Raw genomic sequence first — 72,089 nt, 5'->3', positions numbered from 1 at the left:
GGCAGGGCCGGGGGTAGCGGAGCCGGCGCCGGCGGGGTGTGTAAAGGGGGGGCGCACGGTAGGAGCTCACCAACGGGTGGTAGGGCCGGAAGGGGGGTGTGTTGTAGGGGGCAACGGGTCCTGCAGGGGAGCGGCGCGGGAAGGGGCGTCTGTGGTGGAGGATCCAGCGGGCGCCAGATCCCGGAGGGAAACTGGATCTTGCCTGCCGTCGGAGTACTCCACGTAGGCGTAACTGGGGTTGGCGTGGAGCAGTCGGACCTTTTCAACTAGGGGATCCGTTTTATGGCTCCTCGCGTGTCTTCGGAGAAGAACAGGTCCCGGAGCCGTCAGCCAAGGTGGAAGCGAGACCCCGGAGGTAGACTTCCTGGGGAAGAGAAACAATCGCTCATGAGGGGTCTCCTTTGTGGCCGTGCAGAGGAGTGACCTTAAGGAGTGTAGGGCATCGGGTAGGACCTCCTGCCAGCGGGTGGTTGGGAGATTTCTCGACCGCAGGGCCAGAAGGACAGCCTTCCACACGGTCGCGTTCTCCCTCTCCACCTGCCCGTTTCCCCGTGGGTTATAGCTGGTCGTTCTGCTCGAGGCGATGCCTTTGCTGAGCAGATACTGACGCAGTTCATCGCTCATGAACGATGTACCCTGGTCGCTGTGGATATAAGCAGGGAAACCGAACAGGGTGAAGATGCTGTGCAGTGCCTTAATCACCGTGGCTGAGGTCATGTCGGTGCAGGGAATGGCGAATGGGAAATGGGAGAACTCATCGATCACGGTGAAGAAATAGGCATAACGGTTGGTGGACGGGAGGGGCCCCTTGAAGTCCACGCTCAGTCGCTCAAAGGGGCCCGAGGCCTTCACGAGCCGAACCTTGTCTGGCCGATAGAAGTGCGGTTTGCACTCCGCACAGACCTGGCAGGCCCTGACCATGGCCTTGACCTCCTTGGTTGAGTAAGGTAGGTTGCGGGACTTGATGAAATGGACGAGCCGGGTAACCCCCGGGTGCAGAGGTCATTGTGGATGGCTTGCAGGCGGTCCTCCTGCGCGTTGGCGCATGTGCCACGGGACAGGGCATCTGGGGGCTCGTTGAGCTCCCCTGGATGATACTTGATATCGTACGAGTAGGTGGAGAGTTCGATCCTCCACCTCAAAATTTTATCGTTTTTTATTTTGCCCCGTTGCGTGTTATCGAACATATAGGCGACCGACCGTTGATCGGTGACGAGGGTAAACCTCCTACCGGCGAGGTAGTGTCTCCAGCACCGCACAGCCTCCACAATGGCTTGTGCCTCCTTTTCGACTGCAGAGTGTCGAATCTCGGAGGCGGTGAGGGTTCGGGAGAAGAACGCTACTGGTCTGCCTCCTTGATTGAGGGTAGCAGCCAGGGCGATGTCTGATGCATCGCTCTCTACCTGGAAAGGGATGGTTTCGTCCACCGCGTGCATGGCGGCCTTGATGATGTCGGCCTTGATGCGGTTGAAGGCCGATTGAGCCTCAGCCGAGAGGGGAAAAGTGGTGGTCTTTAGGAGTGGGCGGGCTTTGTCCGCATACTTGGGGACCCACTTGGCGTAATAGGAGAAAAGCCCCAAGCACCGTTTGAGGGCCTTGAGGCTGCGGGGGAGAGGGAGTTCCTTAAGGGGGTCGGGACCTAGGACCCCGTCTTCCACGACATAGCCGAGGATGGCCAGCCGGGTGGTGTGGAAAACGCATTTGCCCTCGTTATAGGTCAGGTTAAGGGCTCAGGCGGTCTGGAGGAACTTTTTGAGGTTAGTGTCATGGTCCTGCTGATCATGGCCGCAGATGGTGACATTGTCCAAGTACGGGTATGTAGCCCGCAAACCGTACTGGTCCACCATTTGGCCCATCGCCCTTTGAAAGACGGAGACCCCATTTGTGACACCAAAGGGGACCCTGAGGAAGTGGAAGAGCCGGCCAGCTGCTTCGAAGGCAGTATAGAGGCGGTCTTTTGGTCGGATGGGGAGCTGGTGGTAGGCAGATTTGAGGTCGACCGTGGAAAAGACTCGGTATTGGGCGATCCGATTTACCATTTTCGCGATGCGAGGAAGGGGGTACGCATCAAGCTGCGTGAATCGGTTTATGGTCTGGCTATAATCCACGACCATCCGTTTCTTCTCCCCGGACTGACTACCACCACTTGCGCTCTCCAAGGGCTGTTGCTAGCCTCGATGACCCCCTCTCCCAGTAAACGCTGGACCTCTGACTTGATAAAAGCCATATCTTGGGCACTGTAGCGCCGGCTCCTGGTGGCGACAGGCTTACAGTCGGGAGTGAGGTTAGCGAATAGCGAGGGGGGTGCGACTTTCAGTGTCGCAAGGCAGCACACCGTGAGGGGGGGGCAAGGGTCCGCCGAACTTCAGTGTCAGGCTTCGGTGGCTGCACTGGAAATCCAGTCCGAGCAGCAGGGGGGCACAGAGGTGAGGGAGGATATAAAATTTGAAACGGGTGTATTTGGCACCCTGGATCGAGAGATCCGCAATACAGTACCCCGTGAGTTGTACCGAGTGGGACCCAGATGCGAGGGCTATGGTTTGGGATGTGGGATGGGTGCGTAGGGAGCAGCGCCTTACCGTTTCAGGGTGGATAAAGCTCTCCGTGCTCCCGGAGTCGAAAAGGCATGCAGTGTCGTGCCCGTTGACCTGGACCTGCATCATGGAGTTCTGCAGGTGTTTTGGCCGAGTTTGATCGAGGGTGATCGCACCCAGTCGCGGGTAGTCGGAGTTGTAAAATGGCCGCTGCCGTTGGTCGCACGTGTCGGGTCGAGAAGATGGCCGCCGACCAGATGGCCGCTCCCATGATTCGCACGAGGCTGATGACGCGTCAGAAGAGGACGTGTCGGGTCGGTGCGCAGCAGCATTGCGAGGCCTGTGGGCCTGAGAGCCTGATTTTCGGGCTGGCTGTTCTTTGTTTTTCTGGCCCCTGGGTATGGCCAGGCAGACCCTCGCAAAGTGCCCTTTCTTCCCGCAGTCGCTGCAGATCGCCGGGGCGGGCTGGGCAGCGTGGGCGTGGGTGCTGGCCCTGCCCGCAGAAGTAGCAAGGTGTGCCCCCATGGTGAGCGGGTCACCGCGTGGCGCAGGCCTGTACTACGGGCGAGTCTGAGGAAGTCCGGGGGGGGCTGGCAGAGTCCGCGGGGTACGTACCCAAGTTATGTCAGGCCACCTCCAGCGAGGAGGCGAGCGTTAGCGTCTCCTGGAGGTCTTTTGCCCCGTTTTCGAGCAGTCGCTGCCGGATGTAGGTCGAGCGGATGCCGGACACGAAAGAATCTCTGATGTGCAGGTTCATATGGACTTCCCCTGTCACATCCTGATGGTCACAGTCCCTGGCCAGCGCGGTGAGTTTCTCAACAAACTCGTCGAGCGATTTCCCCCGAGCGCTGCCGGCAGGTAGAGAGCAGATGCCGGGCGTGCACCTCATTGACGGGTTTGACAAACCGCTTGCGGAGCAACTCAATCGCTTACTCATAAATCGTCGCCTTTTCGAGCGTGGCGGAGATTCTGTGACTCACCCGGGCGTGGAGTAGACGCAGCTTGCGTGGCCCCAGGATGGGAGTCTCTGCGGAGTCCAGGTAGGCCTCGAAGCACCGCAGCCAGTATTTAAAAATTCCCTTTGCCTCCGGCGTTCGTGCTTCCAGATTGAGCTTCTCTGGTTTTAGGCCTGCGTCCATCCTGAATCTAGTTTAGCCTAATAAATTGAGGTACCCTCAATAATGATGCTTAGAGATTAAACTGTAAAGAAGGCTTTATTAGGCTAATAACTATGCTACAGATTTGGACGAGAGCTGACTGCTATACAGACCATGAGGCAGGCCTTTATGTATGGCTCCCAGATGGGCGGAGCCAGAGGCGGAGTCCCCAGGGTTCCAAGCCTGGTCTTAAAGGGGACATCACCTTACATGATGATAAGGCAGTAACCGTTCATCACGGCGGCCTGCTGCGGCCACGGCTTGCAACATGGCGGCGGCCGCTCGTGGACCCGGCCCGCGAAATAGTCTCCCCTATTTGGCCGGCTCGCGCGTCTCGGACCACCCCCTCACAGTGCCCCCAGCCCCTGATGATGTCACCCCTGCTCGCGGATCGGCCCTCCCCCGACTGTGGCGGCACTGGACTGAGTCCGCAGCCACCATGCCGAGTTCCCGACGGATGAGACCACACGTGTCCTATGCCATCGGGAACTCGGTCGGTTGGGGCCAGAGCGTCGGGGGTGGACCTCAGGCAACATCCTGAGGCCGTCGATATGTGGCTTGCTGTACTTGGAGGGGGTTTGGAGGGGGTGGAGCATCGCGAAAATGGCGCCGCCCCCGATTTGGTCAAGAACTTTGATTCCCCGGCCGATTGCGAAACACGATTTCAGAGTCGGTGACCGGAGAATCCAGGCCCTGGTGTTCTTGATTAATAAGGGGATTTCTTGATTAATCAGGGGTTACGGGGAGAAGGCAGGAGAATGAGGATGAGAAGCATATCAGCCATGATCGAATGGTGGAGCAGACACAATGGGCCGAATAGCCTAAATCTGCTCCTATATCTTATCATCCTATGCTCTATATGGCAAAAAAAAGTGAAAAATAAATATTATTTTACAATATGGATTGCATATCGTACAGGACAATGAGTGCATAATTCAATATCAGCATTTTGTCCAAACTTTGATCTTGTCAATAATGTCTTCAGGGGAGTTGAATTCAATTCCTATGGAGTAACACATTCTATTATTCTATGTATACGTAGAAACTTGAAACAGTAAATAGTAATTTTGTTACTCCCAGCTACAACCTCGACATAAATCTCTAATATTTCACCCATTATAAATAACAGAATGAAACTGAACAAATATGAAAATACAAGATTATGGAATGAGTTTTGTGATGAACATGGTGGGGTTTTGTTCAATGATGTCATTTTTCTCAGGGTTTCAGGGTTGCAGACAATGGTTGGTGAAAAAAGTTAATATGCTTAATCCGTAGGATTATTTGAATTGAAGAATGTGGTCTGTTTACTGCAGTGAGAGAGAAAAAAAATCACCTGATCCTCCCTGTGTTCACCAGAGATTGTGAATGGAGAATGGAGCTAGCCTTTCTAAACCATCCCGCCCATCCCTGCAGCAAGCTGGGACTTGTGACACCAAATACCCGCAAACAAACTTTCAAAGAAAACCACATTCCACTTGGCATTTCTGCAAAGTCCTCTCATTGTTGCACCGAGCCATTGTTCCTGCAGCTTCCACATATTTAGCATTCGAATATATCTTTGTATGGGGTCTGTATTTGTTCGCAGGCAGGGTTGGAAATTCATTTCTCTGCCAGGACGCTGCAGAAACTCCAACTGGGATCCAATATTAGGCCGGCTGAAAAACCTGATGAAGGCCGTCATTTTGTTTTGCTCCAGGAACCCCACAATGTGAAAACAATGATGTGTGCGGAACAGGGCAAGTTCTTCACTTTGACAAATCACCAAAGCAGAAATGTACTGGGCCTGTTTGGACACGGCTCTGTGAATATCCTTTGAGCAAATAATAATAACTGTACACTTGGTGTGTGCAAATTAACTATGGTCTGCAGTCGACTAAGCTGCCCACTAACTTATTCATTCATTGTAGATTTTCCACTTTTTTTTTTAACTGTATCCTGGAGGAGTCAGCAGGATAGAAAGAAATACTGCAAAGTAATTTAAATTGGGAGCACAGAATACCGAGAAGACAATGCTTCAGAAATCATTTGAAATAGAAAGGCAGGGTATTAATATTTTGAGTGAGATCCTCCATCAGATTTAATAATAATAATCGCTTATTGTCACAAGTAGGCTTCAATGAAGTTACTGTGAAAAGCCCCTAGTCGCCACATTCTGGCGCCTGTTCAGGGCGGCCGGTACAGGAATTGAACCCGTGCTGCTGGCATTGTTCTGCATCACAAGCCAGCTGTTTAGCCCTCTGTGCTAAACCGGACCCTAATTGTTGTGGTGATGAGGAGCGATCCGTCACATGATTCAAAACAACGTCGAAAGGAATGAAAAAGACAGTAGGTGGAGGCCAGCGCTACAGAGCCGGAATTCTCCAGTCATTGGGATTCTCTTTTCCCACGGGTAGCGCGTCCCTTGCCCGTGGGTTTCCTGGCAGCGTGGGGTGGCTTTGATGGGAGTTTCCATTGACAAGCGGGGGAGTAGAAAACCCTCCAATCTCCTGTCGAAATGACTGCAACAAACTGGGAGAGTCCCGGAGGACTTTTCTATCGCATGCACCTTAGGGGTGAAAAATGTGCAACTCCTTAAAACACTTAGGAGTGTATTTTAACATGGCAGAGAGTTTGTGATTAGGTGGTGGGTTGGGCGGGGGCAAATGTGATAAATGATAAATTAACAGTGTGTCAGGAAGCCAGCTTCAACTCATCATCATCCACACTTGCCTCCAGGATGTTAGGCTGACTGTGAGTAGTCATCTCTGGAAAGAAGGCCTGTCAATTTGCATATGCTAATCAGACAATCTGAATTATGTTGATGCACTTGGGCCAGATTTTAATACTGTTCAACTGAATGGGTTTGATTGGGTTCAAATCTCACCCAACTACTTTCACTTCAACTTCTTTAGGCATTCGGCTTTTCTGGGCCTCCTTAAATGCCAATTAAACAATCTCGAGAAAGAACTGTTAATGCCCAGTCAGAAGGCACAGCCGCTATCTTACCTGCTCGTGAAGGGTTTGTCCATGGTACATTTGCTGAGAGGTTACTTTGTGCAATTTAAAGATTACGTTTTACATATTGAAGGTTTGCTCTATCACATCAGGATGGGAATTGCTTTTGCTGCCTTAGATTGGACCCCAGCTGAAGACCCAAGATGACCAGGACTGCCACCAGCAGCTTGCTGCTCACAGTCTTGCAGTTCACATCAGAGAGGGGACAAATAGAGAGGGGACCAGCAGAGAGATGGGAGCAGGAGAGAGGGGGGACCAGGAGAGAGGGGGGACCAGGAGAGAAAGGGGACCAGGAGAGAGGGGGGACCAGGAGAGAGAGGAGACCAGGAGAGAGGGGGGACCAGGAGAGAGATGGGAACAGGAGAGAGGGGGACCAGGAGAGAGGGGGGACCAGGAGAGAGAGGAGACCAGGAGAGAGGGGGGTCCAGGAGAAAGAGGGGACCAGGAGAGAGAGGGGACCAGGAGAGAGGGGGGACCAGGAGAGAGAGGACACCAGGAGAGAGAGGGGACCAGGAGAGAGAGGGGACCAGGAGAGCGAGGGGACCAGGAGAGAGGGGACCAGGAGAGAGAGGGGATCATGAGAGTGAGGGGATCATGAGAGTGAGGGGACCAGGAGAGAGAGGGGACCAGGAGAGAGAGGGGACCAGGAGAGAGAGGGGACCAGGAGAGAGAGGGGACCAGGAGAGAGAGGACACCAGGAGAGAGAGGGGACCAGGAGAGAGAGGAGACCAGGAGAGAGGGGGGTCCAGGAGAAAGAGGGGACCAGGAGAGAGAGGGGACCAGGAGAGAGAGGGGACCAGGAGAGAGAGGGGACCAGGAGAGAGAGGGGACCAGGAGAGAGAGGGGACCAGGAGAGCGAGGGGACCAGGAGAGAGAGGGGACCAGGAGAGAGGGGACCAGGAGAGAGAGGGGATCAGGAGAGAGAGGGGACCAGGAGAGAGAGGGGACCAGGAGAGAGAGGACACCAGGAGAGAGAGGGGACCAGGAGAGAGAGGGGACCAGGAGAGTGAGGAGACCAGGAGAGCGAGGGGACCAGGAGAGAGAGGACCAGGATAGAGAGGGGACCAGCAGAGAGAGGGGACCAGCAGAGAGAGGGAACCAGGAAAGAGAATGGACCAGGAGAGAGAGGAGACCAGAAGAGAGAGGGGACCAGGAGAAAGGGGGGACCAGGAGAGAGGGGGGGGGAGCAGCGAGAGGGGACCAGTAGAGAGAGGGGACCAGTTGAGAGAGGGGACCAGTAGAGAGAGGTAACCAGTAGAGAGAGGGTCAATAGAGAGAGGGGACCAGCAGAGAGAGGGGGTCATTTATAGAGAGGGACTAGTAAAGAGAGGGGAGCAATAGAGAGGGAGGACTATCAGAGAGAGGTGGCAAGGAGAGAGAGGAGACCAGGAGAGAGGGGGGACCAGGAGAGAGATGGGACCAGGAGAGAGGGGGGACCAGGAGGGAGGGGGGACCAGGAGAAAGAGGGGACCAGGAGAGAGAGGGGACTAGGAGAGAGGGGGGACCAGAAGAGAGATGGGACCAGGAGAGAGGGGGGACCAGGAGAGAGGGGGAACCAGGAGAGAGGGGGGACCAGGAGAAAGAGGGGACCAGGACAGAGAGGGGACCAGGAGAGAGAGGGGACCAGGAGAGAGAGGGGACCAGGAGAGAGAGGGGACCAGGAGAGCGAGGGGACCAGGAGAGAGAGGGGACCTGGAGAGAGAGGGGACCAGGAGAGAGAGGGGACCAGGAGAGCGAGGGGACCAGGAGAGCGAGGGGACCAGGAGAGAGGGGACCAGGAGAGAGAGGGGATCAGGAGAGTGAGGGGACCAGGAGAGAGAGGGGACCAGGAGAGAGAGGACACCAGGAGAGAGAGGGGACCAGGAGAGAGAGGGGACCAGGAGAGTGAGGAGACCAGGAGAGCGAGGGGACCAGGAGAGAGAGGACCAGGATAGAGAGGGGACCAGCAGAGAGAGGGGACCAGCAGAGAGAGGGAACCAGGAAAGAGAATGGACCAGGAGAGAGAGGAGACCAGAAGAGAGAGGGGACCAGGAGAAAGGGGGGACCAGGAGAGAGGGGGGGGAGCAGCGAGAGGGGACCAGTAGAGAGAGGGGACCAGTAGAGAGAGGGGACCAGTAGAGAGAGGTAACCAGTAGAGAGAGGGTCAATAGAGAGAGGGGACCAGCAGAGAGAGGGGGTCATTTATAGAGAGGGACTAGTAAAGAGAGGGGAGCAATAGAGAGGGAGGACTATCAGAGAGAGGTGGCAAGGAGAGAGAGGAGACCAGGAGAGAGGGGGGACCAGGAGAGAGATGGGACCAGGAGAGAGGGGGGACCAGGAGGGAGGGGGGACCAGGAGAAAGAGGGGACCAGGAGAGAGAGGGGACTAGGAGAGAGGGGGGACCAGAAGAGAGATGGGACCAGGAGAGAGGGGGGACCAGGAGAGAGGGGGAACCAGGAGAGAGGGGGGACCAGGAGAAAGAGGGGACCAGGACAGAGAGGGGACCAGGAGAGAGAGGGGACCAGGAGAGAGAGGGGACCAGGAGAGTGAGGGGACCAGGAGAGTGAGGGGGCCAGGAGAGAGAGGACCAGGAGAGTGAGGGGACCAGGAGAGAGAGGGGACCAGGAGAGAGAGGAGACCAGGAGAGAGAGGGGACCAGGAGAAAGGGGGGACCAGGAGAGAGGGGGGGGGGCTGGCAGAAGGAGGGGACTAGGAGAGGGAGGGGGCCAGAAGAGGGAGGGGACCAGGAGAGGGAGGGGGCCAGGAGAGGGAGGGGGCCAGGAGGGAGAGGGGGCCAGGAGGGAGAGGGGGCCAGGAGGGAGAGGGGGCCAGGAGTGGGAGGGGGCCAGGAGTGGGAGGGGCCAGGAGTGGGAGGGAGCCAGGAGTGGGTGGGGGCCAGGAGTGGGAGGGGGCCAGGAGAGAGAGGGGACCAGGAGAGGGAGGGGGCCAGGAGAGGGAAGGAGCCAGGAGAGGGAGGGGGCCAGGAGAGAGAGGGGGCCAGGAGAGAGAGGGGGCCAGGAGAGGGAGGGGGCCAGGAAAGGGAGGGGGCCAGGAGGGAGAGGGGGCCAGGAGGGAGAGGGGGCCAGGTGAGAGGGGGGGCCGGCAGAAAGAGGGGACCAGGAGAGAGAGGGGACCAGCAGCGAAAGGGGACCAGTAGAGAGAGGGGACCAGTAGAGAGCGGGGACCAGTAGAGAGAGGTAACCAGTAGAGAGAGGGTCAATAGAGAGAGGGGACCAGCAGAGAGAGGGGACCAGTAGAGAGAGGTAACCAGTAGAGAGAGGGTCAATAGAGAGAGGGGACCAGCAGAGAGAGGGGGTCATTAATAGAGAGGGACTAGTAAAGAGAGGGGAGCAATAGAGAGGGAGGACTATCAGAGAGAGGTGACAAGGAGAGAGAGGAGACCAGGAGAGAGGGGGGACCAGGAGAGAGATGGGACCAGGAGAGAGGGGGGACCAGGAGGGAGGGGGGGCCAGGAGAGAGAGGGGACCAGGAGAGAGGGGGGACCAGGAGAGAGATGGGACCAGGAGAGAGATGGGACCAGGAGAGAGGGGGGACCAGGAGAGAGGGGGGACCAGGAGAGAGGGGGGACCAGGAGAGAGAGGGGACCAGGAGAGTGAGGGGACCAGGAGAGAGAGGGGACCAGCAGAGAGAAGGGACCAGCAGAGAGAGGGAACCAGGAGAGAGAGTGGACCAGGCGAGAGAGGAGACCAGGAGAGAGAGGGGACCAGGAGAAAGGGGGGACCAGGAGAGAGGGGGGGGGGGGGGCTGGCAGAAAGAGTGGACTAGGAGAGGGAGGGGGCCAGAAGAGGGAGGGGGCCAGGAGAGGGAGGGGGCCAGGAGGGAGAGGGGGCCAGGAGGGAGAGGGGGCCAGGAGTGAGAGGGGGCCAGGAGAGAGAGGGGGCCAGGAGAGAGAGGGGGCCAGGAGAGAGAGGGGGCCAGGAGTGGGAGGGGGCCAGGAGTGGGAGGGGCCAGGAGTGGGAGGGAGCCAGGAGGGGGAGGGGGCCAGGAGTGGGAGGGGGCCAGGAGAGAGAGGGGACCAGGAGAGGGAGGGGGCCAGGAGAGGGAAGGAGCCAGGAGTGGGAGGGGGCCAGGAGAGAGAGGGGGCCAGGAGAGAGAGGGGGCCAGGAGAGGTAGGGGGCCAGGAGAGGTAGGGGGCCAGGAGGGCGAGGGGGCCAGGAGGGAGAGGGGGCCAGGAGGGAGAGGGGGCCAGGAGAGGGAGGGGGCCAGGAGAGGGAGGGGTCCAGGAGAGGGAGTGGGCCAGGAGGGTGTGGGGGCCAGGAGAGGGAGGGGGCCTGGAGAGTGTGGTGGTATGTATTAGGGGTAATATGGTACCTGTGAAGCCGAGAGGCTATTGGCTGACAGGTCCTGGGTCCTGGTTGGATCTGCTGACTAATGGCTCCGCCCTGAAGGTGGAGTATAAGTGCTCGAGTTCTCCCCGCAGCCTCATTCTGTTACTGAGCTGCTGGGGAACAAGTTTCGCTTAATAAAGCCTAGATAGACGTCATCACTTCTCGTCTCGCGTAAGTCATTGTGTGCTACAATTTATTAAGCGAGCTTAAAAGACTATGGAGCTCCGGATCGCCCCGGAGTGCCTGCGGATCAGCCCCCTTGCAGCAAACTCGGCGGCCGTGTTCAAACACTGGCTAGCATTCTTCGAAGACTACCTTCGAACGGCCCCCGGCCGGATCACGGAAGAGCAGATAATGCAGGTCCTGCATTCGAGGGTAAACCCGGAGATTTACTCGCTTATAGAAGACGCGGAGGATTTCCTGACGGCGCTTGCGTTGCTGAAGGTCATCTACATTCGGCCCGTAAACCAGGTCTACGCGCGCCACCAACTCGCGACGAGACGGCAAATTCCCAGAGAATCGCTCGACGAATTCCACGGCGCGCTGCTGATTTTTGGACGAAACTGCAACTGCCCGCCGGTGAACGCGATCGAGCACACGGACCTGCTAATTCGAGATGCATTCGTGGCAGGTATGAACTCTCCCCAAATTCGTCAGAGACTTTTAGAAAGAAAGTCGCTAGGACACTCAGAGGCACGGGCCTTTGCGGCCTCCCTTGATGTGGCCTCCAAAAACGCCCGCGCCTACGGCCCCGACCGCGCGGCAGCCCCTTGGACTCCGTGGACCCCCATCGCGACCGACTCCCCGGCACCCCCCACCCCCCCGCAAGCTTGCGCGGTTAGAGCGCCAGACCATCCCGGGGGGGCCCGCTGCTACTTTTGCGGGCAGGCGAAACACCCCCGGCAGCGCTGCCCGGCCCGCGCAGCTACTTGTAAAAGCTGCGGCATAAAGGGTCATTATGCGGCAGTGTGCCGGTCCCGGGGGGTCGCCGCAATCCCCGGAGAAGAACGAGGACAACACATCCCAAACACCCCCAAACCCCCCAGCGTCCCATGTGCGACCCGCGGGCGCCGCCATTTTGGATCTCGGACACCACGAGGGGAGGATGGGCGCCCCCATCTTGTGACCCCCCAGCCACGTGCGCTTCATGGGGGTGGCCATTTTGTCCAACCCCGACCGTGTGCGATTCATGGGGGTGGCCATTTTGTCCACCCCCGACTGCGTGCGATTCATGGTCGCCGCCATCTCGGTTGACAGCAAAGGACCCCAGCATAGACAGCTCCTCGGGGTCCGAAGAAAACGCCGCGACACTACTGCCACGACTGGCTTCGGTGACACTGGATCAATCGCGGCCCCGGACGCTCCAAACGACGACAACAACGGTGCTGGTCAACGGATACGAGACGCCATGCTTGATCGACTCCGGGAGCACGGAAAGTTTTATTCACCCAGATACGGTAAGATGCTGTGTTCTGTCCATCCATCCAAGCACGCAAAAGATTTCCCTAGCTGCAGGATCCCACTCAGTGGAGATCAAAGGGTTCTGCATCGCGAACCTAACGGTGCAAGGGAGGGAGTTTAAGAACTACAGGCTCTACGTCCTTCCCCAACTCTGCGCGCCCACATTACTGGGATTAGACTTCCAGTGTAACCTCCAGAGCCTAACATTCCAATTCGGCGGCCCAATACCCCCACTCACTATCTGCGGCCTCGCAACCCTCAAGGTTGAACTGCCGTCCTTGTTTGCAAACCTTACCCCGGATTGCAAACCCGTCGCCACTAGGAACAGACGGTACAGCGCCCAGGACCGGACGTTTATCCGGTCTGAAGTCCAGCGGTTGCTGAAGGAAGGCATAATCCAGGCCAGCAATAACCCCTGGAGAGCCCAGGTGGTACTCGTGAAGACCGGGGAGAAGCAAAGGATGGTCGTAGACTATAGTCAGACCATCAACAGGTACACGCAGCGAGATGCGTACCCTCTCCCCCGCATATCCGACATGGTCAATCGGATTGCCCAGTACAAGGTCTTTTCCACCGTGGACCTCAAGTCCGCATACCACCAGCTCCCCATCCACCCAGGTGACCACAAGTACACCGCCTTCGAGGCAGACGGGCGGCTATACCATTTCCTAAGGGTCCCATTTGGCGTCACGAACGGGGTCTCGGTCTTCCAACGGGAGATGGACCGAATGGTTGACCAGCACGGGTTGCAGGCCACGTTCCCGTATCTCGACAACGTAATCATCTGCGGCCACGGTCAGCAGGACCACGACGCAAACCTCCAAAAGTTCCTCCAGACCGCTAACGCCCTGAACCTCACATATAACGAGGAAAAATGCGTTTTTAGCACAAACCGTTTGGCCAACCTGGGATACGTAGTGCGCAATGGAGTGATAGGCCCCGACCCCGAACGCATGCGCCCCCTTATGGAATTTCCCCTCCCCCACTGCTCCAAAGCCCTGAAACGTTGCTTGGGCTTCTTTTCATATTACGCCCAGTGGGTCCCCAGTACGCAGACAAGGCCCGCCCACTAATACAGTCCACTACCTTCCCTCTGTCGACACAGGCTCGCCAGGCCTTCAGACGCATCAAAGCGGATATCGCAAAGGCCACGATGCGCGCCATCGACGAGTCCCTCCCCTTCCAGGTCGAGAGCGACGCATCCGATGTAGCTCTGGCGGCCACTCTTAACCAAGCGGGCAGACCCGTGGCCTTTTTCTCCCGGACCCTCCACGCCTCAGAAATCCACCACTCCTCAGTGGAAAAGGAAGCCCAAGCCATAGTGGAAGCTGTGTGGCATTGGAGGCATTACCTGGCCGGCAGGAGATTCACTCTCCTCACCGACCAACGGTCGGTAGCCTTTATGTTCGATAATGCACAGCAGGGCAAAATTAAGAATGACAAGATCTTAAGGTGGAGGATCGAGCTCTCCACCTATAACTATGAGATCTTGTATCGTCCCGGAAAGCTGAACGAGCCGTCCGATGCCCTATCCCGCGGCACATGTGTAAACGCACAAATAGACCGCCTCCAAGCCCTCCACGAGGACCTCTGCCACCCGGGGGTCACTCGATTCTACCATTTTGTAAAGTCCCGCGACCTCCCCTACACTGTTGAGGAGGTCCGTACAGTCACCAGGAACTGCCACATCTGCGCAGTGTGCAAACCGCACTTTTTCAGGCCGGATAGAGCGCACCTGATCAAGGCTTCCCGCCCCTTTGAACGCCTCAGTTTGGATTTCAAAGGGCCCCTCCCCTCCACCGACCGCAACGCATACTTCCTAAACGTGGTGGACGAGTACTCCCGTTTCCCGTTCGCTATTCCCTGCCCCGACATGACTGCGGCCACGGTCATTAAAGCCCTGGGCACCATCTTTACACTGTTCGGCTTCCCCGCATACATCCATAGCGACAGGGGGTCCTCCTTAATGAGTGACGAGCTGCGTCAGTTCCTGCTCAGCAAGGGCATTGCCTCGAGCAGGACGACCAGCTACAACCCCCGGGGGAACGGGCAGGTAGAGAGGGAGAACGGCACGGTCTGGAAGACTGTCCTACTGGCCCTACGGTCCAGAGATCTTCCAGTTTCCCGGTGGCAGGAGGTCCTCCCGGATGCTCTCCACTCCATCCGGTCGCTGCTGTGTACCACCACTATCCAAACGCCTCACGAGCGCCTCCTTGTCTTCCCTAGGAGGTCCTCCTCCAGAACGTCGCTGCCGACCTGGCTGGCAGCCCCAGGACCCAACTTGCTCCGGAAACATGTGCCGGCGCACAAATCGGACCCGTTGGTCGAGAGGGTTCACCTTCTCCACGCGAACCCGCAGTACGCCTATGTGGCGTACCCCGACGGCCGACAGGACACGGTCTCCCTGCGGGACCTGGCGCCCGCCAGCAACACACACACACCCCCAACACCGATCACCCCCTCCCTGCCACCGGCGCACCCCACGACCGCACCCTTCCCGGGGAGGATCGGTCCTCCTCCCGTGCCCGCCCAGGAGTAAAACAGGAACAAACAGCGCAACGCTCCCGGAGACGACAGCGCCCGAGCTAGCACCTGCACCACCACCGGGGCTGAGGCGATCGACGAGAAAGACCAGACCGCCCGCTCGACTCAGGGAATCCGCGTGACACCAAGAAAGCAAGAATTTTGTTCTAAAAGAATTTTTTTTTTTCCTTATTGTAAATAGTTCTTAAAAACTTGTACATAGCTAAATGTTGGGCTAAATATGTATAGCCACAGTTCGAAATGTGTTCCAGGGCCAGCCTTGTAAACCCCTACCACCAGGCGAACCACCACCCCGCCGGGTTCCTTTTTAACAAGGGGTGAATGTGGTGGTATGTATTAGGCGTAATATGGTACCTGTGAAGCTGAGAGGCTATTGGCTGACAGGTCCCGGGTCCTGGTTGGATCTGCCTAAACTTCTGGCTCCACCATGAAGGCGGAGTATAAGAGCTCGAGTTCTCCCTGCAGCCTCATTCTGTTACTGAGCTGCTGGGGAACAAGTCTCGCTTAATAAAGCCTAGGTAGACTTCATCGCTTCTCGTCTCGCGTAAGTCATTGTGCGCTACAGAGAGGGAAGGAGAGGGAGGGGGCCAGGAGAAGGAGGGGGCCAGTAGAGAGAGGGGGCCAGGAGGGAGAGGGGCCAGGAGGGAGAGGGGGCCAGGAGAGGGAGGGGGTCAGGTGAGGGAGGGGGCCAGGAGAGGGAGGGGGCCAGGAGAGGGAGGGGGCCAGGAGAGGGAGGGGGCCAGGATGAGAGGGGGCCAGGAGAGAGAGGGGGCCAAGAGAATGAGGGGGCCAGGAGGGAGAGGGGGCCAAGAGAAAGGTGCTACCAGGAGAGAGGGGGGACGAAAAAAGAAAAGGGGCAAGGAGAAAGGGGGACCAGTAGAGAGAGAGGTCAAGCAGAGAGGGGGGCCATAAGAGAGAGGGAGCCAGTAGAGAGAGGAGACAAGTAGAGAGGGGGGGAAATAGAGAGAGGGGACAAGCAGCGAGTGGGGACCAGGAGAGAGACAGAGGACAAATAGATGGAGGCGACAAATAGAGATAGGGTTGAGCAGAGAGAGGGACCAGAAGAGAGAGGGGAGAGCAGAGAGATAACCAGGAGAGAGAGGGAGAGAGGGGATAAATAGAGTAAGGGAACCAGCAGAAAGGCGGGACTAGCAGAGAGAGGGGACCAGCAGAGAGAGGGGACCAGTGGAGAGAGGGGACTAGCAGAGAAAGGGAACCAGCAGAGAGAGGGAGCCAGTAGAGAGAGGGGACTAGCAGAGAAAGGGAACCAGCAGAGAGAGGGGGCCAGTAGAGAAAGGGAACCAGCAGAGAGAGAGGGCCAGTAGAGAGAGAAGACTAGCAGAGAGTGGGGGCCAGTATAGACAGGGGACTAGCAGAGAGAGGGGGCCAAGAGAGAGCAGACCATCAGAGTGTGGACCAGGATTAAGAGGTCCTGGAGACAGGCCCTCTGGGGTGCGCCATTGGAGGGTTCCCCTTATGTGTGGAGGGATGCACGATGGTTGTTTTAGGGTCTGGGGGTTGTGCATGCATTGGGATAGGGTGGGGTGTGGCGGGGCAGGGGTCGAAGACTATGGAGGAGGGTGGGGACTGTGCTAATGATGGGGGGGAGGTGGTGCCAGTGACAGGAAGGGGGTCATCTGATGCTTGCGTAGTGGGTGGGTCGCTGCTCTTCTGCATGTCGGATTATGGGATGTTCCTCTTGTCCACCAAGGGATGCCGATCACCGTTTTGGGGGGGGGGGGGTCCTGATCTCTGTGGGGGTGGGTGCGGGGTGGAGCCCTGATCTCCATGTGCTGGGGGATCTTTTATTGTAATTTTGAGATCTGATCGCCCTGACCTCAGAATCCCAGCATTGCCGACGTGCTTAGGACCCAACCTCTCCAGTTGGCTGTGTGATCCTCCCAGCACTCTGAAATTGCACAGAGTGCTGTTTAATCAGTTGTCTGTGAAACCAGTGAGTTTCACACAGCTTTTCTCGCCTGATCCAGCACTCGCTGCAATTTTGGGAAAATTCCACCCATTGTGTCTGGAAATGATTCCTAATTTGACTCCTGAAAGGGATGGTTTGAATGTTTGGACTATTCCACCAGAACTAGGCTCGCTAACCAGCAGAAACAGTTTATTTCTATTTACTCTATCTGTTCCCCTTAATAGATAGAAAACTCCAATAAAATCACCACTTGCAGTTCATCCAATGTTCCCTTTAATTTCCCTTTGCTACGAGTTACCTGTTTGTTGTACTGTGCGGTCTCTTTAAGATTACTGCGTGGCCGACATCTTAAAGTAACCGCTTCTTGCATGTTTGACCCCGTGTGTTAAATTCTGGATTACTGCCTAGTCCTGTGCCCACGCACCATACGGAAGACATTGAATACAACTCTGGTTTGTGTAATCTCCCTCATAATTGAATTTTTAGAGTTCAGGTATCATTCCGGTAAACCTACACTGCATTCCCTCCAAGGCGAATAATATCCTTCTTAAGGTGTGCTACCCAGATCTGCTCACAGTGATCCAGGTGTGGTCGGACTAAGGATTTGCATTGCTGAAGCATGATTTTACCTCTTTCTTTTCCTCTAGACTTAAAGGCCAGAATTTGATTGGCATTTTTGAATATTTTCTGTATCTGTCTATAAAAATTGATGAAGGTTCACTGTCATTCCATTGGTGTATATCGTGTTCAGTATTGAGTACGAGCTAAGCTTCCCCAGCCAATAAGAGGACAGCAATATCAGCTCTGGTTCTTTCTTGTTCTTAACTTCTATCTGTGGACCTCTCCTGGAAAATGTGTCTTTCAGGACTTTGAATGAACATGTGTTCTGACCTGGTTCAAATACTGCACATGGCTGAATTCCACCCCCTGGTTAGAAATCTGTTTTCACAGCTGAACGGGGCTGAGGCTTGTTGGAAATTGGACCTTGTACCTCACCTAAATATTCCAGGTGGAGCTGCAGGTGGCTGTTACATTTCTCGAGGGAGCATTCCCTGATGCGGGATAGAATTTTGGGCTGCTCATCTCGTCAACAGTGGCCCTTTACACTCAAAAAATAAAATAAAATTTATAAAACTACATTACATGACCATTAACAAAGAAATGGCAGACAAACTGAATGGTTAGTTTGCATCAGTCTTCACGGTGGAAGACACCAGTGGGATGCCAGAGCTCCAGGAGAACCAGGGGGCAGAGGTGAGTGCAGTGACCATTACTAAGGAGAAGGTTCTGGGGAAACCGAAAGGTCGGAAGGTGGATAAGGCAACTGGACCGGATGGACTACACCCCAGGGTCCTAAAAGAGATAGCTGAGGAAATTGTGGAGGCATTAGTGATGATCTTTCAGGAATCACTGGAGGCAGGAAGGATCCCAGAGGACTGGAAGGTGGCTTATGTAACACCACTGTTTAAAAAGGGAGGGAGGCAGAAGACGGGAAATTATAGGCCGGTTAGCCTGACTGCGGTAAGATTTTAGAGTCTGTTACTAAAATGAGATTGCGAAGCACTTGGAAGTGCATGGTAAAATAGGACTGAGTCAGCACGGCTTTATCAAAGGGAGGTTGTGTCTGACAAATCTGTTAGAGTTCTTTGAGGAGGTAGCAAGGAAGTTAGACAAAGGAGAACCAGTGGACGTGATCTATTTAGATTTCCAGAAGGCCTTTGACAAGGTGCCGCATAGGAGACTGTTAAATAAGTTAAGAGCTCATGGTGTTCAGGGTAAGATCCTGGCATGGCTAGAGGATTGGCTGACTGGCAGAAGCCAAAGAGTGGGGATAAAGGGGTCTTTTTCAGGATGGCATCCGGTGACTAGTGGTGTGCCTCAGGGGTCGGTGCTGGGACCACAACTTTTTACAATATGCATTAATGATCTGGAAGAAGGTAATGAAGGCACTGTTGCTAAGTTTGCAGATGATACAAAGATCTGTGGAGGGACAGATTGAGGAAGCAAAAGGGCTGCAGAAGGACTTGGACAAGCTAGGAGAGTGGGCATGAAGTGGCAAATGAAATACAATGTAGAAAGGTGTGAGGTTATGCACTTTGGAAGGACAAATTTAGGCATAGATTATTTTCTAAATGGGGAAATGCTTCGGAAAGCAGAAGCACAAAGGGACTTGGGAGTCCTTGTTCACGATTCTCTTAAGGTTAATGTGCAGGTTCAGTCGGCAGTTAAGAAGGCAAATGAAATGTTAGCATTCATGTCAAGAGGGCTAGAATACAAGACCAGGGATGTACTTCTGAGGCTGTATCAGGCTCTGGTCAGACCCCATTTGGAGTATTGTGGCCAGTTTTGGGCCCCGTATCTAAGGAAGGATGTGCTGACCTTGGAAAGGGTCCAAAGGAGGTTCACAAGAATGATCCCTGGAATGAAGAACTTGTCGTATGAGGAACGTTTGAGGACTATGGGTCTGTACTCGTTGGAGTTTAAAAGGATGAGAGGGATCTTATTGAAACTTACAAAGTACTGCGAGGCCTGGATAGGGTGGATGTGGAGAGGATGCTTCCACTTGTAGGAAAAACTAGAACCAGAGGACACCATCTCAGACTAAAGGGACAATCCTTTAAAACAGAGATGATGAGGAATCTTTTCTGCCAGAGGGTGGTGAATCTGTGGAACTCTTTGCCGCAGAAGACTGTGGAGGCCAAATCACTGAATGTCTTTAAGACAGAGATAGATAGGTTCTTGATTAATAAGGGGATCAGGGGTTATGGGGAGAAAGAGGCAGGAGAATGGGGATGAGAAAATATCAGCCATGATTGAATGGCGGAGCAGACTCGATGGGCCAAGTGGCCTAATCCTGCTCCGATGTCTTATGGTCTTATTCAAAATTGACATTACAAAAAGTGCAAAACAGCTAATGCTCTTTGTTACTCATTAAAATTATAATAAATATTTACATAATTCATTCCAAATGTACAACTGACTGGATATTACATGGTTACCGGACACTCGATGTACTATGGCTGAATAACTTTGATCTGTGGCCTTCAAGCATTGAGCTTGGAGTGCGCCCCCAGTATGTGGTCCTTGACACAACAGTATAGCTTGCTCGAGGACAGTGGGAGGATGATGGCAGCAGGGACATCTCTGATCCACCTAGTTCATATTACGTTTTTTTTAAATTACTTTCAGATGGCAGCCATTGGAAAGGCCTCATCTACGTCCAGAAAACATGAGCAGACCAGGTCTGAGGCTCCGACCAGGAAAATCCAATTTCTGGAAATGAATCCTCTGCCCAATCTTAAGGCCCCTTGTTAATCTATTCATGATAACTAAAGTCTAAAAAATGGGACATTACAAATTTACCACTTGGACCAACACTTGCTCAGGTTGAGCACAGGACATAGAACCATACAAATGATAGGGCACCGACCATTTGGCCCATCTTGACAATGCCGGCCCAAAGACACCCAGTGGCCCTTTCTAATGCTATCATCCTGCACACGCCATATCGCCGCTTACAGCACTTAAGGTGCAGATTCAGTTACCTTTTTAAAAGAGTTTAGGGTCGTCCCTGCTTCCACACCACCAACTCAGGCAGTGAATTCCATATTCCCACTATCCTCTGTATAACAAAGTCTTTCCTCATGACCCCTCTAAACCTTCTGCCACTGAGTTTGAATCTGTGACCCCTGGGTTTTGAAGTCTCTGCCAAGGGAAACAGGTTCCCCCTGTCTACTCTATCTCTACCCCTCTCAATTTTGTATTCCTTAATCATGTCAGCCCTCAGCCTTCTCTGTTCCAAGGAAAACAACCCCAACCTCTCCAATCTCTCCTCGTAGCTACAATTCCCCAGTCCTGGCAGCATTCTAGTAAACCTCTGTACTCTCTCCAGAGCAATTACATCCTTCCCATAATGTGGTGACCAGAATTGCAGACAATACTCCAGTTGTGGCCTCACCAGTGTCTTATACAGTTCGATTATTATCATAGAATCAGAGAATCCCTACAGTGCAGAATGAGGCCATTTGGACCATCAAGTCTGCACCAACCCTCCAAAAGAGCACCCAATCTAGGCCCACGCCCTCATTCTATCCCCCATAACCCAGTAACCCCACCTAACCTTTTGGACACTAAGGGGCAATTTAGTATGGCCAATCCACCTAACCTTCAAACCTTTGGACTGTGGGAGGAAAGTGGAGCACCCGGAGGAAACCCACTCAGACACAGGGAGAAAGTGCAAAATCCACACAGTCACCTAAGGCCCGAATTGGACCCGGGCCCCTTGCACTGTGAGACAGCAGTGCTAACCACTGTGCCACTGCACTGCCCTATTAGATGCCCATTTTTGTATTCCATACCTCTGCCAAAGCATTCCATAAGCTTCTTTGCAACCTGATATACCTGTACTGCTACCTTTAGGGACCGCATGCTGCTATGGGTCAGGGTTTAGAGAACCCCAAAGTGTATCATGGAGTTCACCTGACCCACAACTTTTAATAGATTGTGGTATGGGGAGCACATGGCCCACTCTACAGGTGTGGTACAGCAGAAATGGAAAAGTATTTTTTTAAGCAAAACAATGTTTATTCTATGAATTCAAGTTAACCTTTTTAAAACAAACAGTGAACATCTTAGCAACCATTAATTCAAATAAAAAAAACCAAAGAATACAACACTAAGTAATCCAAAAGCTGTCCTTTTAACATCCAGAAGACTTTTAAAAAAAAACCTTTAAACAGAATCACATCAGGTTAAAGTCACTGCTGTGAGCAGTTATTAGTTTTAAGTCACCAAAGCATCGATTTACATCCTTTAGATTACAGAGGGAGACTCTAATGTACCTTCTGGCTGTGACTGCAGCTATCCAGCTCTGAAAACCAAACTAAAACACACCCTGCAGCAAACAGCCTAAAATGAAAGTAAAAAGCTGACAGACAGCCCAGCTCCACCCACTCTCTGACATCACTGCAGTAATAAACACCCATTTCTTAAAGGTACTCTCACTACAGATATTTATATACATACCCATTTATAAACACCCATTTCTTAAATGTACTCTCACATGACACCTCCCCCCCAAGAAAAAATAAACCATCAACTTCAAGATGGTTTCATTTTTTCACCTTTTCGCTATACTTTAAGAAATGCACACAGTAAATATACTTTTTTGTTTCAAAAAACAACACATGCAAACAGATATAATAATATAGTCCATTTTTGTTCTTCTTCCTCCAACTGAAATCCTTCTCGATTGACAGTCTCTTTGAACAAGAAGGTCTATACACGATCCATCCATTTCTCTACGCCTCGGCATTTCTCTTTAAAGTCAGATACTTTAGTTCAATCTGATCACAGAGTCCCTTGCAATTCTCCAACACAGGAGTGTTGGTTATCACAGCTTTCAGGCAGTCACATGCCTGTTGACACTCCGCTGTCCATTGAAATTTGCGACGTTTCTTCAGCAAGTCCGTCAGTGGAGCAATCACGCTCCAAAACGTTTGCACAAATGTTCGATCAAATCCACTCATGCCAAGAAATTGCATTATTTCCCTTTGTCTCGAGGGTATTGAAAACTCAATAACTGTTGGTTTCACATCCTGTGTGACCATTCGACCCTGTCCGATTGTATGGCCAAGGAAAGTGACTTGGGCTTTTCCAAATTCACTTTTGGCTAGGTTTATCGCCAAACCCACCTCCTGAAGTCGACCGAATAACTCCATCGGATGTTTTAAATGTTCTTAGCATGTCTGGCTGAAAATTACCAGATCGTCGATGTATACCGCACAATTGGGTAATCCTGAAACTACATTGTTAGTTAACTGTTGAAATGTGCTGGGGCGTTTTTCATGCCAAATGGCATAACTTTGAATTGGTCGATACCATCTGGAGTCACAAAAGCTGAAATCTCCTTTGCCCTTTTGGATAAAGGTATCTGCCAGTAACCTTTAAGTAAATCCAGTTTGGAAATAAAAGCTGATTGTCCCGCCTTCTCAATGCAATCCTCCAAACGTGGGATAGGATAAGAGTCCGTTCTTGTAACTGCATTAACCTTTCTATAGTCCACACACAACCGTTGGGTACCGTCTGGCTTTAGTACCATCACTATGGGTGAGCTCCATTGGCTGCAACCCACTTCAATTATGCCATTTTTAAGCATACTCCCAATCTCTTTGTTAACCTGTGCCATTTTTAAAGGGTTAAGTCTGTATGGATGTTGTTTGATTGGAACAGCATTTCCCACATCTACACCATATATAGCCATTTTAGTACTTCCCAATTTATCTCCACAAATATGCCCATGTGATATCAGTAACTCTTTCAGGTCAATCCATTTTTCCTCTGGACGGTAACTCAACAATTTATCCCAATTTTTAAGAACATCCTCATTTTTCAATTTAATTTGAGGTATGTCAAATTCACAGTCATCTGGATTTGGTTCATCACTTTGAGTTAGAATCATTAAAACCTCCTTTTTCTCTCCTTCCCTTTCAAAGTACCTTTGTTAGTCCGAGATGATCTGCCCTTAACAAATCCATGCTGACTGCCCATGATTAATCTATGCTTCTCCTGTTCCTCAGAATTGATTCCAGTAATTTGCCCACTTCTGAGGTTAGACAGACCAGCCTGTATTATTCACTCTATCCCTCACTCTCTTTTCAAATAAATTTTACAATTTTAGCAGTCCTCCAATCCTCCGGCACCACACCTGTACCGAGGGAAGATTGGAAAACAATTGTCAGACCTTATGTTGCAGTGTATGACTATCCCACCACACTGTACAAAACTTGTTAATTAACTGCAGTGTGGGGTCCAGATTTTAATCACCTATTCCAAAACCAATTTACACCTGGATCTAGAAAAAATAATAGCTCAGAGTTGGATTGTTAACCCTCCATCGGTTCTACAGGATTTATTGTGATTGAAACATTCACATCACACAAGTGCCAGGCAATGACCATCTTCAAGAAGAGAGGATCTGGCCCTGATGCCATGTTATTCAATGGCATAGCAATAATTAAGTTCCTCACCAAGATCCTGGTGGTTACTATTACCCAGGAACTGAATTGGATCAAGCAGAAAACAACTGAGGCTAAAAGAACATGTTAGAGGCTGGAAGCCTGTTTTGACAGTGCCTTCCAAACCCACACCTCCACCATCTAGGAGGTCAAGGGCAGCAGATACCTGAGAACACCATCACTTGCAAGTTCCCCTCCAAGTCACTGACTTGGAAAAATATCACTGTTCCTTCACTGTCACTGGGTCAAAATCCTGGAACTCCCCCCTCCCTAAAGTACTGTGGGTGTTCCTATACCACACGAACTGCAGCCAGTTAACGAAGGTGCTCACCGCCACCTTTTCAAGGGCAATTAGGGATGGGCAATAAATGTTGGCATTTTCAGTTTGTTAGGCATGATAAAATTGACCCGTAGGTTAGTTGGGGTTACGGGGATAGGGTGGGAGGAGTGGGCTTAGGTAGGGTGCTCTTTCACAGCGTCGGTGGAGACTCAATGGGCCACCTCCTTTTCCACTGTAGAGAGTCAATGGTTCCATGATTCTAATCTCCTGTCTCCACAGATTGTTCTCCAGACACATGGTCAAAATGCAGTGAGTGCAGATTGCCATGGAGGTCAATGCAAGAGTCAAACCACATGGAGCTATAAGCAATGTCACAAGAAATTGAATGAGCTCACACAAGTAATCAAGTTTGGTGGGGGTATCTGTAAATTCTATATCCTAACAACTGAACCAGGAACCTCAGCCTTGGGTCAATTCACCATATCCTACCATCAACCAAGAATCTCTCGCTATCAGACTTTACACCTAAAATTCACAAACTCCTCCTCACCCTCACATACTTAATACTGCTGCCTATATCATGCATATAGGTTGGTGGAATTGCGGATAGCGATGAGGACTGTCTGAGGATACAGCAGGATTTAGATTGTCTGGAGACTTGGGCGGAGAGATGGCAGATGGAGTTTAATCCGGACAAATGTGAGGTAATGCATTTTGGAAGGGCTAATGCAGGTAGGGAATATACAGTGAATGGTAGAACCCTCAAGAGTATTGAAAGTCAAAGAGATCTATGAGTACAGGTCCACAGGTCATTGAAAGGGGCAACACAGGTGGAGAAGGTAGTCAAGAAGGCATACGGCATGCTTGCCTTCATTGGCCGGGGCATTGAGTATAAGAATTGGCAAGTCATGTTGCAGCTGTATAGAACCTTAGTTAGGCCACACTTGGAGTATAGTGTTCAATTCTGGTCGCCACACTACCAGAAGGATGTGGAGGCTTTAGAGAGGGTGCAGAAGAGATTTACCAGAATGTTGCCTGGTATGGAGGGCATAAGCTATGAGGAGCGATTGAACAAACTCGGTTTGTTCTCACTGGAACGAAGGAGGTTGAGGGGCGACCTGATAGAGGTATACAAAATTATGAGGGGCATAGACAGAGTGGATAGTCAGAGGCTTTTCCCCAGGGTAGAGGGGTCAATTACTAGGGGGCATAGGTTTAAGGTGAGAGGGGCAAGGTTTAGAGTAGATGTACGAGGCAAGTTTTTTACGCAGAGGGTAGTGGGTGCCTGGAACTCGCTACCGGAGGAGGTAGTGGAAGCAGGGGCGATAGGGACATTTAAGGGGCATCTTGACAAATATATGAATAGGATGGGAATAGAAGGATACGGACCCAGGAAGTGTAGAAGATTGTAGTTTAGTCGGGCAGTATGGTCGGCACGGGCTTGGAGGGCCGAAGGGCCTGTTCCTGTGCTGTACATTTCTTTGTTCTTTGTTCTTTGTTCATACATCTCACAGTTTGCACACTATTCAACCATGTCAGCTATTCAACCATGACAGCCCCGTCACCGAAATGTACTGCGTGACACTCACTGTCACATTTTCCTCTCTATTGCAAGACAAAGTCCTGCATAACTGGAAGCAGCCGGAAAGAGACAGATATTCTCCCCATGATACAGTATTGCAAGGTGAACGCCGAGCAGTGCACTGATGGTTGGGAGCAAACTGGTTTGTGCAGAAGCCTTGAAGTCAGCAAAACCGCCACCGCCGGCATCTGCCACACCACACCCTGCGGACATTTGTAACTGTAAACAATGATAGAAAGCACCAAACAGAGCACCAGCCAAGCAAAATCAATCAGCAACTAACATGTAATTAGTTAATGATCTATTTAAATAGCGCTAGTTTGGCTCATCCTGTTTGCTATTTAACAAGTGTCTATCTGTGCAAGGTTAAGTGAAGGTGTTTGCTGGAATGCTGAGCACAAAAATGGCAGTTCTGGAATCAGATAACTGATAACTGCTGTGCTTTCATGATCTGTTGACACTGCCTACCTCTGACAACCATTCACCGTGTTTTGCACTGATGCCATTACCAATATGGCATCAGGCACGAATGACCTAAAAGTGTGTCCAAGACACATATGGGATCTACGATCCTCATGGACACCAATGTCTTTTAAAATTAATTTTTTAAAATGTCTTTTAAAAAGAGATTTGAATTCCCAGTGACGCACCAAATTGATCACAAAACAAGATTTCAAATTTTAAGACTTTCACTGTAACAAACAAACTAAATTCAACACAACTAAACGTTACTTACTTGGCAATTAATTCTCTAAACTACAGGGCAGGTATTATTAGTTTCTTCAAATGACCAATAATACTATGCCACATTTATACATTATGCCACAGTATTTTCAGAATTATAGTCTTCACAGTAAATATTCCGAAGTCAATTTGTTTCCAACAGGTACATTTCTCCCCATTTCACTGAGTAGCGATGTCTAGCATCTGTCAAAAGTCGTTTCCATCACTCTTCTGAGAACCTCCTAACTGACTTCCCACAATCAGGCTCACTTTGGTGATTCCTTCTCCTGGCCTCATCAGGGTGAATCTTTTGGTGTACTTCAGCCAGTGAATGAGCTTCAACTCACATTGTGCCTGGTGGCTGACAGAGAAAAGCCTTTTCCTTGATGTCCACAACAGCTCCTGGTTTCCTCGCTCTCTCTCACTCTCTCTCTATAGGGCTCTCTTTCTTCCTCGCTCTGTGTCCAGAAAGTTATCATGTGGAGATGCTGGTGTTGGACTGGGGTGAGCACAGTAAGAAGTCTTACCACACCAGGTTAAAGTCCAACAGGTTTGTTTCAAATCACTAGCTTTCAGAGCACTGCTCCTTCCTTAGGTGAATGAGGTCACTTGAGGAAAGAGCAGTGCTCCAAAAGCTAGTGACTTGAAACAAACCTGTTGGACTTTAACCTGGTGTTGTAAGGCTTCTTACTGTCCAGAAAGTTGGTAAGTCTACACAAAATCAAGCCAGCTGCTTTCCCTTTTGGTGTTCAAGTAGTAAATTTGGCATTTGGGTTTCAATAGGACTTGACCTGGGCCCTCTCGCCCCCACAATTCCAAACATGTTGCATCGGCGTATTGCCGGTCCGAACTTGCAGGAGGTGTTCTATTAAATCTTGAGTTTAAATAGACAGTTTAAAACATAACCATCTTATAAAACCTTCCATTCATAATAGCCTCAAAAGTAGGGCTAACAAGTCCAATTTCTTGATATGATTCTACTTTGATGAACTTTAAAAATTACGTCACCTCGAAACAGCGTTTGTATCTTTGTACTTGGCATATAAAATTGTACTTGTCTCATACTCACGGCATTGAAACTCTATGCTATTTAGATTCCAATTATCTGCTAATTATCACCCAGAATTCCGTCTGAGTTCAGTGAAAGATTGGCGGAAAGGTTACTGTTGAAGTACGGTGGATAATTCCTGGCATGTATTTTTTAACATGATGTTTAGCAGTTCAGTAGGCCATTCACGCTGTGCTCTCACCAGATCCTGAAGGTGCATAAACCCAAACAATAATTCTGTATTCAGCAACAGTTTAGAGAAAAATTACTGCTCACAAATGTATTGTCTGAAGCCCAGTGTTGACATTAAATCTAAATGAGCTGTAAATTGGGGATATTAAAGCAAAGGAAGAAACTCATTTATCACCCTGACAGATCTACATTGTAATTACTTTGAAGTTCCCTTCAAATCAGAAAGGACAGCTCCCATGTCACTCACCCAGTCACACACTGGCTTCTATTTATCTAATCATATCTTTCCCAGACCTCTTTACATGAATATTAATACATTAGCTTGTCACATCTAGTCAGATGTTAGTTTGAATCCTTTTGAACCGCAATCTGTATTTCCAATGCCATTCACTCCAGGTTAGTGTGTGTTAATGCATTCTCTCAGGATTTACTGTCCACAGCTCTGACAACCTGAGCAGACATTATTCAGTCATCACGTACACTGGATTTTGATTTGTTGCAGAATTAAAGCAGGAGATTTGTATGTGTCCACCCTGGTGGTAACCAGCCCTGATTCAGAGTAAACGGGTAAGATTCTCTGGCCTCCCCACTGCGTGTTTCTCGGTGGCGGGAGGTGGCCCGCCATTGGGCCACGTTGGGATCTTCCCGGCACGCCACTATCAATGGGATGTCCCAGTGAATCCACCTGGCCGCCGGAAAACCTGCGGCAGGGGTGCACTATCGGCGGAACCGGAAGATCCCGCCGGCATGAACAATAGGAAGATCTGACCGAATTTATTCAAAAGCTGGAATTGTTAATCTTAGTTCTGATTAGAGTAATGAATCTGGGTTGTAACCACTGCAAATTTCCCTTCAGTAACCAAAATGCAGGTGGGAAGCCACAGAGCATAAATTGCATTACATTTTAGGGAGGGAAGGGTCAGGCAACAGGAGCAGAGAAGAAATGCTCCTGAAAATTGTGGCATGTTGATTTATTGAGCAGCTTTGTGCGATAACAATTGTCTGGGCACTGGATGGGTGGTATCCTGCTGGTGAAACTCACCTGTCCTTCATAGAACCCGCTTGGCGTTCATTCCATTGCTCCCCATGTAGTGAGGCAGGCATTTATTTTGCTCTAATTCCTGAAGTCGGATTTTGGTTTGTTTTTGTCACTTAAATTAACATTATAGTTTGAAATGACTTTATTTCTATCATTTCTGAATTGATTTTTGATTCTATGTGAATAGGTAGGAATGGCGCGAATTTCCATGGAGATTTTCAGAATAGGCCATCAAGAATTTGACTGAAACATTGACAACGTTCCCAAGGTTAATGTTTGAATATAGAGACGGTTTAAGATTTTTGTGCCCTGGCACTGAACATTCTTGGGTAATTGTTGACTGCTCTCCTCCGATCGTGATGATCAAATGTTGTACTAGAACAAAGACCAAGTCAAGTGGGCAGTGGAATCAGCTGTGACAGCCTATTCATGTTGTATTCAGGCCATGTTGTTAGATGTCATTGTTTGGACTGGCGTCAGTAAACAGTCTGGATTCAGAAGTCTCACTCACATTGACCCAATCGAACCATTTTGGTTACTCACAGAGAATGCTGGCTAGCAAACCTGTGCCCTGACTTTTGGCCTATTTAACCAAACTATGCATTTAGCTGATAGCGAGCAGCTCATGAGCAGAAGCCAGTTACATGCAAGCCCAAGGTAGGGTCATTACACATCCACATTTTCCCATGAATGAGGTACAGTGGTTTGTTCTAGTCAGAGGACTAAATTTGAAAGGGAAGGGATTACGGGGACAGGGCGGAGGAGTGAGCCTAGATGGAATGCTCTTTCGGAGGTTCGGTGCAGACTCGATGGGCTGAATGGTCTTCATGTGCACAGTAGGGATTCTACGACTCTACATTTCTAAATGGTTCAGAGGACCATAGAGGTTTAGGAATACAGACAAATAAATAATTTGAAATTACAAACAACTTGATAAGGCCATAACATTTGTGAGCAAATGACTGGGGTTTCTTTCTAAAGGAGTTGAATACAACAGCAGGAATGACAAGGGCAACAGGTAGCCCTTACAAGTTCCACTCCAGGCCACACACCACCCTGACTTGGAAATATATCACCGTTCCTTTACTGTCGCTGCGTCAAAATCCTGGAACTCCCTTCCTAACAGCGCAGTGGGTATAGGCCCCACAGGGGCTGTAGTGGGATCAAGAAGGCGGCTCACCACCACCTTCTCAAGGGACATTTAAGGATGAGCAGTAAATACTGGCCTGGCCAGTGATGCCCGCATCCTATGAAAGAATTTTAAAAAGCAATATTAAAGTACAGTACTGTGCTTGTACCACACTTGGATTATGCATGTAACTTTGTTCTCGATGCTACAATAATATTATTGGATCATTGTAGAATGTACAGAACACAAAGGTGTTGCTAGAATTGAGAGCTAGGATTGAAGCCAATAGCATTGACACATTTAAGAGGATGCATGATGCATACAGGATGTCTTGTGGTGCACAGTGGGTAGCGTCCTTACCTCTGAGCCAAAAGTTCCCTGTTTGAGTCCCACCCAAGGCCTTGATGGCCAAGGAAGGCCAAACTGGGCCAAACAGTTTGAGTGTCAACCTGCAAATTCTTCCCAAACACACCAATGGCTGGTAGTAAGAGTGGGAGAGACCCCTGGTCAGCCATGATGTGGAGCGGCACCCCTCAAGATATAAGTCACTGTCGACAGCCTAGCGACCTGATCCAGGAATGACTAACTATGGAAACAGTCAAAAGTCTGCCTTAGTGCATCATTAGGTGAGGGAAGAGAAGTGGATGATGCATACAAGAGCAAAAGTGGTTTTGAGAGGCATGGAGGCAGACGGAAGAGGTATTTGAGATGGAGAAGGCTGTGTGGACTAATAACATTGACGTGGGACAATTGGGCCAAATGGTCAGTTTCTGGGCTCTGAGTTCTTTGTAATTCTGCAAAATTTCTGTGGAATCAACATTTTCAGCAGTAGTATACTTAATTTTTCAAGTACAGTGTTTGCTGATAACCTTTGGCAATGTCTCATAATAATAATCTTTATTGTCACAAGTAGGCTTACATTAACAGTGCAATGAATTTACTGTGAAAATCCCCTAGTCACCACATTCCAGCGCCTGTTCGGGTACACTGAGGAAGAATTCAGAATGTTCAAATTACCTAACAAGCATGTCTTTTGAGACTTGCGGGAGGAAACCAGAGCACCCGGAGGACACCCATGCAGACACAGGAAGAACGTGCAGACTCTGCAAAGACAATGATCCAAGCCGGGAATCGAACCAACCAAATCGAATCGAAACAAAGCATTGACAAAGGGCCATCTGGACTCGAAACGTTAGCTCTTTTCTCTCCTTACAAATGCTGCCAGACCTGCAGATTTTCTAGCATTTTCTCTTTTGGGTTTAGATTCCAGCATCTGCAGTAATTTGCTTTTAATAATAATAATCTTTATTGTCATGAATAGGCTTACATGAACACTGCAATAAAGTTCCTTTGAAAAGCCCCTAGTCGCCACATTCCGGCGCCTGTTCGGGTACACGAAGGGAGAATTCAGAATGCCCAAATTACTTAACAGCACGTCTTTCGGGACTTGTGAGAGGAAACCGGAGCACCCGGGGGAAACCCACACAGACACAGGGAGAACGTGCAGACTCCACACAGACAGTGACCCAAGCCGGGAATCGGACTTGGGACCCTGGCGATGTGAAGCAACATGCTAATCACTGTGTTTAATTCAGAAGACCAAAAGCTTGGTTCAAGAGGTAGGTTGTAAGGAGTATCCTAAAGAAAGAAAGTGAAGTAGAGATGTTAAGGAGGGCATCTCAATCTAAGCGGCTGAAGACATGGCCACTGTTACGCCTCCTCAGGGAGCCAAGGACTGTGCTCTATACAATATCCCCCCGACACAGCTGAGTATGAACTCCCCTGGTAATTGGGGACAGGTTTTCCCCTTAACAAGGGGGAACCAGTCAATATAAAAACCCTGACCTGGGTGCGGGTCAGGGAGGGTGGCCCTTCTGGGTGAGGAGTTGCAGTTTTGCATACTGTAATCAACATTTTGTTCATTCCTATCCTACCACGTGTCCCTGTTGTCTCTCCTGTCAGATTGTACAGCCACCAATGCTGGAGTGATCAAAATGTGGGTCGTTCAAGAGGGCTGAATTAGATAAGGTAAGAGATTAGAGATAGGGAGGGAAGGGGGAGTCACTGGAGGGTATTGAAAACAAGGTTGAGAATTCAAAAATCAAAGTGCTGCTTCACCGGGAGCCAGTCTAGGTCAGCGAGCACAGGGGTGATGGGGAAGTGGAACTTGCTGCGAGCTAAGCACACAGGCATCAGAGTCCTGGATGACATCATGGTGGAATGTGGGAGACCAACCAGGAATAATCAAGCTCAGAGGAAACAATGGCACAAATGAAGGTTTCAGCGGCAGATCAGATGAGATAGGGTGAAGTGGGGAGATGGTATGGAGAAAGCAATTGACAGTTTTAATGATGGCGCAAATATGAGTTTGGAAGCTTATCTTGGGGACTCAACATTTAAACAGCAATAAGGATAATAAAATTCATAAGAGGCTTTAAAAAGACTGAATTATTCATTTGCGTTTATGAGCTAACAACATTTTGGAGCAGGGTAAAAACAACAAGGTTATTTAACTGAGCTGGGGGGATTGGAAGCTGGAGGCCACATGACGGGGCCTCCAGGATAATATGGAACTGGAGTTGACAGCCCTATTAGATAGCACCCTGGGGTAGGAGCCTTGGCTGGTTTGAGAGTCAACTACTGTCTCAACTGAGGTCAACTAACTGGAACCTCCTGGTCTGTGGGTGTCTCAAGGGAGTAAGGATTGTTTCTTTTTGTAAGCACTTGATGAAATAATAGATCAACATCTGAAGCAATTTAATAAATACTCAGGCAAGGCTTCAATAAACTGTGATGTGAAATGCCTTGGTGTTTTCAGCACATCATTCATTTGTAAATGGTACAGGATTCTTTATTGTCATAATATACACCAGTATATCATGGTGCAGAAACACACTGATGGACACACAGTAGGACCAATCAACACACACAACACCGCAGCCAATCACCAGTTAGAGCACATGCACTATAAAGACAGGGGACATCAGAGTTCCCACTCATTTGAGCAGCAGCTTCCTAGTAGGACAGAGCTCACAGCCTGCAGCACAGACATTCACCATGTGCTGAGTGCATCGACTGGTTAGGACAAGGCAAAGGTCTTTAGTTAAAGCTAGTATCGTGTTAACCCACAGTGAGAGTAAGTTAAACTGTTAATGACTCAATAAAATAGTGTTGCACTATTTCAAGTGTTGGTGACCTGTATGTGTTCCACGGATCCAGCGCGCCCAACACAACATTTATCTCAGCAACAGGTCACTGCTACTGTTTACATGCATTTAAAATGCTTCAATTGTTTTTCCATGTACTTCCAGAATTTTCCACAATCCTTTTCATGACTTTTTTGCCTCAGATCTCAGCACTCCTGAGGATTATGTTTCTTCCTTGGCTGCCCCGACTGCCTATTTCCTGGTATTTCCTGATCTCTCAACCATCGAACCATAGAACTCCTACATAGAACATAGAACATAGAACATTACAGCGCAGTCCAGGCCCTTCGGCCCTCGATGTTGCGCAGACCTGTAAAACCACTCTAAAGCCCATCTACACTATTCCCTTATCGTCCATATGTCTATCCAATGACCATTTGAATGCCCTTAGTGTTGCCGAGTCCACTACTGTTGCAGGCAGGGCATTCCACGCCCTTACTACTCTCTGAGTAAAGGACCTACCTCTGGCATCTGTCTTACAGTACCGAAGGAGGCTATTCGGCCCATCAGGTTTGCACCGGCCCTCTGAAACAGCACCCTTCCTCGCCACACTACCCCAAACTATCCCCGTAACCCCATCTAACCAGCACATCTGATGACACTAAGGGGCAATTTCACCATGGCCAATCCACCTAACCTGCACATCTTTGGACTGTGGGAGGAACCCCAGGCAGACACAGGGTGAAAGTGCAAACTCTACACAGACAGTGATCCAAGACTGGGGTTGAACCCGTGTCCCTGGCGCTGTGAGGCAGCAGTGCTAACCACCGTGCCATCTTAAACTAGGATATGAAAATGGGGAGGAAAATAAGAAACATATTTGAATTGCGTTAGCCTGAGTGGACTGGACTCAGTTGCTCAATCAGCCAGATTGACACTTCAATTGTCTCTTGCAGAGTCAAGGTATTCTTTTGTAGAAGGATTGCCTTGACTTGTAAATGTGTTATCATCAGTTCATTGAGCTATCTGGGTACTCTGTTTAGATTAGATGCATTTTGTATGGTTCTGTTGTTGCCCTTAGAGCATATGTATTGAATAAACACATGAAAAAGATAATGAAAAGTGAAAAATATGGAATAAAGAATGTTTCAACAAACAGATGACTTGATTGATTCAAATTGACTCATCAACTAACTTCAATCTGGATTCAAATCTAGAATGTCAGATTTAATAGCTCTCCTGGATTTTATAGGACATATAAACACAACTTCTGATTGAAATCTAATGGCTACTTCATTCTTTTTTGACCTATATAAGACACCTGAAACTATTGACGATGAAACTGATGTTGCTTGGTTTCATTCCTGAGACAGAATCCTTATTTCAAGATTATGGAGACAGATATTAAAAGGTAGTTTCAAAGGATACGCTTTATCCTGTCCATCACACAGCACAAAAATGTTATTTTAGGTTTTTAATAGCTTACATTATTTATTAAAGAGCTGACAGAGATTTTCTGTCAAGTGCAGGCATTTCTACAATCAAAGTGCACAAGTATATGTTGCAATCTTCCACAGGAGCTGACTAATCCAGTCATGTGACATGTCACTGAAACATGGAATATGAATTTAAACTCCCCCCCCCCCCCCCCCCCCCCCGCCCCCCGCCACCATCACTGAGTTCAGGCATATGCTGAAATAATGTACTGAAATGAATCACACAAGCGGAAAAAGACCCTGAGCCCATCTTTCGCATGTTTGGAATGAACAGATCCTAGCTGGAGAGTGCTAGCAATGTTAGAATTATACACAGCCTCTCTGTATTGGAAAGTGGTGGATGGGGGTGGTGGTGGAGGGAATGGGGGTGGGCAGTAATCAGTTAGGTCACAAGACTGAATTTTCTGGTCCTTCCCACCAATGGGATCTTCCAGTCCCGCCAAAGGCGCCTCTCCACCCCCCCCCCCCCCCCACCCCATGGTGGGTTCCCCGGTGGAGGGACAGACGAGGCATGCAAAACGCCACAGACAACGGCGAGACTGGGTGTTTCCAGCACTTACTCCTCTTCAGACTTTGCTTTCCATTTGAAGTTTCTCCTGGAGATTCATTCAGGTCTCTATAGTTTCAGGAATACATCAATTCACAGCCTTTTGGAGAAAACATGGGGGTTGAGGCGGGGGGGGTTGCCCCAAGAGGGTAGCCGCGCAGAGGTGCGGCAGGACATACAGGTGGAAATTGTCAAATCTCCTGCCTTGGACAGTGGGGTTCGCTATGCAGAACCCCTTTATCTCCACTGAGTATGACCCGGAGGCCAGGGAGATCCTTTGGTTTACAGGGTGGGTAACAAGGGAACAGCGCCTTACCATGTCGGGGTGAACAAAGCTTTCCGTGCTCCCAGAGTCAATCAGGCAAGACGTCTCATGGCCGTTGATGAAGACCGTCGTTGTTGCTGTTGCGAGTGTCCGGGGTCAACTTTGGTCCAGTGTCACCGAGGCCAGATGAAGCAGTTGCGAGTTCTGATCGGGCAGCGTGTAGTTGGCCATGCTGGGGGCCTGGGGCCATGGGTCTCCCATGGGTCGCATATGGTGGCCGGGGATGGACAAGATGGGGGCGGGGATGGACAAAATGGTGGCGCCCACCCGTCCAGCGTGGTGTCCGGGGGGCAAAATGGCAGCGCCCGTGGGTCGCACGTGGCCCTAGGGTAGGGGGATGGCGGTGAGCGCTGGCCGGTCGAGGCCTGAAGGGGGGGTTCCCGCGGCGGTCTGGAGTCACTGGAGACCGCGGCCACAGCGCGGGATAGGGGGGTGGCGGTGAGCACTGGCTGGTCGGGGCGTGAAGGGGGGGTTGCCGCGGCAGTCCGGAGTCGCTGGAGACCGCGGGGTAGCGGTGAGCGCTGGCCGGTCGGGGCCTGAAGGGGGGGTTGCGTGGCGGTCCGGAGTCGCTGGAGACCGCGGCCACGGCGTGGGTCTGGTAGACCCGCACAAAGTGGCCCTTCTTGGCGCACCCTTTACAGGCGGTGGTGCAGGCTGGGCAGCACGGGCGGGGATGATTTGCCTGCCCGCAGAAGAAACAGCGGGGCCCGGCAGCGTTACCGGGCCGTCTCGTAGCGCAGGCCTGCGGGGTCAGGGGGAAGGTCTGTGGGGCTGCCACTGCGGGGTGTCTCGCAGCCCAGGGGGCCGCTGCGCGGTCGGGAGCATAGAACTGCGCGTTTTGGTAGGCTACATACATGGACCCTGCCAGGGCCCGTGCCTCTCTGAGTCCCAGGGCGTCCTTTTATAGGAGTCTTTGGCGGATATCTGAGGAGCTCGTACCTGCAACGAAAGCATCCCTGATTAAAAGTTCCGTGTGCTCGCTCCCCGAAACGTGCGGGCAGCCACAGTTTCGGCCCAGCACCAGTAGCGCCCGGTAGAAATCCTCCAACGATTCCCTGGGGCTTTGTCGTCTAGTTGCAAGCAGGTGACGTGCGTAGACCTGATTTACAGGGCGGATATAATGTCCTTTTAGCAGTTCGATCGCGGCATCATAGTCCTCCGCCTCCTCGATAAGGGGTAGATCCCAGGGCTGACCCTTGAGCGCAGGAAGTGCATTTTCTGTCCTTCTGAGGGGATGCCTCTGGCCGTCTCGAGGTAGCCTTTAAAGCACGCCAGCCAGTGTTTAAATATTGCAGCCGAGTTCTCCGCGTGGGGGCTGAGTTGACGGCACTCCGGTTTGATTCGGAAATCCATCCTTCCAGCTTAAGTCTAGTAGATTAAATTGATGCACGATCAATTACACTCAAGACGAAGTGATTTCATAACTGAAGGCTTTAATCTACTAGAACTTGTTCCCCAGCAGCTTCGGTACAGAAAGTGAAGGCTGCTGGGACGGCACCGTTTCTTATACTCCGCCTGTCAAGGCGGAGCCACGTATCAACAGCCAATGGTAACCTCCTGGGTTTAACCAATGGTCATCAGCCTCTTAGGTACTGCAATACCTGGTACTACCACACACTGTTCCCCCTGCAACTCGTCATCATCCTCCTGGAATTTGGGGGCAATGGGCAACTGCTCTGTCTCCATTACAGCAGCTGATCACCGAGGGTATGTGTGCTGCCATCAGTTAGGCCTGAGTCAAACGCTTACCGATGTAATGTGAGGATCTATGGAGTGTCCTCACTGCATATCGGCATTATCTTCCAAGAATCTAGCAACTATGAGGGCTACCTAAATGTCTGTCTCGTCTGAACATCGCCACGGCCTCATGGCCCTCATTTCTCTTTTGTGGACCTCCTCACCCTCATCTCCATTGACGTCCTCCTCGTCAGAGGAGACGTGCTGCTCCTCCATCTCCTACTCAGGCAGTTCCTCCCCTTGTTGCAGCGCCTGGTTGTGTAAGGCACAGAATGCAACCACCCTCTGTGGACCGTATTGCAGGGCTCCACCAGACAGATTGAGGCACTGGATCCTCATTTTCAGCTACCCAGTGGTTTGTTCAGCCATAGTGGGAGTTGCAGCACGAGCCTCATTGTACCTTCTCTCAACTGTACACTGTGTCCTCTGCACAGGTGCTGTCAGCTACTCCTCAGTGGGCAGCCCTTGTCCCCGAGGGGGGATATGAGAGTGGCTCAAAATGTAGGAGTCATGCTCACTCCCTGTGAATTGAGCACACGCCTGCAGGATTCATTTGATTGGTGGCAGACCAGCTAAACATTCAGCGAATTGAAGCCCTTGTGATTCACTGCTTGTTGCCCCGAAGATCTCGGTGCCACATGAATGCAGTCGATGGCATGCTGCACCTGTGGAAAGCCAGAGATCAGAGCAAATTCCATTGCTCTTGCTTCCTGGCTTGCCAACTCCCGATTGGAATGGACAAAGTTGCAGGTCCTCATGAAGACTGCGTCTGGCACTTCCTGGATACACTTGAGTGCCGAGATTTACGAAACCCTACAGAGGTCATCTGTGGAACCACTGGTGTAAAACATTGAACATCGTGGTAAGTTTCAACGATACTGGCAGTGGATGCCCACCAAGTCCCTATGGCACCAAATCCTGCAGATGCTGGCATATGCAACCAACCAGTTCCCTGGACATGCACAGTCTTTGGTGACACTGGTTCTCTGTAATCTTCAGGAATGAAAAGCACTGGCTGTAGACCCTGTGTCTAGTGAGGTGCCTCCAAGTGATAGGTCTCTGGAGTTAATTCTCTGCATGCAGAGCCGCCGCTTGCACTTGAGGATTCTGCTCCTGCCTTTAGGGAGCCAAGTGCTGTCCGCACAGTCTCCTCCATCTTCTCTCCTGCCTATAATTAGTCTGACTGCGGGATAACCAGGCTCCATCTTCCTGATGGTCTCCATACTGCAGTATCAAATAGAGAGTCGCAGTGGTCATCACCTATCTTCTGAGGATCACTCTTCGCCAAGTCATCACCTGCAGCTGCCACTTAAAGGCTCTTTATGCATGCCAGTGAGTCCTGGCCACCACAAGGATGCCAATGTTTAGTGCTCATGATAGTTGACTAAATCCCTTCCCACTACCGCTCCGCACCATGTGCCTGAATGGTGCCTTGACCTGCACTCCAAGACCTTTCACTTTGCTTGGACCATGATGGGCACTTGCCAATGTGAACTTTAACATAAAGCAAGGGATTAGGCATGCACCCTTCAATCAGTGTTCCATGGCCACATTTCTAAAGGAATCCACAAGTTTGCCTGGTTGCCCAATGTGAAAGTGAAAGTGAAAATTGCTTATTGTCACAAGTAGGCTTCAAACGAAGTTACTGTGAAAAGCCCCCAGTTGCCACATTCCGGCGCCTGTTCAGGGAGGCTAGTATGGGAATTGCACCTGCACTGCTGGCCTGCCTTGGTCTGCATTAAAAGCCAGCTATTTAGCCCAGTGTGCTAAACCAGCCCCCGACACCTCATTGGAATTGGAAGTGTGTATGAGAGGGGTTAGATATAGAGCAGCAATCATTGGCACTCTTAGGAATTAGTGTTGCTAGAATGAACACAATTGCTTGACGAGCCTGACTCCAAGCATGTCAATTGAGATTAAGCTAAATGAACTTAGCTGCGAAGAAGTGCTGATCTTAGACATGCTTTTACATTTGTCTGGCCATTTTCTTAACACCCCCTACCGCCACCTCCACCATGTGCCTTTGTGCAACCTTCAGTCTGTGCACTAACCTACCCCACAAGCCATGTTGCGCATGACCTGAGTTTTTTTTTTAATCCCCCTTCACCCTGCACTGTAGCCTGGACCATGGCAGTCACAAAGAAGCTCCTGTGGATACTTGCCTGTGACCACCCCTGAATCCGGGGAGACGCATCTTTGCATTGGGATCCTTGCTGATCGACAGCTGCACCCCTTTTCAATCCAGTTGTAAATCACACTGATGTGCAATATCAATTTCAGGTGGGGGTGATTCTGGTATGTGGCCTTGATAATGAGATGAAAATGTATTAAAATTAATCTTCCATCATTTGACAGCGGGAACATAGAACATAGAACATTACAGCGCAGTACAGGCCCTTCGGCCCTCGATGTTGCGCCGACCTGTGAAACCACTCTAAAGTCCAGTTACACTATTCCCTTATCGTCCATATGTCTATCCAATGACCATTTGAATGCCCTTAGTGTTGGCGAGTCCACTACTGTTGCAGTCAGGGCATTCCACGCCCTTACTACTCTCTGAGTAAAGAACCTACCTCTGACATCTGTCTTATATCTATCTCCCCTCAATTTAAAGCTATGTCCCCTCGTGCTAGACATCACCATCCGAGGAAGAAGGCTCTCACTGTCCACCCTATCCAATTCTCTGATCATCTTGTATGCCTCAATTAAGTCACCTCTTAACCTTCATCTCTCTAATGAAAACAGCCTCAAGTCCCTCAGCCTTTCCTCATAAGATCTTCCCTCCATACCAGGCAACATTCTGGTAAATCTCCTCTGCACTCTTTCCAATGCTTCCACATCCTCCCTATAATGTGGCGACCAGAATTGCACGTAATACTCCAAATGCGGCCTCACCTGAGTTTTGTACAGCTGCAACATGACCTCATGGCCCCGAAACTCAATCCCTCTACCAATAAAAGCTAACACACCATACGCCTTCTTAACAACCCTCTCAACCTGGGTGGCAACTTTCAGGGATCTATGTACATGGACACCGAGATCTCTCTGCTCATCCACACTGCCAAACATCTTGCCATTAGCCCAGTAATCTGTCTTCCTGTTGTTCTTTCCAAAATGAATCACCTCACACTTTTCTGCATTAAACTCCATTTGTCACCTCTCAGCGCAGCGCTGCAGCTTATCTATGCCCCTCTGTAACTTGTAACATCCGTCCCCACTGTCCACAACTCCACCGACTTTAGTGTCATCTGCAAATTTACTCACCCATCCTTCTACGCCCTCCTCCAGGTCATTTATAAAAATGACAAACAGCAGTGGCCCCAAAACAGATCCTTGTGGTACACCAATAGTAACTGGACTCCAGTCTGAACATTTCCCATCAACCACCACCCTTTGTCTTCTTCCAGCTAGCCAATTTCTGATCCAAACTGCTAAATCACCCTGAATCCCATGCCTCCGTATTTTCTGCAGTAGCCTACCATGGGGAACCTGATGAAACGCTTTACTGAAATTCATATACACCACATCAACTGCTTTACCCTCATCCACCTGTTTGGTCACCTTCTCAAAGAACTCAATAAGGTTTGTGAGGCACGGCCTACCCTTCACAAAACTGTTGACTATCTCTAATCAAATTATTCCTTTCCAGATGATTATACATCCTATCTCTTATAAACCTTTCCAAGATTTTGCCCACAACAGAAGTAAGGCTCACTGGTCTATAGTTACCGGGGTTATCTCTACTCCTCTTCTTTGAACAAGGGGACAACATTTGCTATCCTCCAGTCTTCGGGCACTATTCTTGCAGACAAAGATGACTTAAAGATCAAAGCCGGAGGCTCAGCAACCTCCTCCCTAGCTTCCCAGAGAATCCTAGGATAAATCCCATCCGGCCCAGGGGACTTATCTATTTTCACACTTTCCAGAATTGCTAACACCTCCTCCTTATGAACCTCAAGCCCTTCTAGTCTAGTAGCCTGAATCTCAGTATTCTCCTCGACAACATTGTCTTTTTCCTGTGTGAATACTGATGAAAAATATTCATTTAGCATCACTCCTATCTCCTTGGACTCCAAGCACAACTTCCCACTACTGTCCTTGACTGGCCCTACTCTTACCCTAGTCATTCGTTTATTCCTGACATATCTATAGAAAGCTTTAGGGTTATCCTTGATCCTACCTGCCAAAGACTTCTCATGTCCCCTCCTGCCTCTTCTTAGCTCTCTCTTTAGGTCCTTCCTAGCTAACTTGTAACTCTCGAGTGCCCTAACTGAACCTTCATGTCTCATCTTTACGTAAGCCTCCTTCTTCCTCTTGACAAGTGTTTCGACTGCTTTAGTAAACCACGGTTCCCCTGCCCGACCACTTCCTCCCTGCCTGACAGGTACATACTGATCAAGGACACGCAGTAACTGTTCCTTGAACAAGCTCCACATTTCTATTGTGCCCATCCCCTGCAGTTTTCCTCTCCATCCGGTATATCCTAAGTCTTGCCTCATCACATCATAATTGCCTTTCCCCCAGATATAACTCTTGCCCTGCGGTATATACCTATCCCTTTCCATCACTAAAGTAAACGTAATCGAATTGTGGTCACTATCATCAAATTGCTCACCTACCTCCAAATCTAACACCTGTCCAGGTTCATTACCCAGTACCAAATCCAATATGGCCTCGCCTCTCGTTAGCCTATCTACATACTGTGTCAGGAAACCCTCCTGCACACATTGGACAAAAACGGACCCATCTAAAGTACTCGAACTATAGCGTTTCCAGTCAATATTTGGAAAGTTAAAGTCCCCCATAACATCTACCCTGTTGCTTTTGCTCCTATCCAGAATCATCTTTTCAATCCTTTCCTCTACATCTCTGGAACTTTTCGGAGGCCTATAGAAAACCCCTAACAGGGTGACCTCTCCTTTCCTGTTTCTAACCTCAGCCCATACTACCTCAGTAGACGAGTCCTCATCAAACGTCCTTTCTCCCACCGTAATACTGTCCTTGACTAACAATGCCACCCCTCCCCCTCTTTTACAACCTTCCCTGCGTTGACTGAAATATCTAAATCCCGGCACCTGCAACAACCATTTCTGTTCCTGCTCTATCCATGTCTCCGAAATGGCCACAACATCGAAGTCCCAGGTACCAACCCATGCCGCAAGCTCACCCAACTTATTCCGGATGCTCCTGGCATTGAAGAAGACACGCTTTAAACCACCTTCCTGCCTGCCGGTACACTCCTGCAGCTTTGAAACCTTACTCATGACCTCACTACTCTCAACCTCCTGTATACTGGAGCTACAATTCAGGTTCCCAAGCCCCTGCTGAACTAGTTTAAACCCTCCCGAAGAGCATTAGCAAATTTCCCCCCCAGGATATTGGTACCCCTCTGGTCCAGGTGTAGACCACCCCGTTTGTAGAGGTCCCACCGACCCCAGAATGAGCCCCAATTATCCAGAAATCTGAAACCCTCCATCCTGCACCATCCCTGTAGCCACGTGTTCAACTCCTCTCTCTCCCTATTCCTCGTCTCGCTATCACGTGGCACGGGTAACAACCCAGAGATAATAACTCTGTTTGTCCTAGATCTAAGTTTCCACCCTAGCTCCCTGAATTCTTGCCTTATATCCCTATCCCTTTTCCTACCTATGTCGTTGGTACCTATGTGGACCACGACTTGGGGCTGCTCCCCCTCCCCCATAAGAATCCTGAAAACACGATCCGAGACATCACGCACCCTGGTACCTGGGAGGCAACACACCAACCGAGAGTCTCTCTCGTTCCCACAGAATCTCCTATCTATCCCCCTAACAATGGAGTCTCCAATGACTAATGCTCTACTCCTCTCCCCTCTTCCCTTCTGAGCAACTGGGACAGACTCTGTGCCAGAGAACTGTACCCCATGGCTTACCCCTGGTAAGTCCCCCCCCCCAACAGTATCCAAAGCGGTATACTTGTTACTAAGGGGAATGACCACAGGGGATCCCTGTACTGACTGCTTCCTCCCAGCCCCTCTCATCATCACCCATCTATCTTTATTCTTCGGAGTAACTATATCCCTGAAGCTTCTGTCTATGACCACCTCTGCCTCCCGAATGATCCGAAGTTCATCCAGCTCCAGCTCCAGTTCCTAACGCGGTTTCTGAGGAGCTGGAGATGGGTGCACTTCCCACAGATTAAATCAGCAGGGACACTGACGGCGTCCCTCACCTCAAACATTCTGCAGGAGGAACATTGCACTACCTTCCCTGCCATCCCCTCTAGATAAAAAAATAAAAAGAAAGAAAGAGCTTAACTGTTATTCACTCCCCTTCTCAGCAAGCACTCACTCAGCAGCCTCTGCGCCCTGCACAATAACACCTAAGGGAAAATAAAATAAAAACTACTTACAGTCACCAGCCAATCCCTTACCTGCAGGCCGTGACGTCACGGTTCAACTTCTTTCTACTTCTACCTGCCCTCGAGCCTTCCTCTTGATCTTTACAGATTGATGCGAAGAGGGGATAATAGTTTCCTGGATATACATCACTGCGAAACACATCTCCGGAGAATCTCCAATCTCGCCACCAAACAATCCTGGCTGGATTATCGAAGTATAAAATCTCCAGCCGGGTTTCACAGTACCTCACACCCATTCCTCATGTTTGATCAGGACAGTAAGTACTGGTATTTGTCGATGTGGAATGCACAGTAGGAATCAATGAGTGACAATCAGAAAGCCCTGGCCAAGGTGGGGAGGGGGGGGGGGGGGGGGGGATGGAACACAGGGTCTCGTCTTATGCAGACAACCTACTCCTATATATCTCTGACCCGTTAGAGAGAATAGAGGAGATTATGCGGATCTTAGGGGAATTTGGCCGGTTCTCGGGGTACAAATTGAATGTGGGTAAAAGCAAGGTTTTTGTGATCCAGGCAAGGGGCAGGAGAGGAGACTGGGGTGTCGTGTTGGGTGTTGTGATGTACAAATGATCCAACACGGCTGGAGATGGTGTAACTCAATTTTATTAACTACTCAACTGTAACAGCACACTGCTAACTTGGGTACGTGCATTACCAGCTAATCTGTGGACACTGTCCTATCACTATCTGGGTGAGGCACTCAGCGCATGGTGAATGTCTGAGTGGCAGACTCTGAGCTCTGAGTTGGCTGCTGCTGGAATGAGCGGGAACTGTATTGTCCCCTGTTTTTATCGTGCGTGTGCTCTCACTGGTGATTAGCTGCAATGTTGTGTGTGTTGCTTGGTCCTACTGCAAGTCCATCAGTGTGTGTGTAATTGCACCATGATATGCTGATCTAAATATCATGACATCCCCCCTTTTCGCAAAGAATATGTGCCTACATGATAAGAAATAAAAAAGTGTAGTGAGTGCATCTAATCATGTGTGTGCAATATTTACAACATTATGTACATGTGGCTATACTATATACACAGGAAGGTACCTGGTGCAGAAAAACTATGTTCCACCAAGAACAAAACCAATGTTATTAACAAACAATAACAAAACCTTAAACAGTATGGCAAAAAGTCTGAAACAGTATGTCAGAACAAGTCAGTGAGTCCAATATAAAAAGGTTCATAAATTAAGTCTCTCAGGTGGGCGACGAATTCAGGTTGACCGCCTCAAGGGTGGGTCAGGATCCAACGGCTGAGGAACGGGCCGGGCCACGGTCGAGTGAGGAGGATGCAGGGTGTCCAGAAGGTCAACAAAGTCCATTGCCGGGACAACAGGAGGGCGTGGCACCAGTGCATGATCTCATAGCGCGCGCGGAACCAGACGAAGGGCACGCCGATTGCGGCGGCGAATAGAGCCATCAGGCAGACGAACCAGGAACGAGCGGGGAGCTATCTGTTGGAGAACCTAAGCGGTTGCCGACCAGCTGCCCTCCGGAAGGTGTATGCGGACATTATCTCCAGGAGCCAGGGCAGGAAGATCAGTCGCCCGAAGATCAGTCGCTTTTTGTTGCTCACGCTGTTGCTGCATCCGCCGAAGTACCGGAGCATGGTCGAGGTCTGGGACGTGAATGGATGGCACAGTGGTCCTGAGGGTGCGACCCATAAGCAGCTGGGCCGGCGATAGGCCCATGGACAGTGGGGCCGAGCGATAGGCCAGCAAGGCAAGGCAGAAGTCAGATCCTGCATCAGCAGCCTTGCAGAGGACCCTTTTAACGATGTGGATGCCCTTTTCTGCCTTGCCATTCGACTGAGGATGCAGAGGACTGGACGTCATGTGTGTGAAGTTGTATGAGCTGGTGAAGGAAGACCATTCCTGACTCGCAAAGCAGGGGCCATTGTCTGACATCACGGTGAGCGGAATGCCGTGGCGAGCAAAGGTCTCTTTGCAGGCCCGGATGACAGCCGATGACGTGGTGTCGTGCAGGCGTCTCACCTCTGGATAGCTGGAAAAGTAGTCGATGATGATGATGTAGTCCCTGCCGAGCGCATGGAACAGGTCCACGCCCACCTTCGTCCAACTCATGGGGCTGAAGGGTCTCACGGAGTTGTGGCAGCTGAAACCGCTGACAGGTGGGGCAATTGTGCACAGTGTTAGCAATGTCCTCACTTATTCCCGGCCAGTACACAGCCTCTCGGGCCCTCCGCCGGCACTTCTCAACGCCGAGATGGCCTTCGTGCAGTTGTTCTAAGACAAGCCGGTGCATGCTGTGTGGGATCTCGATGCGGTCCAGCTTCAGAAGGACACCATCAATGACTGCCAAATCGTCCCGAACGTTGTAAAACTGTGGGCATTGTCCCTTGAGCCACCCGTCCGTCATGTGGCGCATCACACGTTGCAGAAGGGGTCGGCCGCGGTCTCACGTCAAATGTGGGCCAGGCGTGCATCAGTGGCTGGCAGATTGGCAGAAGTGAAGGCTACATGTGCGTCGACTTGGCAAACGAACCCCTCAGGGTCGGACGGCGTGTTGACTGCCCTGGACAGAGCATCTGCTATGATGAGGTCCTTACCCAGGATGTAGACAAGTTGAAAGTCGTACCTCCGGAGTTTGAGCAGAATGCGCTGGAGGCAAGGGGTCATATCATTGAGGTCCTTTTGAATGATGCCAACCAGCGGGCGATGGTCGGTCTCCACAGCGAACTGGGGAAGGCCATACACATAGTCGTGGAACTTGTCAACGTCAGTCAACAGGCCTAGGCTCTCCTTTTCAATCTGCGCATAGCGCTGCTTTGTGGGGGTCATGGCCCGTGATGCATAGGCGACTGGGGCCCATGATGAGGCGTCATCCTGTTACAGGAGGACCGCCCCAATGCCGGACTGGCTGGTGTCAGTCGAGATTTTTGTCTCCTTTGCCGGATCGAAAAACGCCAGTACCGGGGCGGTGGTGAGCTTGACCTTGAGCTCCTCCCATTCACGCTGGTGGGTGGGAAGCCACTGGAATTCAGTTGTCTTCCTGACAAGGTGCCGGAGAGCTGTAGTGTGGGAAGCAAGGTTAGGGATGACCTTTCCCAGGAAGTTGACCATTCCAAGAAAGCGTAGCACCGCCTTCTTGTCTGTGGGCCTCTGCATGGCCGTGATGGCTGCCACCTTGTCGGCATCCGGCCGCACCCCCAACCGGGAGATGTGGTCCCCCAGGAACTTCAGCTCGGTTTGTCCAAAAGAGCATTTGGCTCGGTTAAGACGCAGGCCCTGGTCCCATATCCGTTTAAAGACGCGCTGGAGGCGACTGATGTGCGCCTGCGGTGTGGTGGACCAAATAATGATGTCGTCTACACAGACGCGCACCCCTTCGATGCCCTCCATCATCTGTTCCATGATGCGATGGAAAACTTCAGAGGCCTATATGATGCCAAATGGCATCCTATTGTAGCAGTATCTGCCAAATGGAGTGTTGAAAGTGCACAGCTTCCTTCTGGATTAATCCAATTGAATCTGCCAGAAGCCCTTTGAGGCATCAAGCTTGGTGAATATTTTTGCCCGAGCCATCTCGCACGTGATCTCATCACGTTTGGGTATGGGGTAGTGTTCCCTCATTATGTTGCGATTTAAGTCTTTCGGGTCTATACAGATCCGGAGCTCGCCGGAAGGCCTCTTGACACACACCATGGGGCTGACCCATGGAGTCGGCTCCGTCACGTGGGAAAGCACTCCTTGGTCCTGAAGGTCCTGCAGCTGCTGCTTTGAGACGGTCCTTGAGGGGTGCTGGGACCCTGCGAGGTGTGTGAACTACCGGGGTGGCATCCTGTTTAAGCTGGATTTTGTACGTGTAGGGCAGTGTGCCCATGCCCTCGAAAACATCCTGGTTGTGCATGAGGATTGAGTTGAGCTGCACCCTAAAGTCTGCATCTGGGAAATCGGACGTGCCTTCTGGGGAGAGAGAGAGTGTACACGCCGAACGAGGTAGAGGATTTTGCACGCCTGTGCACCTAGCAGAGAGTCCTTTGAGGAGCCCACGATTTTGAATGGTAGTTTGGCTTTACGTGAGTTGTGTGTCACTTCGAGTTGGCCGATCCTGTGGCGGGGATGACGTTGCCATTATAGTCAACGAGTTGACAGTTGGATGGCAGAATAGGTGGTTTAACCTTCAGGGTCTGGAATGCTGACCATGCGAGGAGATTGGCGGAGGCATCAGTCCAAACGGAATCTGATCTGGGATCGGTTGACCCTCAGGGTGGCACACCACTCGTCGTCCAGATCAATGCTGTGCACCGACAGCGGCTGGTGCTTTGAAGTGGTGGGAGTGAGTTTTCGCTACCTGGAAATTCAGGTGGCACGGGGTTGGGAGCAGTTACATAAATTAAATCTGGCCCGGTTCGGTGAACAAATGAAGGAGGACTTTTGGAGATGGCGGGGAGGGTACAGACCGTAAAAATGACGGTCCACCCCAGATTTCTGTTTGTTTTCCAGTGCCTCCCTATTTTTATACAAAAGGCCTTTTTTCGGCGGGTGAATCGGGTGATATCTGGGTTTGTGTGGGTGGGTAAAACCCCTCAAGTAAGGAAAGTACTGATGGAACGGAGCCGAGGAGGGAGACTGCGGGCACTGCCAAACTTTAGGAACTACTACTGGGCGGCAAATATAGCCATGATTAGGAAGTGTGTAGTGGGGGAGGAGTCAGTGTGGGAGAGGTTGGAGGCGGCCTCATGTAAGGGCACAAGTTTGGGGGCATTGGTAACGGCTCCTCTGCCGTTCTCGCCGGCCCGGTACTCCACAAACCTGGTGGTAGTGGCGGCCCTGAGAGTTTGGGGACAGTGGCGGAAGCATATGGGTGCGTCAGTGTGGGCTCCAATTTGTGATAATCACTGGTTTGTGCCGGGGAGGATGGATGGAGGGTTTCGGAGGTGGCAGAGGGCAGGGATTGAGAGGCTGGGGATCTGATTATTGATGGGAGCTTTCCCTGTTTGGAGGATTTGGAGGAGGATTTTGAATTGCCGGGCGGGAATGGGTTTTGGTATCTGGAGGTAAGGGGTTTTGTGCGAAGGTAGGTTTTTTCCTTTCTCCTTCTACCGCCACAGGGGATACAGGACAAGGTAGTTTCTAGAAGGGGGGTGGGTGAGGAGAAGGTATCGGAAATCTATAAGGAATTTATGGGGTGGGATTCTCCACAATTGGCGCGATGGCCTGACGCCGGCGTCAAAAATGGCGCGAACCACTCCGGCGTCGGACCGACCGGAAGTAGCGGAATGCTCCGCACTTCCGGGGGCTAGGTGGATGCTGGAGGTGTTGGCACCATGCCAGCCAGCGCCAAAGGGACTGCGTGAGTTAGCCATTGCACAGAACCGCCGGCGTGGTTCCATGCACGCGCTGACCGGCCGGCGTATTCTGGCGCATGCGCAGGGAGGTGGCTTCTCCGCACCGGCCATGGCGGAGCCCTACAGTAGCTGACGCGGAAGGAAGAAGTGCCCCCACGGCACAGGCTCGCCCGCAGATTGGTGGGCCCCGATCGCGAGCCAGGCTACCGTGGGGGGCCCCCGTGGTCGCATCCCCCCGCGCCCCCCCGAGGACCGCCACAGCCAACGTACCTGCCAGGTCCCGCCATGTGGGACCATGTCCAATCCACGCCGGCGGGACTGGCCAAAAACAGGCGGCCGCTCGGCCCATCGGAGCCCGGAGAATTGCCGGGGGGTGTATGGCATGAATCCCGCCCCCGCCCGAAAACCGGCACCGGAGAATAGCGCAGCTGGTGTCGGGGCAGGCATCGTGCCGACCCCCGGGGATTCTCCGACCCCGCGGGGGGTCAGAGAATCCTGCCCATGGAGTGGAAGGAAACCCAGATAGCTGAGAGAAAACGTAAATGGGAATATGAGTTGGGAAAGGAGTTAGAGGCGGGCCTGTGGGAGGATGCTCTGAGCAGAGTCAACGTGACCTTATCATGTGCCAGGCTCAGCCTGATGCAATTCACGGTGGTCCACCGGGCACACATGACAGTGGCCCGGATGAGCAGGTTTTTTGTGGTGGAGGACAGGTGTGTGAGGTGTGCAGGAGAGCCCCCAAACCATGTCCACATGTTTTGGGCATGCCCGAAGCTTAGAGGATTCTGGCAGTGATTTGCAGATGTCATGTCCACAGTACTAAAAACGAGGGTGGCGCCGAGTCCAGATGTGGTGATTTTTGGGGTGTCGGAAAACCCGGGAGTCCAGGGGGCGAGAGAGGCTGCCGTTTTGTCCTTTGCCTCCTTGGTAGCCCGGAGATGGATATTACTAGCGTGCAGGGATTCAAAGCCCTCCAAATCAGGGATATGGGTTCGTGACGTGGCCGGGTTGCTCAGACTTGAGCAAATTAAGTTCACTCTGAGAGGATCAACATTAGGGTTCGTTCGGAGGTGGCAGCCGTTTATCTTTATCGACTTCTTCGGGGAAAACTAAACTGTCAGCAGATTCAAATGGGGAGGGGTTAGGGAGTAAGGGGGAGTTAGGCTATTTTGTGCCTCGATTAGGCGGGAATAGTGGGAGATGGAGGGATGTGTTACTTACTGAACTATATTTACAGTTGTATTTGTATCTTTTATTGTTATAAAACCATAAATGCCTTCATAAAATGTTTGTAAAAAAAAAAGAAAGCCCTGGCCAATTTGCCCAATCCCTTACTCGGGGGCATTGAGATGAAGTTTAGCACCTCTCCTGTTGTCTTAGCTGAGATTCGCTAATTCAAACTGGGGATCGTACTTGGGACCATCCTAGTCTGTAAGACGTGGCTGCTAGCAGGCTTCACACACTGACTCACAGCCGTACAGAACTGTAGGTTGTCGACAATTAGCCTGGTTAATATGGGACTTTACCACTGACAAAATTCAAGAAGTTTCTCTGATGGTTTGGAGAGCCTGTTCCGTATACAGCAAGGAAGTATGGGCTTCCATTACGCTGTGTGAGTTCTCTTTTCTCTTTTTTAAAATTCCAATTCATTCCTTTCTAATTAAGGGGCAATTTAGCCTGGCCAATCCACCTGCACATCTTCGGGTTGTGGGGGCAAAACCCACGCAAACACGGGGAGAATGTGCAAACTCGGACAGTGACCCAGAATCGAACCTGGGACCTTGGCGCCGTGAGGCAGCAGGGCTAACCCACTGTGCCACCGTGCTGCCCTTACGCTGTGTGAGTTAATTGACTTGCCACAATGGCAGCAGCCTCATTATTCCTGGTTTAGGGAGCGTTCTCATCCTGATCTCTATCCGCTAGCCCCCCTGGAGCTGTTAGTCCACAAGTGCTGTCTAGGGACACATTGTAAGAAGCCTTACAACACCAGGTTAAAGTCCAACAAGTTTGTTTCAAACACTATCTTTCGGACCACTGCACCTTCCTCAGGTGACTGAAGAGGTATGTTCTCAGAAAAGCTGCAGATGATCTAACCTGACCGTACCAAGTTTCTGAGGCTGCATTCCCATCATCTCTCATGGATAGAAGGATGGCAATCAATTTCCTTAGATTCCTTGCCCAGGTCAATCACACCTTTTCCTGTCCATAGATAGGGGAATGGGACAGGTGTAGAATGAATGGTCAGTCCGACGCTGACCATTTTGTACGCTGGTCAAAGTTGAATTTCAACGAAACTGATTGCAAACTGTGGTATTGATAAATGGACGCACAGCATATTCTCCTGCTCCAGGACAGAGTGAGAATATGGAGAACCGTGATTGGCTCAGATGAGAGTTTGACAACAGAATGCCCACTGGGTTCAATCATTGAATCCAAACATCGAAGCTGCTTTGAATTATTCAGAAGGATTGGCCTTGAAGCCAGGCAGGATGTTTAATTTGTCCTGTAATGTGCTGTCTACTCATTCACTCGAATTGCCTCAGCAATCGGCCAGGCAGGAGTTCAAACAGATGTAGCTCTGCCTATACATATGGTGATAGCCACAGGAGAATAGTGCAGTGGGTGTGATAGTATCTGGTCACATTTCAGGCCATTATTACTGTTGAATGCACGCTGTTTGCCCATGGCATAATGAGGAGGATGCATTAATGAGAAGAATATATTAATGAGGTGGATACATTACACCTTTGCTAGAGGTTTTTTGCACCACTGGTCAAATACTGCTGAGAAACACTGCAGTATTATAATTTTAAAGAGTTAATCACATAATTGATGTGGTCAAATATACAGTTCACTCTCAAATCAGCTTTAGGTCGAGTCCTCTTTATCCGTAAATCCAAAAAATGAACACATCCAAAAACCAGACTTTTTATTCAGCGTGGGAAGTCTAGTTGTTTGTCTGCATTGTTCACCTTGCGATTTTAGTGATGAACATGTCAAAAAGAAAGTTATTAAAGGTGCCCTGCAACAGCGACTCCAGAGGCCATGTGGAAACTAGGAGTGGAAAAAGCCAGGAGAAACAAATGGCTGAGCCGGCTGATACACAAGGTGGCGAAACCCAGGCCTCACCAGAATGGGAAGGACCGACCCGCCGCACAAAGATCCCCCCCACACCAGGGGGTGGGTGCAGGATGTTTCTCTCAAGGGAACTGGGAGAACACAGGGAAGAGACGAAAACCGACATCGAGGCTGTGGTCAGGGGGCGGTCTCGGAAGCTCTGGCGACCATGCAAGTGGCCCTAGACATGGCGGAGAGGCGAGTGGAAGCTCAGGAAAACAACATTAAAGAGCTGGAGAAGGCCACAACCGACTACGGTGACGGGATTGTCCTCCTAGATAAAGAAGTAGCAAGGCTGGTCGTGGTACAGGGGAGTCGGAAGGGGAAAATCGACGACCAGGAAAAACAATTGAGGTGCCAAAGCCTGCGGATTGTGGTCCTGCCGGGGGGGGGGGGGGGGGGGGGGGGGGGGGTCGAAGGTAGGAACCCCTCGGACTATGTGGCCCAAATGTTGGGCAATCTGGTGGGCAGGGATAGCTTACCCAACCCACCAGAAATTGCCAGAGAACACCGGCTGCTTCGCCCAAAGCCCAGACCTGAGGGTGATAATCGTCAAAATGCACCGGTACCAAGACCAGGGAAGAATCCTGCACTGGGCGAGGCGGATAATGAACCTGTAACTGGGAAGGTCACCGGATCAGGATCTACCGGGACATTGGGGCTGACCTGGCCAAGTGCCGGGCAGAATTCAACAGGCAAAAGCTGCCCTGTACAAGAGCGGCGTAAAGCTTGGGATGCTGTACCCAGCCAAGCTCTGGGTCCCATTCCAAAGCAGGGGGCACTTTTTCACAGACCCTGCGGATGCGGACAAGTTTGTCCTGGAAAATGGGCTGGAGAAACGGCAGCAGGGACAGCAGTGAAGTGATGAACGGAAGAGACTTTATTTGTTTATTAGCTAACTGTGAACCAACGAGATGAACACTTTGCGCGGGACTGCACTGCCTCGTTCTGGGGGGCGATGGATGAAATAGAAGAAGGAAAGAGTGAGGGCAGCAGAATGCAGGAAAGGGTGAGGGGAACGGCAGGTAGGGAGCTCAGAGAACGGGCGACAGGAGGATACACAACTAACCCTGGGAGGGGGGCCACCACACTGGCGGGGAAGCTAGCACCTGGAAGCGTGCAGGAAAGAGATGCAAGCGAGAGAGCGCCTGGTAAGAGGGATGGGCGGACATCAGCAACAGGGGGAAGATTGGGGGAAGAAACAGAGGGAAGGGAGCAGTGGGGCGGGACAGCTACAAGGAGAGGGGGAGGAAGATGGGGGGGTGGGGGGAGAAAATACCATGGGAGAACACAGGAACAAAGAGAGCAAGGGCATCAGGCTGGCTGCAACAGGCCACACGTGGCGACTTGGAACAAGATGGCACCGCAAGCAACCACTTTGGAGAGTCCCTGAACAAAGGGAAACCCCGGGGTACAGGGGTTCACCCACATGGCGTACACATAGCCGGCAACCATGGTGGGTGCCCCTGGAAAAAGGGAAACCCCGGAGCGCATGGACCCGGCCTCATGGTGCAAAAGGTGACCATGGCCATTTTGTACTTTCCCCTAACAAAGGGAAACCCCGGAGTGCAGGGGCGCGTCCACCAGGTAAGTATGGTTGATCCCGCAGGAGCGAGGAGACAAATAAACCCCACCAGGATAGTCATCTGGAACGTCAGGGGACTTAACATCCCAGTGAAGAGTTCTAGAGTCTTCGCCCACCTTAAAAGTTTGAACACCGACATTGTCTTCCTCCAAGACACGCACCTAAGGACTGACTGTAGGTAAGGACCTGGGTGGGACATACCTAACATTCCTGATATGGGACAATAGCCAGGGGGTAGCTATACTGCTAAATAAGAGGGTGGCATTTACAGCGACAAGGACGGTTACGGACCCAGGGGGACGGTACGTCATGGTCAGCGATGTCCTAGACAGGCACCAGTAATCCTGGTCAATGTGTACGCCCCCAACTGGGATGACATGGAGTTTATAAAAAAGACCATGGCGGTAATTAACGAAATAGACACAACTAATCATGGGGAGGGTGGGGACTTCAATTGTATGTAGGACCCACGGACAGAAAGGTTGAATCCCAAAACGGGAAAGACCTCCAACATGGCGAAAGAACTCGGCATATTCATGGAGCAGATGGGGGCAGTGGACCTATGGCAGTTCACCCACCCAGGGGAGAATGACCTCTCCTTCTTCTCCCAGATATACAAGGTATATTCACGGATCGACTTCTTTGTGGTGGGGAAATCGGTGCTTCCAGGGGTAGTAAGAACGGAATATTCCACGATCGTAATTTTCGACCATGCTCCATATTACATTAATGTGAGGTTGGAGACCCTATACGAGCCTGGAGACAAAGCCAGCCTCCTGTTGGCTGACCTGCTAAGAAAGCAGGCAGCCACGAGGGAAATAACTTGTATAATAATGATTAGGGACAGCAGAGACAAACTAGTAGCGGAGCCAGAAAAGGTCAACGAAGCATTTGAGACCTTCCACTGGGGGCTGTACACCTCCGAGCCCCCAGCAAGGGACTTGAGAATGAAACAGTTCCTCAATGGACTGGACATGCCAGTCATGGGGAGGTTAGGAATGGGGCTGCAAGAATGGCTAGAACTGGGAGAAGTCATGGCGAGCATCAACTTCATGCAGGCGGGAAAGACACTGGGACCAGACGCATTCCCAGCAGATTTCTACAAAGAATTTGCGACGGCACTGGCTCTGCACCTACGGGAGATGTCAGAGATTGACTGGTGAGGGGCACTCTGCCGCTTACGCTGGCACAAGACTCAATCTCCCTGATACCCAAGAAAGACAAAGACCCAAAAGAATGCAGCCTTGCAGACTTATTTCAGTGCGAAACATAGATGCAAAAATACTGGCCAAGATCTGGGAAATGTTCAGAATGGAGTACAGTCACAAGTGGAGTACCACAAGGATCTGTTCTGGGGCCGTTGCTGTTTGTCATTTTTATCAATGACCTAGAGGAAGGCGCAGAAGGGTGGGTGAGTAAATTTGCAGACGATACTAAAGTCGGTGGTGTTGTCGATAGTGTGGAAGGATGTAGCAGATTACAGAGGGATATAGATAAGCTGCAGAGCTGGGCCGAGAGGTGGCAAATGGAGTTTAATGTAGAGAAGTGTGAGGTGATTCACTTTGGAAGGAATAACAGGAATGCGGAATATTTGGCTAATGGTAAAGTTCTTGAAAGTGTGGATGAGCAGAGGGATCTAGGTGTCCATGTACATAGATCCCTGAAAGTTGCCACCCAGGTTGATAGGGTTGTGAAGAAGGCCTATGGAGTGTTGGCCTTTATTGGTAGAGGGATTGAGTTCCGGAGTCGGGAGGTCATGTTGCAGCTGTACAGAACTCTGGTCCGGCCGCATTTGGAGTATTGCGTACAGTTCTGGTCACCGCATTATAGGAAGGACGTGGAGGCTTTGGAGCGGGTGCAGAGGAGATTTACCAGGATGTTGCCTGGTATGGAGGGAAAATCTTATGAGGAAAGGCTGATGGACTTGAGGTTGTTTTCGTTGGAGAGAAGAAGGTTAAGAGGAGACTTAATAGAGGCATACAAAATGATCAGGGGGTTGGATAGGGTGGACAGTGAGAGCCTTCTCCCGCGGATGGATATGGCTGGCACGAGGGGACATAACTTTAAACTGAGGGGTAATAGATATAGGACAGAGGTCAGAGGTAGGTTCTTTACGCAAAGAGTAGTGAGGCCGTGGAATGCCCTACCTGCTACAGTGGTGAACTCGCCAACATTGAGGGCATTTAAAAGTTTATTGGATAAACATATGGATGATAATGGCATAGTGTAGGTTGGATGGCTTTTGTTTCGGTGCAACATCGTGGGCCGAAGGGCCTGTACTGCGCTGTATTGTTCTATGTTCTATGTTCTATGATCCTAGCCAAAAGGCTGGAGGACTGCGTAGCAGAGGTGGTCGCAGAAGACCAAAATTGTTTTGTTAAGGGTAGACAGCGAACGTCAAATATCAGGCTCCTGCTAAACGTGATCATGACCCTATCCGGGGACAGAACACCTGAGGTGATCATCTCCCTGGACGCAGAAAAGGCCTTTGATAAAGTTGAATGGAAGTTCCTCATAGAGGTACTGGAGCGGTTCGGGCTTGGAGCAGGGTTCACCGCCTGGGTGAAACTCCTGTGCAGCGCTCACACAGCGAGCGTATGGAAAATTACCATCAGCTCTAAATACTTCCAGCTGCACATGGGCACAAGGCAGGGATGCCCGCTGTCCCAGCTGCTGTTCGCCCTAGCAATCAAACCATTGGTGATCGGGTGGCGAAGAACTTTAAGTGGATCTGGAGATGAGGCAGAGAACACAGAGTCTCGCTCTATGCGGAGACCTGATCCTCTACATCTCGGACCCGCATGGACGGAATCATGGCTCTCTTGAAAGACTTTGGAGCCTTCTCGGGCTATAAACGTAACCTGAGCAAAAGCAAGGTCTTCCCGGTGAACACGCAAGGGGAGGGACAGAACTGAAGGGAATGCCATTTAAACAGGCCCGACACAAATTCCGCTACCTGGGGATCGTACACACACTCCCAATTGGACAGGGGTCCAGAAATAGAACCTGGACAGCCTGATGGAGGAAGTAAAAAAGGACCTGCAGAGATGGAACACACTGGCAGGGAGAGTGCAGATGATCAAGTTGAACGTATTGCCGTTGAACATGTGTGGTGCAGGGGTGGTGGTGGGGGGGAGGGGGGGGGGCACACTGGCAGGGAGAGTGCAGATGATCAAGTTGAACGTATTGCCGTTGAACATGTGTGGTGCAGGGGTGGTGGGGGGTGGGGGGGGGGTGGGGGGGGGTGGGGGGGGGGGGATAACACAAGGATTCCAAAATGGATATTGCAATCAGCAAGAGCCATGGAGGGCCAAACCCTCCCAAACATGCAATATTACCACTGGGTGGCAACCGATGAGAGGGTAAAGGGGTGGATAAAAGAGCCAGAAGCTAAGTGGGTGCTTATGGAGGAGGGAGGAGCCTGGCCACAGGGGCACTTCCAGCATACCGAATAAATACTCAACAAGCCCAGAGGTGACAGCAACACTCCAGTTGTAGAACCAGCTACGACAGCACTTCGGGCTAAACAAAATGTCGGATAAGGCCCCCATCTTCAACAGCCACACTTACGACAATGGACGTCATCTTCAATAGGTGGAGATAGGATGGGGAGACGCTGAAGGACTTCTATACTTCCAGCAGATTGACAACACTCGAGGAACCAACAGAGAAGTTCCAACTGACAGGGGGGAGCGAACTAAGATACCTGCAGGTCAAAAACTTCATACATAGGGAAATGAGGACATACCCACTGTTATGTTCTTGTACAGAGACAATTACTGAGTCGGCATACTAAAGAACATCTAGTTCAAGACTAGTTAATTTTATTATAGTATAACAAACTATGGGTAGGAAACTAATGCTATAAAACTGGAATTAATACAAACTCGAATGACCATGATGGCTTCTCCTCAAGACTCCCTCCAGGCTACAGTGTCATGTGCTGCTACATGTCTGATACCTACTGGTAGAAGGCTATACATATTTACACATACACTTGTCAATGCAGATCACTACCCCCACGACCTCCGCAACAATTGTTGTTAGAGGACCTACGTGACGCGGACTTCCTAGTGAAGGGGAAATGCAGCAACATGTACAGGCGACCACTGGGGAGGGCTAACACACAACTGGACTAGACAAGAAAAAAGTGGGAGGAGGACTTGGGGTTTGAAATAGGGTGGGGAGTCTGTCATGTTCTGTTAACACACCCGAAGTGAATGATGAACTACAGAACATTTAGTTTAAAATAATTTATTTTAGAACAAACTGTGTGGTAAGATAACTAGGATAAATAAACTAACAAACTAACACTAAACAACTCTTGTGGAATGGCAAATACATCTATCTCCCTGCACGATTCACTCCCAACTCCCAGATCACATGGTGACGTGATGGGTTTACGATGCCACCTAGTGGTCGGAGGTCGTGCATAACATTATGTACAAATTTACATTATGCATATTATCACAATCTCTGGAGCGAAGCACTGCACAGGGTCAACTCCACCTCCACTTGCCCAAGGCTAAGTCTAATGCAGATGAAAGTGGTACACAGATCCCATTTAACGAGAACCCGATTGAGCAGGCTCTTCCAGGAGTTGGAAGACAAATGTCCCTTGACCTATGCTTTAATGGCTCCTGGACAATGGAGTTGTGTGGGCAATAGCTGGAAGAAGTCTTGCTACAGCCAATGTTCTGTCGCTGAAAGAACTGAAACTCCGGCTCTGCTGTCTAATTTGAAGTTTGTTTTATGTCTGTTGACCATAATGTCTGCACTCCAATCGTTCTCATTAGATCCTATTATTTTCTCCATTATCCTTTTCATCTTATTGAATGCTATTTGTTTCAACTGGTTTCTCTTTAAACTTTTCAGTTGGGAGCTTTGTAGCAACAGATTTAAAGTGTCCTCTCCATTTTTAAAATAAATTTAATGTACCCAATTCATTTGTTTTCCAATTAAGGGGCAATTTAGCGTGGCTAATCCACATACCCTGCATATCCTTTGGGTTGGGGGGGGGGGGGGGTGAGACCACGCAGACACGGGGAGAATGTGCAAACTCCACACGAACAGAGACCCAGGGCCAGGATCGAACCTGGATCCTCGGCGCCGTGAGGCAGCAGTGCTAACCACTGCACCACCGTGGAGGAGGAGAATTGCAGAGGCCCCGGATAATACTGGGTTGCGCCCTACAATGATATGCAAACAGTGTTTAATGTACGTGCATTCCGGACCACATTAACGCAGCCGTCGAGGTGATGGAGAATAAGGTTTGGCATCAAATCGACATCCGCCGTGATTTTGACGTCAGAACCTATTCTCCGTCCAATCGTGTTCCACAATTTCACCATCAGCAAATGGAGAATCACGCCCATTATTTTTCATTAAACGTTCTTTTACGTTGTCATGTGAGAGTGCCTTCAAGAATTGGATGTTGAAGAAATGTACCTTTAGCAAATGAAGCTGATCATATTACTGAAGTGATGTCATGGGGGGGGGGGGGGGGAGCTGAGCTCACTTCTGCTTTTGGTTTCAGTTTGAGAGAGCAGCTTGTGTGTGTCTGTGTGTTTCCAGTGAGCTGCAAGAAGAAAACACAGAACTGGTTTGTTGATGTCTGCAAATCCAAAGACTATAAGTATATTGAATGTAACCTCATGTCTGTTGTTAAAGGTGAAGTCTTTTGGAGGTTTGAAGGTACATTTTCAGGGATTATTTAGTGTTGTATTATTTTCGTGGGTTATCTTTGAAGTAAGGAGTGTTAAGTGATCCAATGTTTATTTAAAAGATTAAGTTGAGTTCATGGAATAAACATTGTTTTGTGTTAAAAACCACGTGTCCATAATTGTAATATCACACCTGGGGAACAAGCCGTGTGCTTCAAAAGCAACAATCCATTAAAGGGGGAGGTTGGTGGAACTCCATGATACATTTTGGGGTTCTGAAAACCCCTCTCCCATAACAAAGTGTATGCAGGACAAGGTTTAGCACAAGGCTCTACACACAGCTATCTTCCAGCTTGCTCTGCTGTCATGTGATCTTACAACATTGATGATGTTGACGGTTTATTTACATATTTAATGTGAACCCTTTACACTAGTATCTATCGCAAACTTGATGCAATGGCTTACCTTAGCGCACACAGCTTTCTTAATGCAGGCATGACTGAGAAGTGCCATGGCTCCCATTGAAGTTAAGGAGGACCCATACCTAAGAAAATTGAGGCTCACTGTTGACACTAGAAGAGAGTGACCTGGAGCTCAGACATTCCCAGCCTTACCTGCAGCAGGTAGCATCGGACTGCTACTATCTGCACAGACAAGTCAACCCTCCTTACACTTTTTAAAAATAAATTTTGAGTACCCAATTCTTTTTTTCCCAATTAAGGGTAATTTAGCGTGGCCAATTCACCTATGCTGCACATCTTTGGCTTGTGAGGGTGAGACCCACGCAGACACAGGGAGAATGTGCAAAGACCCTCCTTACATGATGCTCCTTGCTGAGCTCCTGGTCACTGATTCTGGCTCTACTGACTCCTTGAACAGGGTAAGGTCACCAGTGGCCATTCAGTCTCCAATATGACCATCTACCAGCACCAGCACGTTCAGTTCCAGAATGTTGTACCCTTCCCTTTGTTCACTCTTCCTCAACTCAAAGGATAAAAGAATAGAGTTTTTTAAAAATCTGTTATAATCAACACGAATGTTGAAAAATTCTTTTCGCAGCAACTCGACTAAGCAGTCCAACAGGACTGCTCATCTCTCTTAAACTGGATCTCCATTGCTGATTTTGGCCTTTATTGCTGAGGATGACTAAGTGCTTCCATTCCTCTGATCCACTTTCAGTTTAGTACCTAAACCTAGCTTTGGGTGCTATTATGCTGGACCATGTACTCCTGAGTGTGTTCAAATGATTGCCCAAGCTGCCTAAACCGGGGTCATTGAGAAAACTGCGCAGGCATCACTGTCAATTTAAATCTTTCTCCTGCCAGGCAGGGTGACTTATAATTTATTCCATCTCCTTATTTTCTTCTACCTTTAAGGTTTTGGCACTAAAGCAGAATCACATCAAATAGGTGACAAGAATTGTCAATACCTCAAATTACACGGCTGCGCTTAAAGATGCTTTCAGATTGATTCCTTTGTGAAATGAACAATATAATTCTCCGTCCATTTTCATACATTATTGATTTTATTTTTCAGCAAACCGGAGAGACCGCCGACATATATGAATGCCTTTTACAGTTGAAATTTTTTTTGAAGGAGTTTGTCCTTTAGATTTGCCCATCTTTTTACATGTTGAACAACAAAGATGAGTTGTTTGCAGGCTAATTGTGACATTCTGACATTAATAGACTTCTCCACAATGTGTTGTACTATAGCTTCACTTCCAACGCTTGACATAAAAATTCAGCTCTGGTTATTTTTTAATCCTCTCTGTGGATCAGAATGACATTGATTAAAAATTTGGTTCAACCACATGTAATGCTACCGACAAGAGGGAGGGCGGCACGGTGGCACAGTGGTTAGCACTGTTGCCGCACAGCGCCAGGGACCCAGGTTCAATTCTGGTCTTGGGTGCTTATCTGTATGGAGTTTGCCCGTTCTCCCTGTCTCTGCATGGGTTTCTTCCAATTTCCTCCCGCAGTCCAAAGATGTGCAGGTTAGGTGGATTGACCAAGCTAAGTTGCCCCTTTGCATCCGAAGGTTAGGTGACGTTATGGGTACAGTTCAGGGAGGTGGGGCTGTCCTTTTGGAGGGTCGGTGCAGACCCAATGGGCTGAATGGCCTCCTCCTACATGTAGGGTTCCTATGATTCATAGTTCTATGAGTTCATTTAAACAGCACCAAATTCTCCCCTCACCAATTCGTCCATAAATGGAAAGGTGTTTTGATTTATTTTGCTCTCTGAGAGGTGGCGCATTCTGCAACCCTCGGTTATGGAGCAATCTAATTTTCCATTAGTAACAAATTGAGATAGGACGAACTCAAAAGACTGGATTCTTTATTTGGGAGACTATGGGTGGGATACATCGCCTGCTGACGCCGATATGGTAATTGGCGATCGGGTGCAGAGTCCCTTTTTGCGACCAAATCAGGGGTGGCACCTGTTTTCACTTGCTCCACCCCCTCCAAAACGGCGTCATTGGGGCATACGCTGCACGGCGTTGCGACGGTCTCAGGACGCTACCTGAAGGCTCTCCCCCGATCCTCCGCCCCCGATGGGCCAAGTTCCCAACGGCGCGGGGCATGTGTGCTCTCAGTTTTCGGGAACCCGGTATGGCGGCTGCGGACTGTGTCCAGCACCGCCTCAGTCGGCAGGGGGGAGCCGTGCCGCTGGCCAGGGGCCTTCAGCGAGGGCTGGGGGGACTGGTGGTGGGTGACCCGGGGTTGCCAAGGGGATTTCCAGGGGCAGCACTATCTGACAGGTTGGGCCGCGCCCGGCCGGCACCATGTTGTACGGCGTGACCGCTGCAAGTCGTCGCCATGCGCATGCGCGGCCATGGACCCAGCAATTCTTCAGCTGTTTATTTTGTGAAGGCCGTGTGTTTTACGTGGTGAGGCTGTTAGTCCGCCACTGGCTGGGGCCTCGCCGATTTTTTCATCGTAGAACTAGGCACTTCCTCCGGACACAGCCTCAAAATCAGAGAATCTAGCCCTATGTTTTCCCACCAGAAGTGAATTGCAATCGGTTTACTATCCCTCTGGGAGCACAAATCAATAAGCAATTCCGTATTCTTTGCCATGCAAATTTATGCTTGGCATGGAATATGAAGAATTCCAGAGGGAATCCAGATATTGGGCCGCCCACTCAAAATAGCGAGGTCCCGCGGCAGGCCACCAGTCCCGCCCTTCCACCGCACTGCAGCCTCCCCACCCCTGGATTACAGGGGTACCTCCCCATCCCAAAATATGGGTGTATGCTGACCTGCCCCCTCCGGGAGCCATGTAATAGAGATACCCCCCCAGGCACTCCTGTAATAGGGAGACCCCCCACAGGGACCTTGGTAATACCACAAACCCCCCCCCCCCCCACAGGGAGCCCTGTAATAGGGAGACCCCCCCCCCCCCCCACAGAGGGACTCGCTGCCTAAAGGGTCCCTCCCCCTTGGACCCTCCCCATACACAGGCCAGGCCACCCCCCAGAAAAAAGTCCCCTTTCTGGAAGCTAGAGTGAAGTCCAGACAGGGACAGCGTGAAGAATTACAGCTGCAACACTTACCTTGAAGTGCATATGTCAATTCCTGGAAGGAGAGCAGCTCTGACCTGCATCTGGTTCCCACAGATCCATTAGCAGCAAGCCATTCATAGCTTTCTTGTGGCGGTCTGTGATTGATAGCTTCTACAAGTCATCTGCAGGTTTGATTCATTCATCTCCCTTTAGGGTTCAGTGACCTAAGTGGTCAAACCCCAATGCTTACTAATATTGACCACGATGGGGAGATGGGTGTTGGACTGGGGTGAGCACAGTAAGAAGTCTTACAACACCAGGTTAAAGTCCAACAGGTTTGTTTCAAACACTAGCTTTCGGAGCACTGCTCCTTCCTCAGGTGAATGAAGAGGTATGTTCCAGAAACATATATATAGACAAAGTCAAAGATGCAAGACAATGCTTTGAATGTGAGCATTGAACATTGACCACATCAAAGGGAGGTAAGTGCATTCCAATCACTAAAGCAGGTGATTGCATCCCACTTTGGACACTGAACCATGAATGGAGATGAATGAATCAAACCTGCAGATGGCTTGTAGAAGCTGTCAATCATTGCTTCTTGGCCTTTAGGCTAAGATAAGCGTGAGGTCAGGTGTAATGCCTGAATCTGGTATGTTTCTCTTGTGGGGACCATGAATTGGATTCAACTTGAATTGTTGTTTGGGGCAGGCAAGGAGCTGGATTAGGTATTTGTCCGTGTTCACACTCTGAGCTCTGGCTTTATAACTCTGATAAAGGAATAATTAAAATAAATCTGATAGAAGCTGTCAATCACAGACCACCCTTCAAGGTAAGTGTTACAACTCTACTTATTTTCACTGTCCTCGTCTGGACTGCTCTCTAGCTTCCAGACAAGGGTCTACTTTCTGTGGGTGGGGGGGTGCCATTAGGCAGGGGATCACTGTGGGGGGTCCCGGGGGGGGGGGCTCTCTATTACAGAGGTCCCTGTGGGGGGGGGTCCCTATTACAGGGGTCCCTGGGGGAGTCTCCGTTTACAGGGGTACCTGGGGGGTCTACCTACTACAAATGTCCCTGGGGGTTCCCCCTATTACAAGGGTAGCTTGGGGATCCCCCTATTACAGGGGTAGCTTGGGGATCTCCCTGTTACAGGGATCCCTGTGGGGAGCAGTTGCCCCAACTACAGGGGTCCATGAAGGGGTGTCCCTATTACAGTGGTCCCTGGGGGATCTCCCTATTACAGAAGTCCCTGTGGGGGAGTATCCCTATTACAGGGGTACCTGGGGGATCTCCCTATTACAGGGGTCCCTGTGGGGAGGAGTTGCCCCAATTACAGGGGTCCATGAAGGGGTGTCCCTATTACAGGGGTTCCTGGGGGTTCCCCCTATGACAGGGATCCCTGGGGGATCTCCCTATTACAGAAGTCGCTGCGGGAGAGTGTCCCTATTACAGGGTGCCAATCACTCCAGCGCCGGCCTAGCCCCCGAAGGTGCGGAGGATTCCACACCTTCTGGGCAGCCCGATGCCGGAGTGGTTCATGCCACTCTTTGGTGCCGGTATGGCCTGCCCGCCGGATACCGGAGAATCCCGCCCTTTATTTGGAAGCTATTTAAATGGAGATAGCTGAGTGCCACCTTCTCAAGGGCAATTAGGAATGGGCAATGAATGCATGGCCTAGACAGCGACACCCACAACCCATGAATGAATACATTTTTTTAAAACCTTGTGGTAAAGTAATCAAATGGTTTTCTAGCTTCTAAGAATCCTGAATAAAAGGTTGGCTTATAAGCCAGGAATTTCTGATTGCAATATATTCTTCATTAAATATAAATGACCCAGCTAATTTCTGTTTAATGCTGAATTTATTGAAACTATTCAAGGGAAAACTGTTGTGGTTGGAGGTGGAGGAGTCATTGAAAGGGATGGACCAGTACCTCTAGAAACAGCAACCAAGTGGCATCACCTGAGACCCTCTTCCAGTATTGCGGACCCCATTTTCCTGGCTATTTAGTCTATTTGTATACTTTGCAGATCACTCCCCCATATAAATCTTCAACAACCTTTGGCAAAGGCATGATAGCCAAAACATAAAGCTGTGAGTCACCAGTTTCTGTTGTTCATTCAGTTAACCCTCTATTTTTCGGATGTTGTTCAACAGTCCAGCACAGTACTGGTGATTGTATTCCAGCACTCTCTTTTGCTTCTCTCATCAATTAGATGACAATGCACCTGAAACACAATTCAATAGGTTTAGCCACAAGTCCAGAAATTGACTTCATCCAACTATGGCAACACTGAGAATTATTGCTCAAATTGGGATCTACCATGTGACCCGATCTTTAACCCCATAAACAGAAGGGCACAGATCATGACCTCAGCTTATTACAAGCTGTAAGATGCAGCCAGCACAAAGCCATTCACTTAAACAGCACAAATGTCCTGGATAATTGGAGCTTGTTATGTGTTAAACTGATCCAAGAATCACTGTGATTGTTGACCCTTTCATCAGAACATACATTTACACTGGAATTTTCATTAGAAAACTGATTAAGTTCTACTTTGGATAAAAGTAAATTGACATGAACACCAATGAAGAAGCGATAGGAAGTTTGCGTGCTGCTTGCCTCAAAGGGAACAGGTGCAAACAGATCATGGTCCTTGAAAATGGAAATGAGAAACATTTTCAGCTGTTTTTGAAGTGAATTTTCAGCTTTACTTTTCAGCAAGTAAACTGGCAGACTTGCCATCAACCATTAGAGAATCAGCCCGATTTCCGTTCATTGAGTTCAATGTGCTCACAATGTTGCTTCATCAATTGTGATGGTCTGTGATATCCTTCTCAATTTACTCCTCAGTAGCCCTGGATATTAAAACTCAGACTGAGACAGTCAGAAGCTGAAGGAATCTAGTCATGAATATATCACAGAAAGGTTACAGCTGCGACAAGGCAAACTCTTCATAGACACGTTACAGTTTATAATTGGGACAAGTTCTGCACTTGATTGGAACTAAGGTCCAATGAATATAATCCTATTGCACCCTGGACAAGATCCCCAAATGTAGGGCGGCATGTGGCACAGTGGTTAGCACTGGGACTGCGGCGCTGAGGACCCGGGTTCGAATCCTGGCCCTGGCTCACTGTCCATGTGGACTTTGCACATTCTCCCCATGTCTGTGTGGGTTTCAACCCCACAACCCAAAGATGTGCTGGTTAGAACATAAAACATGGAACATTACAGCGCAGTACAGACCCTTCGGCCCTCGATGTTGCGCCGACCTGTGAAACCACTCTAAAGCCCATCTACACTATTCCCTGATCGTCCATATGTCTATCCAATGACCATTTGAATGCCCTTAGTGTTGGCGAGTCCACTACTGTTGCAGGCAGGGTATTCCACGCCATTACTACTCTCTGAGTAAAGAACCTACCTCTGACATCTGTCCTATATCTATCTCCCCTCAATTTAAAGCTATGTCCCCTCGTGCTAGTCATCACCATCCAAGGAAAAAGGCTCTAACTGTCCACCCTATCCAATCCTCTGATAATCTTGTAAGCCTCAATTAAGTCACCTCTTAACCTTCTTCTCTCTAACGAGAACAGCCTCAAGTCCCTCAGCCTTTCCTCATAAGATCTTCCCTCCATACCAGGCAACATTCTGGTAAATCTCCTCTGCACCCTTTCCAATGCTTAGGTGGATTGGCCACACTAAATTGCCCCATAATTGGAAAAAGAAAAATAATTGGCTACTCGAAATTTAAAATAAATGAGCAAACAATTTTTTTAAAATCCCAAATGCAACCTGGGGCAATATCTAAGAATGTCAATCTCACAGATCACAGTGAACAATTAAAGCCATCTCCAGACAAGGTAAACGTTGCAAATGCTGGGCGTACCAGCAGATTATCTTTGCACTTTAGAGACACATAGATTCATCAATTCTGTCCACTTGTGTAATGGTCACTGAATATGAACATTCTGTATAAATAGTTATACTTCTTTAGAAGAGGGGAAGTATCTTTAAAAAGAAAGTGGGATGTTGAAATATTCCTTTAAGGGATAGCAGCATGATATCACCAGAGGGAAAGTGTATCATTCGATCCAGTCTTAGTTACACCTTTTCCTCTGAGCAGAACGTTGCTTTACTGCTTCCTCACAGATACTGTTGAGGGGGACGGCCTACCAGTGGTAAGCCACGGTGGCCGGATCTCCAGCACTGAATCCGTCCCTGTGGCTCAGAAGGGAAGGGGGGAGAGCAGGAGAGCAATAGTTATTGGGGACTCGATATTTAGAGGGGCAGATAGACGGTTCTGTGGCAACGAAAGAGACTCACGGATGGCATGTTGCCTCCCGGGTGCTAGGGTCCGTGACGCCTCGGACCGTGTTTTCAGAATCCTTAAGGGGGAAGGAGAACAGTCACAAGTCATGGTACACATCGGTACCAACGACAGAGGTAAGAGAAGGGACGGGGATTTAAATCAAGAATTTAGGGAGCTAGGGTGGAAGCTGAGAACCAGGACAAACCATGTTGTCATCTCTGGTTTGCTGCCGGTACCACGTGCTAGCGAGTTGAGGAACAGGGAGAGAGTGCAGATAAACACGTGGCTGCAGGGATGGTGTAGGAGGGAGGGTTTCAGTTATGTGGATAATTTGAGTACATTCTGGGGAAGGTGGGACCTGTACAGACAGGGCAGTTTGCACCAGAGGGGCACCAATATCCTGGGAGGGAAATTTGCTATGGCTCTTCGGGGGGGTTTAAACTAATTTATCAGGGGGATGGGAAAACGAGCAGTAGTCCAGAAGCCAGTGTTGAGAGTAGTGAGGTACCGAGGAGGGCATCAAAGTCGCAGGAGTGTACCGGCAGACAGGAAGGTGGGTTGAAGTGTGTCTACTTCAATGTAAGGAGCATCCGGAATAAGGTAGGTGAACTTGGAGCATCGTACTTGGGACTACGATGTTGTGGCCATTACGGAGACATGGTTAGAACAGGGACAGGAATGGTTGTTGGAAGTTCCGGGGTATAGATGTTTCAGTAAGAGTAGGGAAGGTGGTAAAAGAGGTGGAGGAGTTGCATTGTTAATCAAGGATAGTTTAACGGCTGAAGAAAGGCATTTCGAGGGGGATCTGCCTACTGAGGTAATATGGGCTGAAGTTGGAAATAGGAAAGGAGCGGTCACGTTGTTAGGAGTTTTCCATAGACCCCCAAATAGTAATAGAGATGTGGAGGAAGAAATTGCAAAACAGCTTATGGATAGGTGTGGAGGTCTCAGGGTAGTTGTCATGGGTGACTTTAACTTTCCAAATATTGATTGGAACCTCTGTAGGTCAAACAGTTTGGATGGGGCAGTTTTTGTACAGTGTGTGCAGGAGGGTTTCCTGACACAATATGTGGATAGGCCGACAATGGGGCCACATTGGATTTGATACTGGGTAATGAACCGGGCCAAGTGTTAGATTTGCTTGTGGGAGAGCACTTTGGAGATAGTGACCACAATTCGGTGTTTTTCACTATTGCAATGGAGAGGGATAGGGCCATACGGCAGGGCAAGGTTTATAATTGGGGGAGGGGTAATTATGATGCGATTAGGCAAGAATTAGGGAGCATAAGATGGGAACAGAAACTGTCAGGGAAAGGCACAAATGAAAAGTGGAGCTTGTTCAAGGAACAAATACTGCGTGTCCTTGATAGGTATGTCCCCTGTCAGGGAGGGAGGAAATGGCCGTGTGAGGGAACCATGGTTCACAAAAGAGGTTGAATGTCTTGTCAAGAGGAAAAAGGAAGCGTATCTAAGAATGAGAAAACAAGGTTCAGTTGGGTCGCTTGAGGGTTACAAGGTAGCAAGGAATGAGCTAAATAAAAAGGGCTTAGGAGAGCTAGGAGGGGGCATGAGAAGTCCGTGGCGGGTCGGATCAAGGAAAACCCCAAGGCTTTTTACTCTTATGTGAGAAATAAAAGAATGACCAGGGTGAGGTTAGGGCCGGTCAAGGACAGTAGTGGGAACTTGTGCATGGAGTCAGAAGAGATAGGAGAGGCGTTGAATGAATACTTTTCTTCAGTGTTCACCAAGGAGAGGGACAATGTTTTTGAGGATGAGAGTGTGATACAGGTGGGTAGGCTAGAGGAGGTAGATGTTCTGAGGGAGGATGTATTAGCAATTTTGAAAAACCTTAGGGTCGACAAGTCCCCTGGGCCAGATGGGATATATCCTAGGATTCTTTGGGAGGCAAGAGATGAGATTGCAGAGCCTTTGGCTTTGATCTTTGGGTCCTCACTGTCCACGGGGATAGTGCCAGAGGACTGGAGAGTGGCGAATGTTGTTCCTCTGTTCAAGAAAGGGAATAGGAATGACCCTGGTAATTATAGGCTGGTTAGTCTTACCTTGGTGGTCGGTAAGTTAATGTAAAAGGTCTTGAAGGATAGGATTTATGACCATTTGGAAAGATGCAGCTTAATCCGGGATAGTCAACACAGATTCGTGAAGGGTAAGTCTTGCCTCACAAATTTGATTGAATTCTTTGAGGAGGTAACTCAGTGTGTAGATGAAGGTAGAGCAGTTGATGTTGTATACGTGGATTTTAGTAAGGCATTTGATAAGGTTCCCCATGGTCGGCTCATGAAGAAAGTAAGGAGGTGTGGGATAGAGGGAAATTTGGCCAATTGGATAAGTAACTGGCTATCACATAGAAGATAGAGGGTGGTGGTGGATGGAAAATTTTCAGACTGGAGACCAGTTACCAGCGGTGTACCACAGGGATCAGTGCTGGGTCCTCTGCTATTTGTGATTTTTATCACTGACTTGAAGGAGGGGGCTGAAGGGTGGGTCAGTAACTTTGCTGATGACACCAAGATTGGTGGAGTAGTGGATGAGGTAGAGGGCTGTTGCAGGCTGCAAAGAGACATTGATAGGATGCAGAGCTGGGCCGAAAAATAGCAGATAGAGTTTAACCCTGATAAGTGCGAGGTGATTGCAACAGTAGTGCAATAGTGAAGTGCAACAGTAGTGGACTCGCCAACATTAAGGGCATTTAAATGGTCATTGGATAAACATATGGATGATAAGGGAATAGTGTAGATGGGCTTCAGAGTGGTTTCACAGGTCGGCGCAACATCGAGGGCCGAAGGGCCTGTACTGCACTGTAATGTTCTATGTTCTATGTTCAATGATTCATTTTGGTAGGAAAAATTTGAATGAGGATTACAGGGTCAACGGCAGAGTTCTGAGGAATGTGGAGGAACAGAGAGATCTTGGGGTTCATGTCCACAGATCTCTGAAGGCTGCCAATCAAGTGGATAGAGCCGTGAAGAAGGCTTAGTGAAGAAGTGTGTTAGCGTTTATTAACAGGGGGCTTGAGTTTAAGAGCCGCGGGGTTATGCTACAACTATACATGACCCTGGTGAGACCACATTTGGAATATTGTGTGCAGTTCTGGTCACTTCACTATAGGAAGGATGTGGAAGCATTGAAAAGGGTGCAAAGGAGATTTACCAGAATGCTGCCTGCTTTGGAGGGTAGGCCTTATGAGGAAAGGTTGAAGGAGCTTGGGCTTTTCTCTTTGGAGCGGAGGAGGATGAGAGGTGACTTAATAGAGGTTTATAAGATGATGAGGGGGATAGATAGAGTGGACGTTAAGAGACTATTTCCTCAGGTGGATGTAGATGTTACAAGGGGGCATAACTCTAAGGTTCGGGGTGGGAGATATAGGAGGAAAGTCCGAGGTATGTTCTTTACTCAGAGAGTGGTTAGGGTATGGAATGGGCTGCCTGCTGTGATAGTGGAATCGGACACTTTAAGAACTCTCAAGCGGTTATTGGATAGGCACATGGAGCACACCACAATGACACCATATTTAACACCAGGTTAAAGTCCAACAGGTTTGTTTTGAATCACTAGCTTTCGGAGTGCAGCTCCTTCATCAGGTGAATGAAGAGATGGTTTCCAGAAACACATTTATAGACAAAGTCAATGATGCAAGATGATACTTTGAATACGAGTCTTGGTGTTGTAAGACTGCTTGGATAGGCTCAAGGAGCACACCACAGGGAGTGGGATAGCTTGATCTTGGTTTCGGACAAAGCTCGGCACAGCATCGAGGGCCGAACGGCCTGTTCTGTGCTGTACTGTTCTATGTTCTATATATTTAAGCTTTCTCCCTATGTATAACTGTTCCAAAGATGTGCAGGTTAGGTGGATTGGCCATGCTAAGTTGCCCCTTAGTGTCCAAGGATATGTTAGTTTGGTGGGGCTATGGGGATAGGCCAGAGAGTGGGCCTGGATAGGGTGCTCTTTCAAAGGGTCGTTGCAGACTCGACGGCCGAATGGCCACTTTCTGCACTGTAGGTTCTATGAATCTCACATGATTGGTCTGAACAAATGAACGTACAACATGGTTACTCAATCCCTTTGAGCGATTGATGCTTTTATATCATAATAATACAAAGAACACCCTCCAAACCAACACCATCCTGATATTGCTGTTCCTTCACTGTCACTGAGTCAAATCCTGGAACTCTAACAGCACTTTGGGTGTACCTACACCACATGGAATGCAGTGGTTCAAGAAGACAGCTCACCACTACCTTCTCAGGAGGCAATTTGGGATGGGCCTCAATTATTGGCCCAGCCGGTGATGTTTCCATCCTGTGAAATAATTTTAAATATGTTACTGTCTAGGAGCATTAGACAGGCAATGGCACCCGTAAGTCATTCACAAAGGCAGAAGCACAACAGTGATTGGTTCAGTTTTATACATATTTTCATAGTTTTGATGGATAGAGCTGTTAATGATTTCTTTTTTGGTTGTTGCTCTTATGTCAGGAGTTTAACTAAGAGAACGCTCTGATGATCTCAGGGAGATTGGTAGGTAGGGAATTCTGAAGCACTATTGATGTGTGGCTGATGTTCCATTTCGAGCAGTTGGCACAATTAAGTGACTACCGCAATTGGTGAATTAAGTTGCTCCAGCCTTCCATTGAGAGCCTTCCCTCATGCTCACAGCTTCCGCTCTACTTCCCCTGTTGTTTTGCAGCCCAAGAGGAAATGTAACGATCAGCCCCATTCCTTTTTAAAAAAAATTCCAATTAAGGGGCAATTTAATGTGGCCAATCCACCTACCTTGCACAGCTTTGGGTTGTACGGAGACCCACACAGACACTGGGAGAATGTGTAAACTTCATATGGACAGTGGCCTGGGCCAGGATCGAAGCCGGGTCCTTTGCATTAAAAAGCAGCAGTGCTAACCACTGTGCCACCGTGCTGCCCTTATTAGTCCCATTACTGACAGCAGGCTTTCTGTTGGCCTGTTTT

The sequence above is a fragment of the Scyliorhinus torazame genome, chromosome 17 (assembly GCF_047496885.1).
Source record: "Scyliorhinus torazame isolate Kashiwa2021f chromosome 17, sScyTor2.1, whole genome shotgun sequence".
Taxonomy (NCBI): domain Eukaryota; kingdom Metazoa; phylum Chordata; class Chondrichthyes; order Carcharhiniformes; family Scyliorhinidae; genus Scyliorhinus; species Scyliorhinus torazame.
Note: the sequence above shows the minus strand (reverse complement) of the source record.